The 72089-nt window shown below is 38.1% G+C and overlaps 3 protein-coding genes across 3 annotated transcripts in view; all 3 read left to right on the top strand.

The window, feature by feature from the left end:
- The window catches only part of LOC100487777 (alcohol dehydrogenase 1), a 14171-nt gene extending 5439 nt beyond the window's left edge, over positions 1 to 8732 (top strand). The window contains exons 4-9 of the mRNA XM_018090933.2: positions 1070 to 1157; positions 2532 to 2751; positions 4299 to 4559; positions 6160 to 6295; positions 7924 to 8062; positions 8523 to 8732. Coding sequence (XP_017946422.2) covers positions 1070 to 1157; positions 2532 to 2751; positions 4299 to 4559; positions 6160 to 6295; positions 7924 to 8062; positions 8523 to 8547 — 869 coding nt within the window. The 3' untranslated portion in view covers positions 8548 to 8732. The remainder of the gene's footprint in view (positions 1 to 1069; positions 1158 to 2531; positions 2752 to 4298; positions 4560 to 6159; positions 6296 to 7923; positions 8063 to 8522) is intronic.
- A 10623-nt stretch (positions 8733 to 19355) lies between these two features.
- Positions 19356 to 28848, top strand: adh1a (alcohol dehydrogenase 1A (class I), alpha polypeptide). Its single transcript, XM_002934770.5, has 9 exons — positions 19356 to 19454; positions 20761 to 20862; positions 22032 to 22173; positions 22632 to 22719; positions 23321 to 23537; positions 24065 to 24325; positions 26554 to 26689; positions 26964 to 27102; positions 28558 to 28848. Exons 1-9 carry the CDS (start codon positions 19437 to 19439, stop codon positions 28580 to 28582), a joined length of 1128 nt encoding a protein of 375 aa, XP_002934816.1. The 5' UTR covers positions 19356 to 19436; the 3' UTR covers positions 28583 to 28848.
- Positions 28849 to 33078: 4230 nt separating this feature from the next.
- Positions 33079 to 48260, top strand: LOC100488099 (NADP-dependent alcohol dehydrogenase). Its single transcript, XM_002934771.3, has 9 exons — positions 33079 to 33134; positions 33896 to 33997; positions 38791 to 38929; positions 39526 to 39613; positions 41196 to 41409; positions 41698 to 41958; positions 45203 to 45338; positions 47002 to 47140; positions 48084 to 48260. Exons 1-9 carry the CDS (start codon positions 33117 to 33119, stop codon positions 48106 to 48108), a joined length of 1122 nt encoding a protein of 373 aa, XP_002934817.2. The 5' UTR covers positions 33079 to 33116; the 3' UTR covers positions 48109 to 48260.
- The last annotated feature ends 23829 nt before the right edge of the window (positions 48261 to 72089 follow it).

Here is a 72089-nt window from a genome sequence, read left to right on the forward strand (position 1 = left end):
TGACTGGCTATGTTGAACTTGATTGACAATGGTCTTTTTTCAACCCTATGTAACTATGTAACTATATGTAACTATGTACTATACCTAAAACCAACTTTCAACCTGTTAATATTCCTCCTGTCTAATAGGCATGACAGATAGGGGCCCATTTACTTACTCACGAACGGGCTGAATGCGTCCGATTGCGTTTTTTTCGTAATGATCGGTATTTTTGCGATTTTTTCGGAAAATTATCGTGACTTTTTCGTTACCAATACGATTTTTGCGGAAAAACGCGAGTTTTTCGTAGCCATTCCGAAACTTGCGATTTTTTCGTAGCGTTAAAACTTGCGCAAAAAGTTGCGTTTTTTTCGTAGTGTTAAAACTTGCGCAAAACGTCGCGCCTTTTAAGTTTTAACGCTACGAAAAAAGCACAACTTTTCGCGCAAGTTTTAACGCTACGAAAAAATCGCAACTTTCGGAATGGCTACGAAAAACTCGCGTTTTTTCGCGCAAATCGTATTGGTAACGAAAAAGTCACGATAATTTCCGAAAAGTCGTAAAGGTGCCGAAAAAAACGCAAAAAATACGAAAAAGTCGCAAAATGTTCGTTTTCCAATCGGAATTTTTCCAATTCGGTCGGAATTCGTGTCTTAGTAAATCAGCCCCATAGTGTAGCAGTACTTGTAGTATGTAGAGAAAAGATAACAGATTGCACTGCCACAAATAAACAGTACACTGCATACCCTACACTTATATTTGATAAAGCACTTTTTTGAGATAATGCGATAAAGTGCAATGTTTTTTACTGATGTTGTAACACATAACAACCAATTGACTGGTAAAGTTATTTTAAAACAAATATCCAATTGGCTCTTACTAGACCTCGACAAACATTACTCCTTAATTTGCTTGATCTTGTTTGCTTTATGAAGCCTATAGGGGTTATTTATTGTGCAGGGCCTGCAGCCTGTAGCATTTGCTTTTATCATATGAAAATTCAGAGAGATTTTCAGACAAAAGTAGTTAGAATGCAAAGAGAGAGTTATATATTGAGCTACATATGAATATTTCTCTTTTTTTCCCTTAGGAGATCATGTCATCGCAATATGCAGTCCAATGTGCATGAAGTGTCCCAGCTGCTTGCACCCCGACAGCAACTTTTGTGTTAAAAATGAGTACGTGTGTATTTATCTCCATAATGCTCCAATAATCTTTACTCACAATTTGGCAATTAAATGACAACTCACAATTTTAACTCTTGTGGATACATACATCAGGCAGAAACCTATCAAAGTTATCTTAAAGTGGCCATTTACTGCTGCAAGTTAAGAATTTAATCTACAATTTTGTATGCAATTTGCCTTGTTTTTTACTCACAATATAGTTTTATTCCCACAACTCCAGTGTCATTGCAATGAAATAAACACTATTGTGGCGACATATTTTTCTGAGGGGGATTGACTCTTTTCCAGGACCAGGCATTTTATTTCATTATTTTATTATGTCTGTACATGATTTCTAAGGGTCAAGTCTGTGGTTCCTATTAATGCAGCCTGCAGTGGAAACCCTTGAGCAACAAGATGGCGGTAGCTTTCATAGATAAAATGTTCATTGCTTAAAAATACTTTGGCATTGAAAAAATGTCTCTTGGAATAAGTCAAGGATATTTAAATAATAAATTACTTGAAAAGGAATGTGTATGGACCTACCGCCTGGGATCAAAAGCATGTGAAGGCTTAAATAAGGGATTAGCTTTCACCACTTCCATACATAAATAGAGAATTAAATATTTAATCTGTTATAAATGCTAATTCACACGGTTTCACATCACAAGGTTGCTACTCACTTTGTTGAGCACAATATTTATACATGTTTTTGTTGCGATGAGCTTTAAAATACAAGTTTGATCATGTTAAAGTATTTACATTTGATAATTTAATAGGACATTCAGTTGTAATAAAAGAACAACACGGGGTAATGTGGAATTTATATTTATTTTTGTTCTACATAATTAATAACATACATTAACCTTGTTACCTTATATATTCTTATTTTTAATTTAATTTTTCATTAATTGTTTAATTTCTTTATTATTATTTTTTTCTTAAGTCCAAGCCCAAGATATAAGAACAAAAGTATGACTATGAAGGATTTTATTAATCAAGAAAATCAGAAAGTTAAAAAGAAAAAACAAAATATAACATGAAAGACAAAAAAGGTTCAAATAATGAATGCGTCAGAGTGTAACAACAGTGTCCATTTTTGTGCAACTGTGGATGTGGTCATAAATGAGCAGAGATGATAGGGATTAGAGAGGGACAAAGATTAGGTTCATTAAAATGGTATGTTTTTAATACAATGGAAATAGTTCATCAATAAGACGGGGATTTATTTTTACAACATTGTATAATTCTGTCATAGTTAATTTAATGCACTGAAATCAAATAACATCTCAAATAAGAAGTATACCTATTTGTTCCTGACTATACTTATTTACTGTAAACTGAGTTCTAACCTCTAATCACTGTGTTTCTGTGTTTCTTGATCAGTGTTGGCAAGCATGTTGGACTGATGCTGGACAAAACCAGCAGATTCTCCATCAAGGGCAAGCTAATTCACAACTTTATGTCCACAAGCACATTCTGCGAATACACCGTTGTGGATGAATTTGCTTGTGTCAAGATTGACCCCAAGGCTCCCTTGCATGAAGTGTGTCTGATTGGCTGTGGGTTTTCCACTGGTTATGGATCAGTACTCAACACAGCTAAAGTAAGCAAGGACATTCATTTCTGACAGTTTAGAAAGAAGAGGATACTGATATCACATAGTTACATAGTTAATATGGGATAAAAAAGAGAATAGCCCATCAAGTTAAACTGCTCTAAATGATCTCCTGTGCATAAAGAAACATATTATATATATATATATATATATATATATATATATATATATATATATATATATATATATAGAAACAAAAAGGAGCACACCCTTCAAGCAAAAGCAAATGCCCTCGGTGCTGGTCAAACAATTCAATAGACAGACAGAGTACCGCACACATAGGGACTTTGTGAAAAAACAAAAAAGGTTTATTGAAAAAAATCCGACGTTTCGAGCACCAAACTGTGCTCTTCCTCAGGTTTGTCCCTGAGGAAGAGCACAGTTTGGTGCTCGAAACGTCGGATTTTTTTCAATAAACCTTTTTTGTTTTTTCCCCAAAGTCCCTATGTGTGCGGTACTCTGTCTGTCTATATATATATATATATATATATATATATATATATATATATATATATATATATATAGATATATACAGACTTCAGATACATCATATGTATATATATAAAACTAGCTGTAGACCATGAGTTAACTGTAGCCTTGGATATTATGCTCTTAATAATTAGTAATTATCACTCGAAAGGGTTTCCAAAACCTTGCTGCCTTCATGTAGGGAACCATATTTTCTGCCTAAAATGAAAGTTTTGTTTATCAACCTCATTTTTCCTTTTTATGTGACAATTGATCCCCCTATGTCTACCTATAATGCCCCCTTATGTAGTTGTAAAGAGTAATTGTGTCCCCTCACAAACCCCCTTTCTCCAAAGAAAACCGCCCCAACCTTGACAGTAAGTTCTCATAATTTAATTCTTCCTTTCTGGGTCATTAAAGAGGACCTGTCACCCAGAAATTATTTCTTAAGGTGACAGTTCCCCCTTTTGACCTGAGCCAAAACTGTACTGTGCTCAAGGTGAGGCATTCCTAAGGATTTATAAAGGGACAATTGTGCTAGTTTAGACAAAGCATCAGTTACTTTTTACTTTTGCAAAGAACCTAGTGGAAAAAACTTGGTAGTAGTAATATCAATAATCATATTACAGGCCCAAATGGATGGATATTTTAGGAGGAGCCATACACATCCCTTCTACTGTTTCATTGTTCCAGGCCGCAGCTCTTTTTCACGTATTAATTTGCCAATGCACCATAGACTGGTAGACTGGCAGATCAGATTTTTTTAAACATGTCTGATTCATGAACCGACTGATATGCGTAGTAAATGGATATCTTTTTAGATTGGCAGGCTGCTATACTCATACTGAAAATCATACAGAACAAATGAAATGGCATGTATATGGTCAACTTTAGGATGATGCATTGTAGAATGTCCAAGTGATGATGCTCAATTAGCTTAACTGAAACTCACCAAAAGCCTTCAACTGGAATATGTAATTACAATCATACTGTATTAGTTTCCTGTATATCATTTGTTGAGAAAAATGTATTGATAATTTTATCCTTATGTTTTAATGTTATACCAGGTACAGCCAGGTAGCACATGTGCAGTGTTTGGTTTGGGTGGAATAGGAATGTCTGTTGTTATGGGCTGCAAAGTTGCTGGAGCATGCCGAATCATTGGAGTAGACATCAACAAAGGAAAATTTGAAATTGCAAAGAAGTTGGGATGCACTGAGTGCCTGGACCCAAACGATTATGATAAACCCATCCATGAGGTTATTGCAAATATGACTGATGGGGGAGTTGATTATTCATTTGAATGCGTTGGAAATGTTGATTTGATGGTAAGTAATATATTATCTGTGCTATATTAAGTTGAGCTTTATATAGACAATGGTATTGTAACACAATTTTTCTTCATTTTTTAATTTTGTGTTTTTTAAAAGATTCCACTTTCTGTTCTGGAGCTTTTCAGTTTGAAATTGCTATCACTAATTACCTAAATACTAAGGCAATAGGATTCTCCACTAAGAATTAGCCCCATAAGAGAATCAGTCATCTGATGTCTTATATCTTATTTACTGAGATACCATGCACTTTTTGCTCGCCAATATTATGCTATAATCAAAATTGCAGTTAGATGTTTAGTCCATAAAAATTGCCTAATGCCTTCTGGCATATAATTGCCTTGCATCTGTAATTAAGCTTGGGGTGCTACTTTGGAGAGGTTGGGGAACCACAAAAGCCAGTTGTCAGAAAGGTATTTGCCCATTTAACCATTTAAGTTCAGGTCTTAGGGAACAATTGCTCCACAGAAGAGAACAATTATTATTTTATACGTCTATGGAAATCACATATTATACATTCACCCATTATACCACTATATTATATTATAGTGGTTTAAATATATACATCTTTATCTTTCCCAGCGAACAATTTCCCAAACCACAGGCACAGATTATGATAAGGTTTCATCAGAAGCTAGTTAACCACTTAGTTTTATTTTATGGATAAAACTGGAGCAAACCAGGGTGGGGAAAACAACCCTACTCACATGATGACCTGGTCAAAATCAAACAAGGGAAAGTTGTGCTCACCAATAAATTTTAAACCATAACGCATTGGTGCAATGAGGCTGTGACCACAAAATTCATATAAACAGCAACAAGAAATCATCTGCACTCACCCATTTTCAGTATATATAGGACATTAAGACATTATGGGCATTATGTTACCAAGAAATGCCTTCCCCTTTAAGCAAAACAGGGATATTCCAATATACTCCAAGATGGCTGAGTTTTACCAGCAACTTAATTGTTTTCAGGGTTAAACCTCCCAAATGGGTTGCCCTACTATTCGCTCCACTAGGATCACCTGACTAGTTGGAATGGGTGGGAGTTACAACATGGAACTGGCCACAGAATGTCTTAATGTCCTATATGTTGCTGGTTAAAATCAACCCCATAACACCACAGAACACCTCAGTGTTAGAAAATATATTTGCCTTGAGTTAAAATTTTGCGTTTTCTCCCCATATACCTAAAATGAATTTAAATTTATCACTGTATAGAAGTTATGTCTAGTGATGAGTGATGTCTAGTGATGAGAGAAATTTTTCAGCAGGCATGCATTTGCAGCGAATTTGCATGTTTTGCAGATTATTTCATGAAAAATTGTCATGCACGTCAAAAAATGAAAACATTTTCAGACATTTTTTGGCAAAACGAAACAGGACAGATTGCCCATGGCTAGTTATGTCTTTTATTACTTTGTTGCAGATATAAAGATTTACACCTGCAGAAAGTACAAGGCACACACTGTAATATGTAACACTGCATCTGATCAGCATTGTAAATTGATTGTCAGCTATTAATGAACACAACCTTCTCTGTAATGATAAACTATTGATAAAATTGAATAAAAATGAAATTTATTTTCCCTTAGGCATGTGTTATTCAATCCTGTCATTATTCATACGGTTGTGCAACCATTATTGGTGTCCCGCCATCAACAGCGCGACTTTGCCTTGATCTGATATGGTTACTCACTGGGCGCACATTGAAAGGAGCTTTCCTTGGAGGTACAGTATGCTACAAAATAACTACACAAAAATGAAACATCAAAAGCTAGTGTAATGTATAATTAGCATTATTATTATTATACCAAAATATATGCAATGTATTACAATACAGCAAAATGTAAAGGAAGAGTTTATTGGTGGCAGTAGGTTGCTTTTTAAGCAAATTTGCGTTCACCAATATGGGTAGGAGTTTTCGTATTACTTCCATTTGCTGCTAAGTTCAAGGGGCCAATATTAAAACATGGAGGTTTTCCTGAAGGCTAGCACTGCCTGTTCCTTTACCCTGCTGTATTTACACATGCTGTAACTAAAAGCCCACTACCCAGGTGCCAATAGACAGTATAGCTGGAAGAGCTAAAATTTATAGCAGCGTAATTAGGCTAGTTAAGATGGTTAAGCTGGCCATATACGGCAGAATTAAAGAAGAAGGAAAGGCTAATAAAGAGTTAATCTCAAGCTGCAGGCATACCTTCATTTGTCTCAATAGTGCCCTTAAGTCTCCCCATATTTCTCCCATTCAGAAAATCTGAAGCTAAACAGTTAGAAAAAACGCTGAGCTGGGTAGAGAAGATTCCCATAATGCCTCGCTCCTGCCCAGACTTGGCGACTTGGGACTGTAGGCAGCGCATGCGCACCACCCCTAGCGTCCGGTTGCCATGGGGTGTATGCAGCCAAGTGTATGCATGCGTGTATGCAGCCAAGTGTATGCATGCGTGTATGCAGCGGCACAGAAGAAGAACAGACAGCTGGCAAGCAGGTGCTGGTGGGGGGAGAGGCAAGGTGAGGAGAGGCAGGGGGGGAGAGGCAATCGGCGAGGGGGGTGCTGACAAAACGAAGCGAGCGGGTGGTGTGTGGCAGCCGGGAAGCAGGTGCTGGTGGGGGGAGAGGCAAAGGGGGAGCGGACCGGAGAGAGCTATCGGACTGGGGGGGGGGGGGGTAAGGGTGCTGACAAAAGAAGCGAGCAGGTGCTATTGGGGGGAGAGGCAAGGAGGGAGTGGAGCGGAGAGAGAGATCGAGTGGAGGGGGGGGGAGCTGACAAAATGGCGGCGCCGTTCACTGAAACAAGTATGTAGAATGTAGCAGGTGTATCTCTGTAAATCTTTCATTAGGCAAGCTAGAAATATAGCGTTTTTACACAGCAATAGTAGTACTATTTAATAGTGTGCTTCATAGATTTTGACTTTCCTTCTCCTTTAAGCTGGCAATTAGGCCTTTTCAGACCATGTTGGTAGCTTATTTGCTCATGTATGGGCTGTCCCCAACTGCCTCACTGATAAATATTCAGCCAAAAATTGTCCAGATATCTTTCAGGCAGGTTTGAAAATCCTGCTGGACAGGAACTTTATCAGCACGTTAATGTGGCCCTCTCCCAGATTCCTGCATATGCAGCCATTATGATCACCCCAACTGAGCCTAGAACGTAGGTGGCCAAATCAAGTAAAGATATGCGATGTGTATTCCTGATTTAGTGCTACCCTTGGCAAATGACATCTGCTGAGTCACACATAAAAACTTGGAAAGTTATCAATGTAGTGCATTATATATATAATAGTAATCTAGATGGTGATTTTTATTAAAAACTGAGGAGTACGCATACATATGTATTTTTTTTTTTGTCTGTTATTTAGACTACAAAGCGAAGGAGGCTTTCCCTGGCTTAGTAAAAGATGCCATGAATAAAAAATTTGACATTGGAGCATTGGTGACGCATAGGGTGAAGTTTGATAAAATTATGGATGGCTTTGAACTCATGCGCCATGGAAAATGGTGAGCTCTTGGTGTAGTAAAAGAAACAATACACTTCTTAATCCTTTTCAATTAATCTGATTACTGGGGAGAGTGTTTATGTTCCCATCCTGCACAATGTCAATATGGAGGTGGGTACAAAAGAGCAGTAATGGAGTTAATATTAATGGCCTTAAGAACTACCAGTGGTGAGTAATAGAATCTCTATACCTCTAGGCTGGGTAACACTTTGGGCCATATTTATCAAATGAGCAGATTATTCAACAAAATTCACCAGAAAAGCCCACCACAGCCCTTTGGAGTTCTCTCCCTGTTTGATAAATGTCCCCCTTTGTTTGGCTTTATAGGCCATGGTTAATCCTGAGAAAGATCATGTTTAGTGCCCCAGTTTACCAATCCTGGCCTTCATTCAAAAATCAAATTTATAGTCCAATAACTGTGAGCACAGGTGCAAGTCTTCTCAGATTTTTTTGTTTTACAGTGTGCGTGCAGTCCTGGATATGTGAAGCAGAAATCGAAAGCTTGGAATGAACACAATCATATGTTGTCTCCTCAACAAAATGCTTGTAGATAGAAGTGCATAGTAGAATCAAGCAAGAAAACAGTCTGTTGCTTACTGATGTTCTAATTTTGCTTACTGAAATTTTAAAGCAAAAAAAAATATTCAATAAATTTTACAGGTTGATTTATAAAAAAATGTCAAGTGTTTTTGTCTGTTTTATTTTACTACTAAACTATGCTGCATAATAGAGAAATTGTGAACCATTGTACATGAATGAAAATAAAAAGCTGTGCATGTTGGTCAGACATACAATGGGTCAGATGTAAATGCAGCCAGATGGATCAAACTCTGGAACAGTTTTGGAGCAGAACAGTGCAGTTTTAGCAGCATGAAAAAACAGTTGCATTAAAATTTGAATCAAAGATAAAATTTTGTCATATTTCATGATAATTGGTTTATTGTAATTGTCACACAAAACCAGGGTCAGACTGGGGTGTCTAGCACCCACAGGGACTGCAACTTCAAGGGCCCTTCTTGCAAACTCAAAGGCCCTCCTTCCCCTGTCCTCCCAACCACCACCCCCTGTCCACTCACAGCATGCCTTCATTCCCTTTTCCTTTACTTTGGGGCTGTGATCAGGGGAGAGGGGAGCGGGCCTGGGTCGAAATGTGAAAGATAACACATAACTGATTTACTTTATTATTATTATTATTATGGAAATCAACCATGAGGCTGATGGGTCAACATGTCACTCCATTACAAGAGGACATCATCATGACACCTATTTTCCTTGAAGTAAATTCGATCAGGGGCTGTACTGCAGTGAACTGTGTTAGTTTGGGAACCTTGTGATGTATGTACTGTATATATGTAGGTATATTTTTGTTTATATAGCACTAGCCGTGTACCAGGGATGATTTGTGTAAATGTGGCTCCATGTTCTTTGTTCCTGCAAGTGAAGTTGAAAGCACTGAAAACTGTATTTCTGGCAATATACAATTAACAGCAGTGTGTCCCTAGGTGTGGCAACCTTCGAATCACTATAACACTAATTATTTAATCAGAAAAGAAAGCTTTATTTGATCAAGTACAGACTACAAAAGCATTCGGCAGCCCACAGAGCTCTCTCCCCGGCTGACCATTACATTATTTTTTTTTAATGCAGAGTAAACATCATTATCATACCCTTATCGTCCTTAACATCTCATTGGCTATAAATCATTTGGTCATTATGAATTGTTGATGACTTGATCAAAATCTTATTAAATCACATAAAAATATGAATGTCATCATCATTAGTCTCTAGATCAACTTTCATTGTGGGGTCTCAATGTTTTTCCACCATTCTCTTTTTGCCATATGTTCTCACATCTCACATTTGTTTCCTAAAGTCTTTATTTCATTTACATTTTCAGAAAGTTTTATTTTTCAAAGGCAGGGGCACCATGGTCAAATGTTTTCCCAGAGCAAAGCATTACCTAAGGCTGGCCCTACTGTTAATCAGTAACGTTAATATTTGTATGGAAAGGACTTTAGCCCACACATTAATATCACTCTGCTTATCTGTATTGTGTATGTGGGTTCCTATCTCAATGTCCCAAGAATCAATATGTAACAAGCTCTATAATGTAGTACTATGTATATTGTGAACGTTATTTTGGTATTGTGTATTTTATGAGCTGTAGGTCAATATACCTGGTCTTTTCAATAGTTGGTTTATGTTAGTAGCACTTTAGCTCCATTAGGCTAATGTCCTCTAATGTTTCATTTACAAAAGCCCTATATTCCATAGGTAGGTAGCAGTGCCTGGCCAGTCGGCTTGGCATGCCACCCCACCCCCCGCGTCTGTGCACATACAGGTGCATGCCCAGGGGGGCAGGGTTGCAGGGGCCGCTGGAGGTTTCAAGTTTTATTGTCATATACAAATAACAATGAAGCATCATTACTGTAATGAAATTAATTTGTCCTGTGTTCCTCCCAACTTTACATAGACAAAAAAAAAAAATACAAATATTAAATATAATAAAAGTGTGCAATAAAGGTACAAGTATTTATAATAAAAAAAAATGCAATGAAATATTTGAAATTGTGCAGTGAGGATTTAAAGTGGCTTTGCTTAAAGTGACACTGTGAAGAGTCCAGTAGTTATGGGGAGTGTGTGTTGGTTTGGGTAGAATGTCAGCAGTTCAGAAGCCTGATGGCTTGTGGGTAGAAACTGTCTCTGTATCTGTTGGTGCAGAACTAGATGGTGGGTGATTCAGTGGGGGGAAAGGGCCCGGAACTAGGGGTAGGTGAAAGAATAGGCCCCTGGGGTCTCCCCACCATTCTGCCCTAGACAGGAGTCTCTTCTGCCTACCCCTATTTCTGTCCCTGGCAGATAGTAAGGACAGGGCTTCTTGGCACCATTCAACTGCTGGGGACATCCAAGTAAGTGGGTGGGTAGGGAGCAGAAGCATGCCTCCCCTAGCCTTTCCTGAATGAATATTGCTTTGCCTAATGCCAGGGAAATCTAGAAGCAAGAAGTAAGTCCTTATGATCATGGTGTGACAAGTGTGAAAAGCAATGTGGCGTGCTTGCACCTGTTTTTTTCTGCACTTTGCATCCTGGCTCACAATGTAAATGTAAAAAAATGTAAATGGCCCCTATGGCATATCCTCCACCATCCCATGTGTTTATACTGACAGAAACGGAATCCATATGTTATTGCAATAACAGGGCAAATCTCAGACAAAATAAATATATACTTGACTGTTTTCTGGCTAAAATCCACGTCAGTATACTTTTTTTGTATTTGTGCAAAATGCATTAGAAGTTTTTTCTCAAATTTTGTTCTCATGCCAAATCTGAAAAAGGAAAGGCAGAGGTTTACACATCAGGTAAGCTGCTTAGAATACTAGGTTGAGTTAAAGTGGACCTGTCACCCAGACATAAAAAGCTGTATAATAAAGGTCCTTTTCAAATTAAACATGAAACCCAAACTCATTTTATTAACACATCCAAACCCCTTATAAAAGCATTTAAAAATCCCAGCTGTCAATCATATATTGCCTGACCCGCTTCTATACCTTAGGCATAGAGGCGGGGCAGACAGTTACATTTACTTTGAATTCAGAACTTCTTAGATGTTGCTGCACTCCTTACATTCCCCCTCCCTCCTCACCATCTAATTTTGTAACCAGTGCATAGGCCTGAGCATCAGGTCCCCCATACTGGCACAGAAACAAGATTTTGGCAAGATACAAAGCTTGCCTTAATAAAAGTGTCCACAAAAATGGCGACTGTCTTTTGCTGCAATTTTGAATTCCAAGGCTAAAGAAAATAAGATTAAAATAATTTTTATAGTGTATGTGAAGTTTATTTTACTTAACAAACACAATAAAAAACAACTTGGAATTATTTCTTAGGCTACCGGGTCCAGTTTTAAGTGGGGTCCAATTCCATTCATGGATTCGCAGCGAATTTCCACATTTCGCCATTGGCGAATTGTTTCGCAAAACCTCTGCGAAAATTTTTGCCGTTTCGCAAATTTTCTTGCCGTTTCGCTCATCACTACTGGTGAATAAAAGTCAATGGGGCTCATTTACCAATGCATCGCAGCGCTATAATAGTCGCAGAGGCAAAACTTTTGCCCTGCGCATAAGCATATTTAACAGTATTGCGCAAACACGGTCGCTTAAAGTTGACGCAAACTGCTGCGCCATACAAACATGCACATATGATGTCGCAAAACTGCACATATGATGACGCAAAACTTGTCATAAATTGTGTGCATAGATGGCACAAGCTAATGCTCTAATAAGTCCGTACCAACTACATGCTTCCTAACTTAACAATCTGTCAGTTGGTGTTTAAATGGAAAAAAGATATGTAAGACTCCATCACATTAACAAGGGAAACTGCCTTTATAGATAAGAACAAAGTTAAAAAAAAGGGTAAATGTTATTAAAACATTGTAAACAAATTAACAATTAAATTTTTCTAATAATGCTAATCAACATATCATAAATTAACATTAACATGGTTTTATTAATGACATACCTAAATTAGTTTATTGTAGCGCAAATCTGCGAATATACTAGCGCAAATGTTGAAGAACGCGCAGTCAGAACTACGCCACAAATGAACAGGCGTAAAGATTTCAATGCAGCCGTGCCTGCGCAAATCTACCCCATATATGCGCAAATAGCACATATATAGGCGCAAAGGGGGCACTATCGCAAATATTGGGCACTGAAAACACGCCCCTAGCCACACCCCCAAAAAACATGTAGTTGTTTGCGACATTATTGCCCAGTATTTGCGACATGCGCATAAAAAGAACTGGCGGAAAAATAAATGAACCAACGCAATGTAACGCATATGCAATTGCGTGTGCCCACAAAATGGCGCATGATCATAATTGCGTCGGTATGTGTGCTGCGATGCATTGATAAATGAGCCCCAATGTGCATACTCTGCTCCGCCATGTTGATATCTGCTCTGTGTATCTAAACAAAGGCTCACATCATGCCTGTTAGTGCAGAGACATGGCAAGCAGAGGGGATCACACTGATTATTAAATTAAAATTGAATTTAAGCTTCTGATTTTGTACTGCACTGCTGTTCTGGTTTTGACCTGGCCTGCCTGACTCTGTAAACTGCCTTAGTCCTCATTTTATATCTGGTTCCTTTGCTTGCTCAGAACATTTGCCCTGGTCCTCCGAGTAACAGAGGGCTTCGCCCAAAGCCAAAGGTGGCTGCTATAGGCAGAAATGTGAGCTCTGACAGGGACCTTGGCAATTGTTCTGAGTTTTTGCATACTTATCATGACAAGTGCTCTACTGGGTAAACTCATGTTACCCCTCCCCACCCTTCTAAAGTATCAGAATGAATGTCAAAATATGGCTTTAAGACAACAGCATGAGGGTCATATATTTCAGCCAGAGTTTTAAACAGCAGCTGTTTGTATAACATCAATAATTTCTGGTTATGCCAACACAATATAAGTAAGTAAAATAGTTAAAGCTGCTCAGAGTAAAAATTCCTCAAAAGGTCAAAATGTGAAGTAAGCAAGTTAGCTCTTTCTTCCGAACAGATTTCTGCAGGTTCGAACTGGGCCGCTGGGAACCCAGTGGGACCTGGCTGCCCAGACCCGATGCCTGTTGCCTCTCCCTCAGCAGCCGGTGTCCTTCCCTGATGTGTTTTACTTATGCGGGGGGTTAGGGGGAGCGACGGGGAATGGAGCATGGCGGGGGCACCTTGGGGGCTGCAGGCCTCTGGGGTGGCATCCCCGGTGGGCCCTGTAACCCCAGTCTGACCCTGGATTTCTGTAAATGTCAGTTTATAAGTCTAAAACTTGTCATGGCACCAAAGGACCAATCTGCCAGCCAGGTAATCGCCCACACATGCTCCCTATCAGAATAGTGATATAGTAAATCAAACACTGAAGAATTGTTGGGTGCACAAAGGCTACTCCTTTCTAAAGTACAACAGTAAACCTCACCACACAATATCACACCAAGGAGGCAAGAAGGGCTAAAATTCAGTGTGAAAAAACTCTGGAAGCTCAGCTGACCAAAAAATCCCCCATCCACACCAACACAACAGACCAGTTATTTCAGGGACAGACTGGTGCTGCCATGTTCACTCTAGTCAAATGACTATTTACTTTTCACCCTAAAATCTCTGTTCAATACTGCAATGTGATTCACTTGCAATCCTGCTTTATTTGACCATAGTTCTGCTATTTTTATGCATACATGTTTCACTATTGTCATAAACAGTTATAATAATAAAGTTAGAATGTTCATACAGTGTCAGTACCTGGTTAATTATCCTATAATTTTAAATATTATTTACTATTATTAAATAGCAAATAAATAAAACCATCTAAATTGATTTTTGGAGCATACTGAATTCTAAAATATGCATACTCCTGATAGTGAACAGTTTGAAGGGAATTTAGCACTGTATTTGTCTTAAGATCTTTATTATTCACACCTTTACAGAATTGAATTCATGTTAGATCTTCATCTTGGTATTATTATTGTTGCTTAAAGGGCATGAAAAGGCAAAGTCACTTGGGGGTGCCAAATGTTAGGCACCCCCAAGTGACTTTAATCACCTACCTTGTACCCCGGGCTGGTGCTGTTCTCTCCCAACAGGGGCACCAGCCCGGGGTACAAGGCAGCGCTTCCTCCTTCCTGTATCGCCACGCGCATGCGCAGTAGAGTGAAAAGTGGAACTTTAACAGAGAAGTTGGCTTTTCACTCTACTGCGCATGCGCCTGACAGTTGCAGCTTAACGCAGCAGGAAGGAGGAAGCGCATCGCCCCAGGTGCCACGGCTGGTGCTGTTCTCTCCTAACAGGGGCACCAGCCCGGGGTACAAGGTAAGCGATTAAAGTCACTTGGGGTGCTTAACATTTTGGTTAGCCTTTCCTTCTCCTTTAAAAACAAGCAATGCAATGGAAATAAACTAAATAAAAATATTAATCAATACCATTGTCTTGAATATCTTAATGTAGATTCTGATCAATGTTAAATCAAAGTCTACAGGTTAGCAAAAGTAATTCTTATCTACTAACTCTTGATAGTATTTGAGTATTTGAGTGCAAATATTAAATACAATGTTGTTTAGCATCTGTATAAATGACTCCTGAATAGTATCTTCTCATTGTATTGGTATGGGGCAGATTTGTTACATTTTAAACTGGGAAATCTTGATGGAAAGTGTTTTAAATAGTTTATACATTCATAAGATTTTCATGGCTCTATACATAAGAATCTCTAAACATAATATAATACAGTTGTAGATTTGCTCCTTGTAAAGGAATCAAGTATATCTAATCAACATATGCCATTTACCGGTTTCCTACTTGAAAGCGAGCATCTGATTATTTATGTGCAATCTGCAGTCAATGGAGAAATTCATTGAGCATGTTTGTGATTATACAAAAAGGCTGATGAAATCAGAGAAATACATACTAGTGTTAAATGCTTCTGGCATTGTGTTACAGCTCTGTATTCTGTTTAATGTTGGCTTAATGGAATCAGAAAAATACTGATTGATAGTTTGCTGCGGTAATAGACCTTTGCATCTAGTTAATTATTATTACTAGTCTTTGTAACTGGACACTACCTTAAAACATCTCTATGTATATATAGTGTGTCCAACAACAATCTGAATACAAAGGCAGAAAACGGTGGGGTGGATTTAATTATCCGACACTCATTTCTGTTGAAAGCAGTGGTTCCTAAACTGTGGGGCTGGTTCCCCTAGGGGAGCTCACAGCAATGACTGGAAAGCCCCTCCTGAAGATGATTTAGGGTACAGGAAGATTACCTTTTTGCTTTTGAGACATTAATAAGGGTGAGATTATGGTTGAACACTTATTTTCTGCCATAGATATTCTTCGCACTGTGGTTAAAACAGGCAAATGTTGCATATATATACTAGCTGGTTATAAAGCAAGGGACCACTGGTTTAAAGGAAAATAGAACTTTAATCACATGATTACTAACTTATAATACCATTTAATTTGTTATACTAATTTTAAATTGTTACATTATATTCAGTCACATTTGAGCTTCGTAGTTTTTATATTTACAAAGTTTATAAACTCAATGCGTCTGATTTATGTTGCCTGAGGTAAGCCTCCCTATCTGTTTCACTTTCGTTATTAAATCAGTCACTCAGGAGGCAATAGGAGTGTAATTAATAATAATGAGCCATCCACCTAAAGGGTAGTTCATGTTGCTTTGTATGTGGGACAGTGGCATTGATTATGAGTATATAAAATCTCTGCTACAAAGCAAGATAGGGCTTCTGTTACCTGACAATAGAAATATTCATATAAGTACCAAGCACTTGTTCCATGCACTGTTGGTGCTAAACTGTTTTGCATTATATTCAACATTGTTTTCTGGGTACAAGGAAATAGTTTCTATTCTGATGACTGTATCCCTTTAAATAGTAACGTATAAGGCAGTGTTCCCCAACCAGTGGATTGTGAGCAACATGTTACTCCCCAACCCCTTGGATGTTGCTCCCAGTGGCCTCAAACAGGTGCTTATTTTTGAATTTCTGGATAGGAGGCAAGTTTTGGTTGCATAAAAAACAAGTATAATGCCAAACAAAGCTTCTGTAGGCTGCCAGCCCACCTAGGGGCTAGTAAGTAGACACTTTTTCCATTTAACTGTGGCTCATGGGTATGAAAGGTTGGGGATCCCTGGTATAAGGTCTGACTGCACAATACATTCTTTTACAGTATACATGCACTTTAAATATAGCTGCTATTTGTGCATAGAAAAAGTGAATGTTCATATAAAGACATATAAAGAATGGATATTCAAAAGCCTTGATAGTATACTATATACAGTATATATATATATATATATATATATATATATATATGTGTGTGTGTGTAGCTAACCTACCTTTTATGTTCCTGTGTTTTTAATTAATAAAATAATTGATTTTCTACAGGGAGGTCTATTCATCCTAAACTGATCCTGCTGCCTTCTTTTGAACTTGAATGGGAAATGCCTAGTAATTACCGTACTGGAGCTTTTCTAACCATCTACAGGTTGAAAAGAATGGCTGTCTTACATTCTAAACAGAGTCGGTTTTGGTTTCTGGCAGATAAACTGCCCCATGTGCCATAAGCCTAGCTCTGCCACCCTCTATCCTACTATGAGTCAAATTCAACTATATGAGAAAAAATTATTTTATGGTTTATCACATGAACATTTATGGGCGAGATTTAATTTGAGGAGAAAAAAAATGTTTCTTTGAATTCAGTTAAATCTAGAGCAACTTAACTTGCTGAGTAATCATTGAAGATGTTTCACTACTCATTCAAGGAGCTTCTTCAGTTCCACTGGTATGGGAAGCTGCTCGGATGAGTAGTGAAACATCTTCAATGATTACTTAGCAAGTCCAGTTATACAGTAAAAAAATAAATCTATGCTTAAGTGCTTTGCCATGTTTCACTTTGCTAAAAAAAAATTCACAAATCTGAAGCAAAATGTGCAAATTTGGTGAAATTTCACCCAGTTTAATAGTTCTATTAATTTGTCTAGTATAATTTAACCCTTTAATAGCCAGTAGGGTAGATTCTACTTCACTGCCAAAATTGTAGCTGAATTAATAAAAAAAAATGTATTGCTAGGCAGCATGTGGCAGCTAAGGAGACCACAGACTGGCAGTGGATTCAAAGATTGTATCAAAATAACAATATTAGCAAGACTTTCAGGTGTCATCTTGTATTATACACAATATCATTAATTATAGTTTGTAGCAGTACAAACACAGCACATGCCAGACCTACAGATGAGGATTTAATACATTGTTTTAAAAACAAAGATTTGCCAAGACATGAGCTTTCAGAAACATGCTTTGTGGGAAACGAATTAAAGCATAAAAGTGAGTTGGGTGGAGATACATAATGGAGGCATGCATTAATTAGATGTCTGTTACCTGAAGCTTTTTTGACATGTGGTATATGTAGAGTCATTTATTGGCTGCACTATACTATACCCTACTATGAGCTCTCTTGTCTAGAACTAGTTGCCTTGTATTTACTGCTCCTCCTGGCTGAGCCACAGGAAGCTATGCAGGATGCTGCCTAAAATTCCTGTTAGTGACAATTTTATCTCTCCTTCTATTTATCTCCTTCAGACAATTTGGGTCCTGCTGCATACAGTTCCCCAATTAAAGGGCTATTTTAGGGCTCTTCAGCATAGGTTGTTTCTTTTATATGTTAACAAATGCTGGCTGAGCACATAAAAACTCATATACTACATTTATATACATTTTTAAAACAAACTATGCATAAAAAGCTTACCTGTGTAAGAACCCTAGGAGCTAAACTACATGGGAGAGTTTGCAGAATGGCAGTGGATTGACATTGCATCGCAATTTGGATGTATTTGCAAGGGTTAAAAATATAATCGAACTAATAGAAGAATCTAATATGTAAACTACATGGAAGCTTTGCCAGCCAACACCAATACGCCTGTTGGAAGGGAACGCTGCATGTTGTGTCTGCATCTGACAACAAAAGCTGATGGTGTTGGAAAGATTTTTTTTTTTATTGAAATACATTGACTGTCAAATATAGATGCAGGAACAAAACATGCAATACAGACTTTGGCTGTGGGGATCAGATTTTGTAGGATCCTACAAAATCTTGTGCTGTTGCATGATGGCAGTTGCACTCTCTGCACTAGCAATAAGGCCCTCCCTCAACCCACATTGAATCTATGAATGGAGGGCACTGGGGACAGCATCAAAAAGGCCACTGCAGGGCAGCCAGGTAATTAGAATTGCTCCTGCCTATGAATTTTCTCTCCTGTAAAAAGTGCCATTTAAGGCCCAGTTTCACTGCCCATGTCTGCCCACAAACTCATGTCATACTCCTTAACCATCTGGAGCGAGATAAGGTGCTTGTGGACAACCTGCAGTCAAATTATGTCTGCTTACGTGAAATAACATTCAATCATTCTAAACAAGATAAATAAATAAAATAAATTCTAAATAATAAATGAAAAAAAATTGTAAAGTTATTTATATTAATTCCACCTTCAGCATTTACACTGACCATTCCAGTTAATAACAGTTGACTGGCGGAAAGAGTCAAACATGCTGATAGCACTATTACACAGCATTTTTTCTCTGTTAGCTCACACCTAATATTTCGCAGCCCTGTTTTTAACCCTTCACCCAGAAATAGGTAGAATGCCACAATGGAATGCACTGCACTCTTTACAGGCATGTGGAGTTAAAGACTGAATATGAATTGAGCCAATCATATGCCTATATACTGCTTACAGGGAGTGGTCCCAGCTCCTATATAGCACTCTCTGTTTAGTCACTGAAAAGAGCAGAAAGACTTGCTGAAGCAGCCGGAGACATGGACACAACAGGAAAAGTATTTGCTCTTTCACTAATACTGATAGAAATTGTGATTATGATGCACATTTGATTCCTAGGGGAACTACAAGCATGAACATTCTGAGTTACCCATTCCAGAATATTGCACAAAGTTGTAATTTTTTAATTCTTTTCTTCTTGACAGGTAAAATGTATTTTGCTAAGTATCTTTGTATTTAAGCAGGATGGTGTTGCTGGAATTGTGATACAAACACACACAGTTTTCTGAAAGGAATTAAAAAATCTGAGTTATGGCAGTTACAGTGCAAAATCCCTTTGTGTTGTTAAATGTTGTATACAAAATAGATTTCAATTCAATACATGTAACATTTATTTACAGTTATTAGTCATTCTGAATAAAACTGAATATTTTAACCCAAAAAACAAACAGCAGCACTGAGTTATTATGAAACTACAACTCCCAGAATGCATCCACCTGCAATAAGCTGTAGTGGCAAACAAGTGCAGAATACTTGTTTTATCTTTAAGTATGTGTTATGGCCTACTTATCTGTCACATTTGCTCCAGTTGTGCTTGGCTAGCACTATATAGTCAGTTGTCTGTTTCCATAAGTAACAACAAACTATCAGTGCTTTACTATTGTACAAAAAAAATTGCGTTTGTGACAGATTTAATTAAACATTAGGAGGTAATGTTGCTTTTTGATCTAGAATTAAACAAAACTGAAACAACCTGGCAACTAGTAGTTCTTCCCCTTTTACATAGCACTGGTCTATAATATGCCATGTAGTTTTAGTTTCCAGTGCTCAACCAAGATATATTATTCAATTAGAGAGAGTCCGAAAAAGGGCAACTAAACTGGTTAAGGGGATTGTAAGGTCTCAATTATGAAAGGTTGGACAGGTTGGGGTTGTTCATACTGGAAAAATAAGAGATATAACCCCCACATTTTCATAAATCATAAAATACACATTAGTAGGCACAGCTGACACAAGGGCATCCATTCAAATTTAAAGGTGCTTTTATCATCATATCTGAAAAATGTGAGAACTGTAAACTTGTAAAATTCTCACTGATGTGGTTGTATTGGCAGATCCAGGAAGGGATTGATTGGCTTTTTAGCAAGTGAGAAAATATCAAGTTAGTTAAGTTAGCTTTTAAGTTGGTCCATAAACTGGTACAGTTGCCATCTTGGGGTCAGGGAGATTTGTTTACCCCCTCTGAGGCAGGCTAATTTTTTACCCTAAATGTTATGCCTTGAATACAAAAGTGCTTATTTTTCTTTAATGACATACAACAATATGTTGTTTAACCTTATCTAACACAAGTTATTTTTGTTTTAGGTGATCAAATGTAAGGCGGCTATAGCATGGGGACTACACAAACCACTCACGATTGAGGAAATTGAAGTTGCACCCCCAAAAGCTCATGAAGTCAGAATAAAGGTACAGTTATTCAAACTGAAATGTAACTTAAAGTTGCAAAGTTAAATCTGAATAAAGAACAGTACAGTGTACAGGCCGTACAGTTCTATCTGGCAGCCTAGTTATATACGGGGGTCTAGATGTGACTGTTATTGTACAGTTTGATTAATTGGCTTCTCATCCACCCTGAAGAACCAAGAAAGTTGGAAAATAAAAGAAGTACCCTGTATGTACTGTATATAGCCTGCCTAAGCTTAAGTAATACGTGAAAGCACATTTTGTCAGGTGCAACCACAGGTGAGTGGCTGGCAGGTAGGAGCCTATGTGCTGATAACCCAGAACTCCCTTAAAAGGCCTGACAGCCAAGTTAGAAGAACAAAGGAGTTTTAATGAATATAAACAGAATGGAAATAAAAATAAAGTACAAGCCTGTGATAAATACAGAGTCCGGTAACAGGTGAATCCAAAGGCAGGCAGGGGTCAGTCCAGGCAGTGTTCTAGCAAGTCCATTAATCAGGCAATGGTCGATTCAGACAGAGTTCTAGCAAGATCCGTAGTCAGGCAAGGGTCAGTCCAGGCAGAGTTCAAGCAATCCAGAAAGTCAGGCAGAAGTCAATATCGCAAAATCAAACAGGAACAAGGCAGGGAACACAGGAATCAGGAATCGGAGGTGGCAAGACCAGGCTCAGCGGGAACGATGATCAAGCAACTGGGTGTTGCCCGAAGAGGGTTTATATAGGTGGGTAATTAGAAAAGCAGCCACACATGTGATAAACAATATATGTTGTGACATAAGCAAAACTGGTAGAAATGCATAAGGCACATAAGGGCAACTGATCCCAAGGAGCTCATGGAGCCTCCTGTGGCTCACTAAGAAAGTGCACTTGCAGTCCAGCACCAAGTCCAGGGTTCGAATCCCTATAGTTCCTGACACATTTGTTCTTTTCCTCCAACAGTTGGTATAGTTTATTTGCAGTGTTTGCCCTCTTTAACTACAATTTAATGTTGTTTGTAATAGCTTGTTATTTAATGAAGAAGTTGTTGTATGAATATGCGTTAACATAATAATTAACATAGAATTATTACAATAAGCCACTAGACTACTTAGCACAGTTTGTTCAATGACCACCCATATCTTTATTAGCTTTTTATTAACTAAATCTGCTTTCTTATTTTACTGTGCATTGTAGATTTTGGCATCTGGTATCTGTGGCTCAGACCTCAGTGTACTGAAAGATAAACTTAGTGGTGTTAAATTTCCAACTATTTTGGGCCATGAAGCCATTGGCATTGTTGAAAGTATCGGTAAGGATGTAACTGTCGTTAAACCAGGTGAGTATTGTATATGAGTATCACTTTTTTAAGGAAACAGTGAGGGGTCCTAATGTCCATTTTTCCTATGTAGTTGTTTTCTTTTATGTGCTATGGCCTTCCCTTAAAAGTCAAAAGTGCTGTTCTGCAACAATTATTCTTCCAGCCACTCACACAAAATAATTCAACTGATAATAAGATCAGTTGTATTACTTATTATTTGGAAGTAGATCTCTGTATTTTCTAGGGAGGCTGTATTGTCATTTATAAACAATGGGCAAATTTGTACCTGAGCTGTAACCCATGGGAAACAATCATATACTGTATTTGATTTTAATGTTCAAAAAGCCAGGCTCTAATTGGTAGCTTATAGGTTACTGGCCAGGTGCAAATTTGCCGAGGGTTTATAAATGAACCATGTAAAATTTTCAACAAACTTCATATAAGCACATTTCATATTTTTAACTTGCTTCCTTTAGGTGACAAAGCAATCCCATTGTTTGTACCTCAGTGTGGACAATGCAGAGCTTGCAAGACTCCAAACTGTAATGTGTGTGAAAAAAATGAGTAAGTTCTACTTTTGTAAAGTGTGTTAGTTAAGATCAGAGTTGGTGAGGTTGAACAAGCAGTTGATAAGCCAGCCATGACTGTAAGATGAAGGGCTGCTAAGTCTCAAACATAAAATAAATATATTTATATTTGTGTGCCTGGCCTGTCATACAAAGAAGTTCCAGGATAGCAGTCTTTATGTTAATGGTAAATTAACCATTCATTGGGCACACCACATTATCTGTAAGGGTTTGGTCATGGTCACCTTAGCCAATCAGGTTACTGTAGCAGGGGTCTAGAAATTGCTTACTGCCCTTCATATGCTCAGGTATTAGGGCTCTGTTGGAAAGAAAGCCTTGTTTTTTTTAGGTTGGTCATAAAAGTGCCATGCAGCAGTCGCAAGAAGAGTCATACATTTTGAATTGACTCCTTTGACTAGAATGAATTTGTACATGGCATCTAGGGACACATAATCTTTGTGCTCAAAATAGCCATTTTGTTAGGTTAATGAATTCCCTATTATAAGCCATAGCCATACTTTTTCTTATACATTTAATTCTGTAGACAAAAACAACAAACAATCAAAGCATAATTTGTATTGATGTTTTTTCTCTACCAGCTTTACTACCAAAAAAGGGCTGATGCAAGACAATACCAGCAGATTTACATGCAAAGGCGAACAAGTCTATCATTTTATGAGCACAAGTACTTTCACAGAATACACTGTTGTGCCTGACATATGTGTTGCCAAAGTGGACCCTGCTGCTCCTGTTGAAGGCTGCCTTATTGGCTGTGGATTTGCTACTGGATATGGTGCAGCAGTGAACACCGCTAAGGTAACTAGAGACATACTATATGATTTTATGCTAATATACAGTAGCTTAATATTGCAATTATTGATCATGTTTAGATCATGCTGAAACATATTCAAGACTATGAATGAAGCCGGAAGTGTCCAGAATTACTATCTGGGCCTGCCCAAGATAACCCACTTGAAATTTTCCACGAACACACATTGTTTTTGTGATAATGATTCACTTCTTATATGGAGTTGTATCTGTTACATGGCTGGCATATGATACTGGATGGAAATGTAAAACTAAAACAGAGAGGATCCCCTAAATACCTATCCTGTTGAAAAACATGTCAACAGGATTGCCCTTGCTCATTTTCAGTAGATGAAATGTTCAGATCCTATATTAAAGGGTAATTGTTAGTGATGAGCGAATCTGCCCCATTTCGCTGAAAATTTAGCAAATCTTTTTGAGGAATAATTTCACACATCACTATTAATTGTAGTCTAAATAGCACTTATGGATCCTTATTTGCTAGCCTGCATTTTTTAAATTTGTATTTCTTGCAGGTTACTCCAGGATCTACATGTGCTGTGTTCGGTTTAGGAGGTGTGGGGTTTTCAGCTTTGATTGGCTGCAAAATCGCTGGTGCAGGTCGGATTATTGGAGTTGGCTCACATAAGGATAAATTCCCAAAAGCCATAGAGTTGGGAGCCACCGAATGCTTGAGCCCAAAGGATTATGACAAACCAATTCAAGAGGTCATTAGAGACATGACTAATGGCGGAGTGGATTTTGCCTTTGAATGCACTGGGTATATTGAAACAATGGTAAGGATTTTTGTTTTGCAGATGTTAATACTAATATTAAAAAACTAGTCTCCCATACAATACGTATACAGTGGCTGTACAATAAATATTGTTACTGTTCATTAGTTACCCAGAAATAAGACATTTTACCTGCAGTAGGTAGTACACACTGGGATGGCGCAGTATTGGGCTTATTGTTTATATGTCAGAGAACTTCACTGCAGCTTTGACTTTTTACATCAATTACTACATTCCAGCCCCTCCCCATTGTACTTAACTTCCACTATTTCTCGTTGCTTCCCTGAAGAGGTGAGTAGAAAGATCAGAGAAAGAGATTAATACTTCCAGTGCTGTTATGTTTTAGAGATGAAACAGTTATCTATAATGTGATGTACAGGGAGGCTTAAAAATATGAAAAATGTGAAAAAAGAAACCAAACGAGGCAAAATCACATTCTACCAATCATTTTTTAATGAATCTGCTAAATCTAGCATAAGTCTCAAAAACTCGTATTAAAAAATAATGTGATTTTGCTAATACAGCTCCCCCTGACTTCTACTTAAATTTTCCTGCTTTAAGAGGGCAATTATATATATTCATATTCAAGTTTTATTGAGTTTAAATTTCAAACTTTTGAGTTCAAGAAACAAAATTTAAATCCACTATTTTTGCTGCATAAAGTAGCAAAAACTTAAATTCAATGTCATAATATGTCTTTAAAGATACAGTATAATCATTGCACTAACAGAATAAGAAGGAAGCTCCACCCAAACACAAGCATGTTTATTATAGCTACAGACAAAGGGGAATGGGGATAAAGAAGAAGGGGAACTTTAAGTTCAGTCCTGGAATAAAAGTGCTGAATAAGATCCTATGTAGGGCCATATTAATAAAAAGGTACAAAAGGAACATCCATCCAGGGCCATCCAGGACAGGGGGCCAACAAGCAGACTTTTTATCTTGTATAACTTTTGAGAGAAGCATATGACAGAGATGGCAGGCATCTCATTTAATCAACTGACAGGATGGTTATTTTAATTTCTTACGGCACCCCCATTTTGTCATTTATCTGCTCCTGGGTGTGTGGGAATCATGTCTACTTCAGTAAATATAAAAATGTATAGGTTACATGCTTGAGTTTTTTCCATCACACTTTTCTTGGGGCAGTTAAGGGGTGATTTATCAATGTTTGAGTTTGATTTATTTTCACGATTTGAGTTTTTTAGCGTTAAAACAAAATTCAAATTATGGTTCAAAAAACTCATAAGTCTGATATTTATTATGGGGAAAAAAAATCCAAAAACTTGAATGTAAAACTCTGGCATCTAAAAGCTTGTGAGTTTCTATAGACGTCAATGGAAGTTGTCCTAGGCAAAGTCAAGCCATATATTTAATTCGAGATTTTTGAGTTTTGGAAGTTTTGGAAGTTTCTAAACTCACAAATTAGAAGTTTTTTTTTTATTCAAACATGTTTTCCATATTAATTAATAAGCAAGCATTCAAATTTTGTATTCAAATTAGAAAATTCCCGTACACGATAATTGATTAATAAGTCCACTAGTGTTCTGCCCAGAAAAATATTTTGCCTGGTGAATAAAATTGGGGTTGGTAAAAATCAATATTTGCCTCCTGCAATAGTTTTGTACAAAAGCTTAAAGCTCATGGGTAACATTTGTGGTGAGCTTGAAACAAAACTGAATAAGATGGTGCCTTTTTTATGCAATCAAGTTTTTTGTTTTGTTCCACCTATGGAAGCGTCAGTATCAGTTCAATTCTAGTACCAATATTTTAGTGCAGTCAGCATGCTACAAATCATTTAAACTGATTTCCATGGATTTACATATACTTTGGCATAGTAACCCTGCAATAATGAAAATGTTTTTCAGGACCCAAAAAGATAATACAGGGCTGTCCAAGATTTTTCATGCCATGTGCAGTTTATTCACTTTTTCATGTTTGGGGCTGAATTAATATAAAATGTCATACAGAGATATATGCTCCATATGCATACATTTCTCCTATTCACAAAGCTATACAGTTTAATAGCAGACAGTTCTGGTTTATAAGGAGATCAGGCATATATTGGCATGGCTTGGGTAAAGTATGGATGTATGGATTAGAAATCTCTCTAACTTTTATTTTAGGAATGTTGCAGGTATGCATATGGGTATAAACTAAATCTAAATGTGTACAACCATAACAGTGATATTATCTATGATTTATTATTTATTCTTTTTGTATTTATTTAGAAAACTGCCTTTGACTCAACTTATTTAGGCAATGGGGTCACCGTGGTGCTTGGAGTAGCAGGTCCAGATGATAGACTTTCTTTTCATCCTGGTGAACTTTTGTTTGGACGTACCATGAAAGGATCAGCATTTGGAGGTACTGAACAAAAAAACAAACAAACAAATGTGCTGCTGTACTAAGTAACATTCCACATAAACTGGCAGTTTTCATAAAATGCATTCTTAAAACAGAAATGTATAGTATTTATTTTACTCCTTCTACATACATATCATTGTGATTCCAAACTAGACCTTGGGACAAAATATAAAAAATGAGGTGTATGTAGGAAAGGACACATATTTTTTATACAATATATTGTATTAGCAGTCATGAGAAACCCTGACAAATGTTCTGTTAATTATATGCATAGGTTTTAAAAGCAGGGATGAAGTACCAATGCTGGTTTCTGATTATATGGAAAAGAAATTTAACCTTGATTTCATGGTGAGCGAAAGAATACCATTGGAAAAAATTAATGAAGCATTTGAATTGATGCAAAGTGGCAAAGGGTATGTATTGTCAAATTAGCAAAATAGAGTACTATCAGTGTTGCCTATGGAAATGTTTATATATATATTACACAAGAGTAAATACTGTAAATTATATCCTTAGAAAAAATGCTCAGTGATGTCATTGATTACAATATATATATATATAAGTGCTTAATGATGGAATTTGTTAGGACTCACTAAAGCATGTGTATAATAATAAATAATGTACCACCTATTGTAAAAGTTGTATTTTTTTATGGTCATGGAACTCCTTGCTGACTTATAATATCTTTATATTTTATCAACAGGGGTGGTACATTATTCACTATATACTGCTATTAGTACAGTTCGCAGTCATCAGTTATAAACTACATTTAGCAAAATTCACGTTTGTGTAGCTTTTTCTACCATGACTAAACTCACTAATTCAAAAAAGCACAACTGTTTCCTTCTTTTATGAAATACTGCAACAGAAAAAAAGTGAACATTGAAATGCGTAAAAAAAAAAAAAAACAAACACCTCAAATCATAAATTTACAGCACTAAAATAGCACAAATAGCCCCGCAAAAAAAACATAAAATATTTTGAATTAAAATTACTGCAAAAAAAAATTGCTTAGGACAGCTCCCATAGGCTCCCACATGACCGTGAAAGCTTTTACATGGCGCATTTCTCCATTCTTATTTTTGGTGGTTTTGATGCATAGTAAATGGTGAAAATTCACATTTTTTTTAAAGAAAAAAAAATGCAAATTGCAGAAAAAAATATTACAACCTTTGATAAATCTGCCCTGTGATATAACCTGTCACGTCTCACTGAAACCCATGTATTTCTGGTATTACAAGCATTACCTTGACATTCATGCCAAAAGTGACACAATTAAACATAAAAATAACCTCTGTGCATTCTGTCAGTTAGTATTCTGGAGCAAGCTACTTTACGTGTGTTTGTTTGTAGTCATGCTGGAATTCTGGGAATAAAAACTACAATATGGGAAAGAAATCATATTTCATGCACACTTTGCAACTTGCCCCAGATTAATGCCCTGCTTGGTTTTTATATCAGCTCTTATGTGACAAAAGAAGTGAGGCCTCAGTCATTAGTTAAGAAAGGTTGAAGACATTTTGTTGATGAGTTAGGAACTGACAAGTGACTTTACATATGCACGGATTTGCGTCATGTTAGCAAATTTTCCATTTTGGTCAAGCAAGTTGTCCATGATCAAACAGTCTAGACAGGCATAGACTTAAATTTCAGTTACATTCAAAGATTTTAGAGCACAAAATTTTTTAAAAATCTGTTGAGATCCCGTCAATGTATCCAACTATTAACAAGACCCAGTCAGAAGATAGCATTTCCTTCCATATCAGAAGCTTTATGCAACAGCCAGGTTTGTGGGGGGGTTTTTTGGCCGGTTGTATCCATTGTTACCATGACATCACATGATATTCTGTCTTTCTTTCTTTTTTCAGAGTGCGGAACATTATTATTTTCTAATGCATTTCTCATGTGAAGTCCACTACATTGCTGCATCCTGACATCCTGATATGTATTATTGTTTCAATGCTACTAATTAAAAAAGTATGGTGATGATAGATAATATAATGATGCAATGCAACATCAACAACAACAATCTTAACATGATGGGGAAAAGAAATTAAAAGAAAGCATTTGAATTGGCTGATAATTGATTTTGCTTATATGAAGAAATGTCTATGTATTTTATATTATGTTATCTTAGAATAAAAAAATCTTTACTACCACATAGAGTCTGAAGTTTACAATAATATCTTTAAACATATTCATTTTGTGTCTGCTTATGTCACATAAAAGGATTTTGTTTTTAGAGCATTTTGGGGGAGATATTTTATAGATAGGCTGGATAGGATAGCTCCATAGTAATAATGATAGTCACAATAAAAGAAGGGAATCCTAAAATATATTTATCTATGTGCTCCCATAATGACATGGTTCCAATTTATGCAAGACTTACAAACAGGTGCAGAAATTGCACCCATTTTTGTGCATCACTGAGTTTTTTTTGTCTTCATTTTTACAATTTCATAAAATAAAACAGTGCAGCTAGTCCCACCTCGCAGTTAAGCTTTAGTTGGTTGTGCACTGTGATATTCTGAGAGAGTTGGTACTTATATATGTTTATTAATATATTCTTTTTTAATTTATTTGATTTTCATCCATTTAAACCACTTTAGGTAGGATCAACCAGGTGTTTTATTTTCTGAAAATATAGCTGCAAAACAAATTGGGGACATTTACTAAGGGGCCTAAAAAATCATATTTTTTTTCAAAGTTTTCTTACCTTGCGTATTTTCGCAGATTTTATCGTTATTTTGCGCAACTTTTTTCGTACTGTGCATCAAAAATTAAGCGTCAAAATCATACTGTCGCAACGAGTATGAAAGTTTCGGATTCATTCAAGCTTCGCTATCGTGACTTTCCTTTGGCCAGGTTGGAGCTGCAGAATTTTGTGGCTTTCGGATGGCCGATACTATATAATCGTGACTAAAATGATTTTTTCGTAAGCATTTTCGTGATATTTGTGATCATCAGAAATTATCCCATTCCCATTTCGGGCACATTTACTAAGCCACGAACGGGCCGAATGCGTCCGATTGCGTTTTAACGCGCAAGTTTTAACGCAACGAAAAAATCGGCAGATTTTGCACAACTTTCGGAATGGCTACGAAAAACTTGTGTTTTTTCGCGCAAATCGTATTGGTAACGAAAAAGTCATAAAGACGCCAAAGAAATCGCAAAAAATACGAAAAGAGGGGTGCCTCTCACCCCTCTACAGGATACCTGAAACAGGGCTACCCAGCTCACACAGCTCTTCATCATGGGGAAGGGAAACAGGATGATCTTCCCTGGGTAAAGCAAACATGTCACCCATTGATAAACCAGGGCAGACTTAATTATAGCAGCTCACACAAGGGATGCACAGATGACCTAACGTATGTGTCTTTTCAGTTAAACATAAATAAAACAAGCACTTCTATGAAGATTCACTCACACCCTCACTTCATTCACAGTGTTCCTCTCACAAAGCCTCCAGTATCCGTGTCCTGTGGAAAGGCAGAATGTTGTGATTGTTTGGGGCCTCCTTTCCTTATCCAATACTTGTGTGTACAAGCTTCTCCAGCATGCCTCAGTACAGCACATAAGTTCCCTACTAACCTACACCTGAATGCTTAGTCCCTAACAAGAAACAATCACCTGGGGTATTAACCCCAATCATTCCTCATGGGTTGAAGACTGCCCTTGCTACCCTAACAGCTACCTGACTACCCCTAAGCTGGCCCTGGCACACTGTGCTCCTATTTACCCTGATCTTAAGGAACAGTAACACCAAAAAATTAGAGTGTTTTAAAGTAATTGAAATATAACGTGCTGTTGCCATGCAATGGTAAAACTTGTGTGTTTTCTTCAGGAACACTACTATAGTTTATATATAATAAGCTGCTGTGTAGCCATGGGGGCAGCCATTCAAGCTGGAAAAAAGGAGAAGAGGCACAGGTTACATAGCAGATAACAGATAACACACCATTGTATTCTACAGGGTTTATCTGTTAGCTGCTATATAACCTGTGCCTTTTCTTCTTTTGAATGGCTGCCCCCATGGCTACACAGCAGGGTTTATATAAACTCTAGTAATGTTTCTGAAGCAAACACACAATTTTTACCAGTGCAGGGCAGCAGTACATTATAGTTTAATTTCTTTAAAATATATACATTTTTTGGTGTTGCTGTTCCTTTAGCTAAGTGCAGTCCTCCTTCTGAGCTCCACTCGGTCTCCTCTGCTTGTCTTGCCATCAGATCTTCATAGTCTAAAGAGGAAATCCCAAGCTCAGACACTTAGGGGCTGATTTACTAACCCACGAATCCGACCCGAATTGGAAAAGTTCCGACTTGAAAACGAACATTTTGCGACTTTTTCGTATGTTTTGCGATTTTTTCGGATTCTGTACGAATTTTTCGTTACCAATACGATTTTTGCGTAAAAACGCGAGTTTTTCGTATCCATTACGAAAGTTGCGTAAAAAGTTGCGCATTTTGCGTAGCGTTAAAACTTACGCGAAAAGTTGCGCATTTTTCGTAGCGTTAAAACTTAACGCTACGAAAAATGCGCAACTTTTCGCGTAAGTTTTAACGCTACGCAAAATGCGCAACTTTTTACGCAACTTTCGTAATGGATAGGAAAACTCGCGTTTTTACGCAAAAATCGTATTGGATCCGAAAAATTCGTAAAGAATCCGAAAAAATCGCAAAACATACGAAAAAATCGCAAAGTACCGATCATTACGAAAAAAACGCAATCGGACTCCATTCGACCCGTTCGTGGGTAAGTAAATCAGCCCCTTAGTTATATAAGTTCCTGTAGGGTGACACCATACAGGCCAACCTTAAGGGTACACCTACATCTGATGCCCTCAAAACATTGTGGTTGTGTGACTTAATAAACACACGGGACTTGTTCCCCACTTGCATCACTTTGTGTGCTGTACCTACTCCTTTCGTCTTTGCTAGGGGAGTGCCGTCTCCCCAAGGTCTGTGCACCAGGTGGGATCGCTACAAAAGAGGTGCGGGTGTGCTTGTGTACATTTTCTTGCTGTATCTAAGCACTGGACAAATATTTACATCAAAATAGACTATATTTTTTCTCCTACCAACTTTGCCAGGCACCGTTGGTGGATACCAACACTTTCAAGGTCTATTGCCAAAGCACTCCAGGGCCTGCCCTGCTCAATTTAACCCTCTTCTGGGAACTCGTTGGGTAGCTATTCCCACTCATTCCTAGATAAGGCTTGTAACTGCCCATACCCACTGTCATAATTTAACTTACACAACTACAGCACAATTTAACACAACTGCCCTATGCTGGCTAAACATCAGACTTCACACAGGTGCTGGGTGTAAATTTTTCCTCACAAAAGGCTCTCCAGTAGATCTCTTCTCATGGTGCACACCAGGTGTCCTGCACTATGTTCTTTTATATACCTCTTAGCTCCACCCTAGTAGAACTCTCGTTTTTTTCCCTTATTCACGGTCTCCCGCTAGTGTCCAAACATTATACTTATAAGTAACACATCTAGCCTAAAAAAGGAATAAAAAGCAGTGGTGGGCCCCCCAGCAAAAAAATCTTCAGGACATCACACACCCTGAGGCCAAACCCCCTTCTGCCCACAAATGAGTGTGTAAGCGGAGGATTTAAAATTTATAAAGGCCAGGGTAGGGTACTACCATAGACCACCTGTGGTCAGTGCCACTATGTCCCCCAGGACCCCCCCAGAATAGCAGGATCTGCTCTATGGTAGTAGCTTAAAAGAGCAAACTTTTTTGTTGTCAGGGTCAGTGACCCCTATTTGCAAGCTGGAAAGAGGCAAATAATTCAAAAACTATTTTAAAAATATGAACACAAAATGAAGACCAATTGAAAAGTGGCTAAGAATAAGACATTTTATAGCATACTAAAAGTTAACCTAAAGGTAAACAACCCCTTTACCTGCAACAGATATGACAAAGGCTGTAACAGAAAGTTAGTGCTGGAAACCAGAACCAGTTATGGCTGCATGCAAGGAAGCAGAGCAGTAGCTGCAGCAAAGTAGCAGAGATGAGACTGGAAGAACTTAGGTCAAATAACAAAGTACAATCATTCTAAACAACAACAAAAAAATTTGGTAAGTTTCTTTCGATTGTTATACCTAAAACGTACATTTTTAAGGATACTTGTGTAATGGAGTCGAAGAAAGAGTCAAACTTCCTGATTCCGTTTATCAGTCCACACCTAATGTTAGACAAACACTTTTCTTTAACCCAGTCACTCAAAAAATAGATGCACCAAGATAATAATTCTGTTTGCTTAAGAAGGCAGTCAGAGTTAAAAACTTTTTGGATACAAATCAAACCAATCGTATGCCTGAATACTGCTCAAAAGGCGTAGTCCCAGTTCATAAAAAGCACTCTTCATTCAGGCTTGTCACTGAAAGGAATACTTGCTGAAGACACCACAGACATGGATACTGCAGGACAAGTACTTACACCTTTACTAACTTCTCAGACACTAATAGAAAAGGCAGTACTGTAATGTTCTTTCATATTAAATACTCGTGTCAATAGGATGTTATTACTACATGTACTGTGTGTGCCGAACTTAATACTGCAAGCAAAACAAACTGAATAAATGCTTTCAGCATATTCTATGTTGCTTATTTTCATGATGCTTTTATGATAAAAATTGAATCCATTTTTATGGTGCAAATTGAATCTATTTTGTTCTATAATAAGTTTATTTTGCTAGTTGTTCCTGCTTGTTGCTGTATCTTCAGCTAAATGGTGTTGCTGGAATAATAATGCACACACAGCATGTGTGAACGGTCTAAAGATATAAATATGGCATTTTTAACATATAATCTGCCTGATTTTTTAGTTGTTGAATGTGATATTTTTAAAAACAGATTCAGTTCAGTACATTTAGGAGATATACTTGGAGATATGTGTTATGGCTTACCTATATGCCCAGGTCTGCATGGTTAGCATTATACTGTAACAGGCAGGCATACACTCCATTGTAACTTCCTATTAATAACACCAAGCTAACAGTGCATTATGTATTGTACAAAGAAATGCAGTTTATGACAGATTTGTTCAAACATGGGTGAAAAATTGCACTTTTTAAATATGGTTAAATCAAAATACAAGTTGAAACAATGCACTGAATACCAAAGTGTTTTTCTTTAATGATGTACAGCAGTGATTTTTAACCTAATCTGACACAAGCAATTTATGTTTAAGGTGATCAAATGTAAGGCGGCTATTGCATGGGGAGATCACAAACCACTTACAATTGAGGAAATTGAAGTCGCTCCCCCAAAAGCTAATGAAGTCAGAATTAAGGTACTGTGATTTTTACTTAAAATATTTTTTATTGCAAAGCCAATGAAAAGCACTTGCATGACTTGGGTGGCTTCAGTTACCAAACCCCTTCCCATAACCCCCCTAAGCCCAATTACACTGGTACAAAGTTGACTTGGGTGCAAAAACTACAACTGCAACAAACAAAACAAAAACAAAAATACCTACTGAAATAAACCAGTATCTCTGCAATATTGGTTAGCAGCTGAATGCTGCACATAGTAAAACAACTCAATATAGGTTACTGGCTAAACTCCATGTGAGATTTTGTAGGATGGTGTTGGATGTAGTTGTATGGATCAATAATGGGACTGATAGAAAAATCTGATGTGAAAACTACACAACAGACCTGTTGAAAGGGAACACTGCGATAAAATGACTATTTTTTCTCATTGAAATACATTAACAGTTGGATGAAGGTGCAGGGACAAAACACACCATCCGACTTTATCTGATCCAACTTTACACTGCATCTGTGGGAATCGCATTTTGTATGATAGTTCAAAATCTTGTTGCATGATGAGTTTAGCCCTAACACACATCCTTAAAACACCATGTGCAAAGACCCAGCCCCCCAACTGCTGCAACAAAGCTCCTTATTAAACCCTTCCCCCTACCCCACCACAAAAGGGAGGGATAGAAGCAAGCTGCTTGCTCCTTGCTGTACAGGTAGGACTACCTCTGACCCCCAGGACCCTTTTTAATTAAAGGCTCCTATATCACTCCCTTTTGGAACTACAGCCCTGAAACTACAACTCCCATAATGCTCCAACCCTACATATTGGGTTCTATTTGTCACTCCATTATGGCCCCAGATTCTCCACCTGCTTTCCTAGGCTTACTTCTTTGGGGTCCCTGTATTGTAATGATTGTAAAGCTGTGCAGTTCCATCAGGCCACCCAGGCAATTATCTACAGAATTTTACACCAGATTAAATTCAGTGAGCAATTCCTAATTCAATTCCAGATTTTCATCTATAACTCAATACATTTTTCCTGTTTTAAACCAAGAGAAGTTTTTCAAACCATACTATATCTTGCCTTTAGTAGAACTGCTTAGCTATGGTAAGGAACATGGTAGCTTAATCAAATTAAGACAGCAATATACATCAGTGCCTTATGTAAACAAAATGAATAGGGCTTGTTTTATAATATATTCTACTAGTTTTACACTATGAAGCACTAAATGATCACTGTTTAAATTTAACCATTACCATAGGCGGATTTTCAATAAGGCTAGGGGACGCTAAGCCTCCCCAAACCTGCTTGGCACCTTAAAAAAACTAAAAAAAAAAAACCTCCCTCCGTTTCTGCACTGTCCTGCAACTCTTCTGTTCCTGCAAGCTCCGGTTCTGCTGTGCCCGACTGGATCTTTCTTCTGGTGGATTGTGTGATTCTCCAATCAGAGCACAGCTTTCTTGACAGACAGTAAAATTGACCAATCAAAGCACAGATGCACACAGGGATCGGGAGATTTTGCAAACTGAAGGCAGTGCAGAAATGAAGACTGAAAAGAAGAATCTGCAGCTGTAACTTTACCTGAGAACCAACTCTCAACTTTTGCTGCAGATTTCATCCCACTCCCACAGGTACTATACGCAGGTACTATACACAGGTACTATACAGTTCTAAAGGCTGAATCACTAGTTGAAATTAAATTGTTTTTTTGCCTGACCTGACATTTATAAAATCCCTATCCCCTACCCTGACAGATGGAACTCTTTCCCCCGAAAAAGCTCATTGTGCTTTTATATATTTGTTGTTTTTTGCTCTATTTTGTTTTTTACTTTTGTCATTGTTCATTTCTAGTTAGTTACAGTGGGGCCAATGTTGTATATTGGTGCCAGTGTTATAGTGCCAGGGCCTCAATATCTGCCATCTGTACCCACTGCTTCTCATGGCATGTAATGTGCTGGTTTTGTAAATACAGACTGCGTCTCACTGTATATAATGTGCCTGGGATGTCAGTACCCACTGCCTCTCTCTCTATAAAACTTAAACACATCTAAAGGGGAGGTTCACTTTTAAGTTAACTTTTAGTATGTTATAGAATGGCCTATTCCTAGCAAATTTGCAATTGGTCTTCCTAATTAATTTTTTTATAGTTCGTGAATAATTTGACTTTCTCTTCTGCCTCTTTCCAGCTTTCAAATCGGGGTCACTGACCCTGGCAGCCAAAAAGTATTGCTCCGCGAGGCTACAATTTCATTATTATTGTAATTTTCTATTACTTATTTTTCCATGCAGGCCCCTTAACTATTCATATTCCCATCTCTTGTTTAAACCACAACCTGGTTGCTAGGATAAATAAGACCCTAGCAACCAGATAGCTGCTGAAATACCAAATGGAAAGCTGCTGGACAAAAAGCTAAATAACTGAAAAATTATTAAAAAGAAAAAAGAGAACCAACTGCAAAAAATATCAATGTCTACCTTATATTAAAAGGGAATTTAAAGGTGACCTACCCCTTTAAGCAAACTGATCCCAAACACAAATGGATGGAGAACCCCTCACAGAAGTGCATGTATGGATACTTTTACATCCTAAGCATTTTAGGGTAATAAAGCCCCCCTACCCGAGCTTTTGCACAGTATCCCTGGGAGTCAGTGGGAATGGCAAGAGGTAGTTGGGAGTTTCATTTTTTACACCAGCAGCGAATCCACTAAGTCTCACATTAGCTTTAGATCAGTCTCTGTATGGCCCAACTTTAGCCTCCCCAAACAAAAAAGTCACTCTCCGCCTATGACCATTACTACCCTCTTCTGCCCCCTAAATAAGAAAAAATAGTTTGAAAGCAGATAATGAGCTCTGCATAAATGAGCCCCTTTTCTCTCTCGGTTTCTACTTGTATGTTAAGCATGCATATTAGGAGGAATTAAAAGCTGGTGTAACTATGGCTGTGATACATGACAGTATACACCCTAAAATGTGTGTGATTAAATGCCTATGATTAAGTGCGGGTACGCACGAAACGCGTCAGGTGTTCTGGGTTTTTAAGAATGTAAATAAAGTTTGAGTTTTATTCATTTTCTGGCTGACCGTGGTGCTTTGTGAGCCGCTTTCTTCAGAGATTTGAGTTTGCTCCCTTACACCCTAAAATGCCCTAACTAAAAATGAACTCAATAAATAGGACTTGTGTTGAAATTACATTATACCGATTGTTTAAAATAACAAAAATCCATCTTGTTCCTATTTTTCTTGCCATTATAAAGCACTAATTTAAAGGTAGGGCTATTTTCACTGAACTTAATCGCTTCTTTCCTTTATAAACAGGAAAAATTTTTCAGAGCTCCCTATAAACCATTGAATAAACAAATCCTTCCCTTCTCTAAGTTGTGGTCTTTGAGCAGCTCAGTATCAGGGGCTTCTCAATGGACTGATAATTAGCTTTACCAACTCTTTTAAAGTTTATTGGGATCAGAAAGTCACACAAAGTGCAAAAGTGAAATTGGCTTCATGTTCTAGTGCCAGAAATAACAGAACCCATAAATATTTCTTAATTAAATCAACAGGGAAAAAGTATGTTCAGCCCAAGCCCATAGAGCTCATGTTGAAAAACGCTGTATCATGTCCCTTTAAAAGCCTACTTTTTCTCCTTGGAGAGAGAGGTTTACCCCAACATAGGTGTGGTGACAAAGGCGTGGTGGCTTATAAATGTTATGATCATAGAGATCTGAGCAAAAATCAAACCAGCATGTATGGATTTGCAAAAAAAACATGGGGCCAAGAAATTGCTATTAGTGTAAGGGTTAGTACAATGAACTCCTTATTAACTATACTTTGTACAGACAGAATCATTTTCAATACCAACACCAATTATTATGTACATGATAATTAAAGAACAGTTCTAAAGCATTCTGCGCAGCTATACAAGTGATAATTGTTATACATATATATTATATAACCTCCAATATTATGGACTTTTTTACTTTAGCGTTTAATTTAACTTATACATTTAAAATATTCTTGAACCAACAAATGTATTTCTTTAGCTGTAATACTAGTGTGTAGGCACCATCTCAGTGCATTGTGCCTGAGTCTGAGCTTTAAGAAGAAGCCAGCGCTACACATTAGGGCTCTGGCACACGGGGAGATTAGTTGCCCGCGACAAATCTCCCTGTTCGCGGGCAACTAATCACCCCGTGTGCCAGAGCCCTTAGAACTGCTATCAGATAACCTATTGTTTCTCCTACTCCCATGTATCTGGAGGAGTCCCAAGCCAGACTTGGATTTCTTACTATTGAGTGCTATTCTGATATCTACTGGGAGCTGCTATCTTGCTCCCTTCCCATTGTTCTGCTGATCGGCTGCTGGGGGGGGGGGAGATATCACTCCAACTTGCAACTCAGCAGTAAAGTGGGACTGAAGTTTATCAGAGCACAGGTCACATGGCTGTAGCACCCTGGGAAATGAAGAATATGGCTAGCCCCATGTGAAATTTCAAAACTGAATATAAAAAAACTGTTTGTGTTTTTGAAAAATGGATTTCAATGCAGGATTCTGCTGGAACAGTGCTTTTAACTGATGTGTTTTGAAAAAAACATATTTTCCCATGACAGTATTCCTTTAATGCTGTTGTTTTATGGCCTCTTTTAAGTGTCCTCCTATAACAAGCTCATTCACACACAATCTGAAGTTACACTTGTACACTACAACATGCAAATTTATTGGCAAATACATCACAAATTCAACATTAAACCTTTAAGTCCAGATTGGTGACAAAAATACACCTTTATTATCTTTTTATTAACTAAACCTGCTTTCTTGTATTGTAGATTCTGGCATCTGGTATCTGTGGCACTGACACTGCTGCACTCAAAGGTAAACTTGGTACTAAATTTCCAGCTATTTTGGGTCATGAAGCCATTGGCATCGTTGAAAGCATTGGTAACTGTGTGACTACTGTTCAACCAGGTAAGTTTTGTATGAGTATTCTGAATGCCCAGGAAAAATCCCAGTGGGCCCCGGCGCAGTCCGACCCTTGCTGGCGCTCCCCCTGCCCGACTGTTCCTCCCCTGACATGTTTAAGTTATGCACTCTCGGGGAGGACGTCGGGTGGGGGCCATGCAGGGGGGTTAGGGGGGCCCCGGGGGGGGTTAGGGAATGCGGCCGGCGGGGGCACCTGCACCCCCCAGTCCAACGGATTTCCCTGTAGTTACCCAGTTTTGAACCCCCTGCTCCCAGACTCATGTCACTACATATCATTCCCCGGTTTTTACAATTTCCCCATCTGAGTAAGATATAAACATGCACAGTGAGCATTCGGTTACATCAGAAAGAGTTTTCCAATAGACCATGCCCACATTTTTAACACCATTTTATCCATGCTGCTGATCCCCTATGACAGTGCATTTGTAAGTGGAATGGCCAACCCATAACAAGACATGAACTACTATACAAGCCTTTTAGTACCTGCAACAAAATGTCACTTTTCTAGGGAGACACTGTCTTCTAATGTCTAACTAACATTATATAAAGCACCTTCCATATTTCTATCTTACTTGCTTTAGGTGACAAAGTAATCCCACTCTGTATGCCTCAATGTGGACAATGCAGAGCATGCAAGAGTCCAAATGCTAACCTGTGTGACAAAAATGAGTAAGTTCTACTTTTGATTTGGGTTTACTCCTAAAATTATCTTTAAGTGTCAGTTTAGATCCAATTAGGTAAGTTCAGATGTAGTGCAGTTCTGATAAAAAAAAAACCTATAGTCTAACAGTCTGTTATGCCTCAAATACAGCACCATACATTATTTTGTTAAAAAATGTATGCCATAAATGAATATTTAAAGCTAAGCTAAGGGGCTGATTTACTAACCCACGAATCCGACCCGAATTGGAAAAGTTCCGACTTGAAAACGAACATTTTGCGACTTTTTCGTATGTTTTGCGATTTTTTCGGCGTCTTTACGAATTTTTCGTTACCAATACGATTTTTGCGTAAAAACGCGAGTTTTTCGTAGCCTTTACGAAAGTTGCGTAAAATCTTGCGATTTTTCCGTAGCGTTAAAACTTACGCGAAAAGTTGCGCCTTTTTCGTAGCGTTAAAACTTAAAAGGTGCAAAGTTTCGCGTAAGTTTTAACGCTACGAAAAATGCGCAACTTTTCGCGTAAGTTTTAACGCTACGAAAAATGCGCAACTTTTTACGCAACTTTCGTAATGGATACGAAAAACTCGCGTTTTTACGCAAAAATCGTATTGGTAACGAAAAATTCGTAAAGAATCCGAAAAAATCGCAAAACATACGAAAAAATCGCAAAATACCGATCATTACGAAAAAAACGCAATCGGACTCATTTCGACCCGTTCGTGGGTAAGTAAATCAGCCCCTTAGTGTTACAAATAGTTACAAATCTGGTTATACTGTATATTCAGAAAATGCTTTTGAAAGTACTTGACAGGCAGCAACTACCACTTCCAGAAATGCAATTGCACGCTTTGCCTTGCTCAAATTAAACTAAAGTTGTCATACACATACAGATATTGCTTCCAGATACTAGGCATTCTATGATCGTCTGTTCACTTGCTGAGCAAATTTATTATCATGCCATGGATAAACTGTTTCTGCAATGAGACAATATAAAAATCTGTTGTGTCCCCTTGTGTATACATAATATCTGTATGTTAATGGCTAATCTTTCCAGATAATGGCACATATTACAACCAATCTTTTTTTTAATCGTGTATCATTAACATAAAGATTGTTTCGATATATCAAAGTATAATCGGCACATGAACAGTGAAGCAGTATATAACAATCATGGACTAACAATGTCGGACTGGCCCACCAGGATACCAGGAAAACTCCCGGTGGGCCCAGGTGTAAGTGGGCCCTCCTGCTCCTGACCATTTGGCCTGTTTCATGGTTATTCCCAATTTGTGAATGGGAAGAAAGAGGAAAAATAGATGGAAGAATAGACGCTAGAATGTAAATAAAAGAGACTAGCAGAATAAAGAGATTGGGTGAGGAAAGGAGGAAAAATAGTTAAGAATACCGACCTAGGGTCAAAGGTTTTCTGGTGGGCCCCTGGGTTCCCAGTCTGACACTGTGGACTAATAGTTTCTGTGCAAAAATTATGTAGGAATTCCCTAATGTAAATCATGTTTTTTGGTGTTGCACTAAATTCTGAAAAAAAAGAAAGCATAATTCTAACATGTATCAATGTTATTTCTTTACCAGCTTTACTAACAACACAGGGCTGATGCAAGACAATACCAGCAGATTTACATGCAAAGGCAAACAAGTCTATCATTTTGTGGGCACAAGTACTTTCACAGAATACACTGTTGTTTCTGAAATAAGTGTTGCCAAAGTGGACCCTGCTGCTCCTCTTGAGGTCTGCATTGTTGGCTGTGGCTTTGCTACTGGATATGGTGCAGCAGTGAATTCTAAGGTAAACGGGCTATAGCATTTCTGATATTATGCCTGGGGTAGCAATTTTTGATCATGTTTGGATCTACAATGATGCTGAGAAATTAAAAGCTGTGAGAAATAATTACAAATGAGAGGAGCATTTTTAAATTCCTTGGAATGGAAGAAGACGATTTAAGGCTATGAATAAATCCACTGTCCGTTACAGAGTATGTGGATGTGCCTAGGTATACTCTATGGGCTTGTAGTCTGGATATTAATTATGGATTCTTAATTCCCTATAATGTATTTTTAAATATTTATTTTCCAGATTCCTCCAGGATCTACATGTGCTGTGTTTGGTTTAGGAGGTGTGGGGTTTTCAGCTTTGATTGGCTGCAAAATCTCTGGTGCAGGTCGGATTATTGGAGTTGGCTCACATAAGGATAAATTCCCAAAAGCCATAGAGTTGGGAGCCACCGAGTGCATAAGCCCAAAGGATAATGACAAACCAGTAGAAGAGGTCATTAGAGACATGACTAATGGCGGAGTGGATTTTGCCTTTGAATGTAGTGGAAATATTGAAACAATGGTAAGGTTTTTCTTTCAAATAATACTTATGTAAAAATTAAATTTGGTATGGGATCCATTATACATACACCCCTTATCATGACAGCTCCGAATTATGGAAGAGCCATCTCCCACAGACTCCAAATAATTAAACATTTTTTTAAAAAAAAGATTTCCTTTTCTCTGTGTTAACAAAACAATACATTGTACTTAATGTGAACTAAGATATAATTTAATTCTTATTAAAGGCAAAACAATCCTGTTGGGTTTAATTTAATGTTTAATTGATTTTTCAGTAGACTTAAGGCAGGGAGATCCAAATTCTGGAAGTACCCATAATGCAGAAATAGAACAGGTCCCCAGCATTTTGCATAACAGGTCCCATACCTGTACTATTCATGGCTGTATTTTTGCAGCTCTGTATGTAATGTTGCTTACCAATTCTGTAAGCACATGAAAATTTAGTAGCAGTTTAAAACATGCAAGATAGTGTGGGGTGCACCTTTTTCCATGACATATTAAACGGGTTGTTCACCGTTGAGTTAACTTTTAGTATGTTTTAGAGCGTAATATTCTGAGATGATTTGTAGTTTTTTAGTTATTTCATTTTCAGTTCAGGAGCTTTCCAGTTTGGAGTTTCAGCAGCTATTTGGTTGCTGGGGTCCAAGTTACCTTAGCAACCAGGGAGAGGTTTGGATGAGAGACTGGTATATGAGTAGGAGAGGGACTGAACAAAAAAGAAAGTTACAAAAACTAACAATAACAACAAAACTGTAGCCTCACAGAGCAATAGTTTTGTTGCTGCTGGGGTCAGTGACCCCCATTTAAAAACTGCAAAGCATTTGAAAAATGATTAAAAAACTATAACAAATAAATATTGAAGACCAATTGAAAAGTTGATTAGAATTGGTCATTTAACATACTAAAAGTTAACTTAAAGGTGAACCACCCATTTAATGGCATAAATAAACTGTTCAGTAGAATAAATCAAAACATAAAAAAAATAGGTACACAACCTGAAATGCTAAAATGTCTGATGTCATATCCAACAGTATAAATATACAGTGGCTTGCAAAAGTATTCGGCCCCCTTGAACTTTTCCACATTTTGTCACATTACAGCCACAAACATGAATCAATTTTATTGGAATTCCACGTGAAAGGCCAAAACAAAGTGGTGTACACGTGAGAAGTGGAACGAAAATCATACATGATTCCAAACATTTTTTACAAATAAATAACTGCAAAGTGGGGTGTGCGTAATTATTCAGCCCCCTGAGTCAATACTTTGTAGAACCACCTTTTGCTGCAATTACAGCTGCCAGTCTTTTAGGGTATGTCTCTACCAGCTTTGCACATCTAGAGACTGAAATCCTTGCCCATTCTTCTTTGCAAAACAGCTCCAGCTCAGTCAGATTAGATGGACAGCGTTTGTGAACAGCAGTTTTCAGATCTTGCCACAGATTCTCCATTGGATTTAGGTCTGGACTGTGACTGGGCCATTCTAACACATGGATATGTTTTGTTTTAAACCATTCCATTGTTGCCCTGGCTTTATGTTTAGGGTCGTTGTCCTGCTGGAAGGTGAACCTCCGCCCCAGTCTCAAGTCTTTTGCAGACTCCAAGAGGTTTTCTTCCAAGATTTCCCTGTATTTGGCTCCATCCATCTTCCCATCAACTCTGACCAGCTTCCCTGTCCCTGCTGAAGAGAAGCACCCCCAGAGCATGATGCTGCCACCACCATATGTGACAGTGGGGATGGTGTGTTCAGAGTGATGTGCAGTGTTAGTTTTCCGCCACACATAGCGTTTTGCATTTTGGCCAAAAAGTTCCATTTTGGTCTCATCTGACCAGAGCACCTTCTTCAACATGTTTGCTGTGTCCCCCACATGGCTTGTGGCAAACTGCAAACGGGACTTCTTATGGTTTTCTGTTAACAATGGCTTTCTTCTTGCCACTCTTCCATAAAGGCCAACTTTGTGCAGTGCACAACTAATAGTTGTCCTATGGACAGATTCCCCCACCTGAGCTGTAGATCTCTGCAGCTCGTCCAGAGTCACCATGGGCCTCTTGGCTGCATTTCTGATCAGCGCTCTCCATGTTTGGCCTGTGAGTTTAGGTGGACGGCCTTGTCTTGGTAGGTTTACAGTTGTGCCATACTCCTTCCATTTCTGAATGATCGGTGGAACAGTGCTCTGTGGGATGTTCAAGGCTTTGGAAATCTTTTTGTAGCCTAAGCCTGCTTTAAATTTCTCAATAACTTTATCCCTGACCTGTCTGGTGTGTTCTTTGGACTTCATGGTGTTGTTGCTCCCAATATTCTCTTAGACAACCTCTGAGGCCGTCACAGAGCAGCTGTATTTGTACTGACATTAGATTACACACAGGTGCACTCTATTTAGTCATTAGCACTCATCAGGCAATGTCTATGGGCAACTGACTGCACTCAGACCAAAGGGGGCAGCCCCGGTGGTCCCTACATCCCCCAGTCTGATCCTGAGAAAAACACTGCTTTTAAATACATAATCTGCCACAAAAGCAAATTTGCTTTTTTGCAAATATAAAGCATATTATGGAATTGTTTGAAAATACCCCTTGACAGAGGTAGTAGGAAGCTTCACCCAAACACAAGCATGGTTATTATAGCTACAGGCATAGGGGAAAGGGGATGGAGAGGAACAGTTCAGTTTTGGAATGGCAGGTACAGTCCATGTACCACCGGCATAAAAGAGAAGCAAAAGATTTCAAGCTGGCAAAGAAACCAATGTTGATTTTAAAGGTTAAAATGGTAATAGTAAGGCTGCGGCATCCCCTTAATCACTTTCCTTCCTTCTCCTCCTTTAACTCACTTGGCCCCCTCCCTTTGGAATTGACTTTGGTACTTGGATAACTCTCAATTCAGGTTACCAAACACACCCTCCAGTCTAGCAGCATGCTGGTCTGCTCGAGTCGTGCACTCTGCTGGAGAAACTTTTTTTTTCCTGATGTGTCAGAGAAAAAAATGTCGCCAGTTCAAAGCTGCTATTTGTCTTGTGAAAATGTGATGGTGCTGGCCAATAGAGGGAATATATGCAATACAAATGTGTGGGAAACAATACAAGTGTAGGAAATCAGGTATGTGGATGGTTTAGACATGAATGGGCATGGCTAGGGCAAGATGTGGCTTAGTTAGATTGTGAATGTTGGCAGGTATGCATACTGAAGTAAACTAATCAAAACATGCACACCCACAGCAATATCATATATTTTTTTATATTCTTTATTTAGAAAACTGCATTTGAATCGACTTACATAGGTAGTGGTGTCACTGTGTTGCTGGGAGTCGCAGGTCCGAATGATAAACTTTGTTTTCATCCTGGTGAAGTCATGATGGGACGAACCATAAAAGGATTACCATATGGAGGTAGAGAACTATGAAAAACAAATGTGCTGTTGTACAAATCAAAAATAGTTTGTTTTTTTAGATTAATTTTTAATAGTGTTCATTTGACTCAAACCTGTGCAATAACAAAGCAGAATATCGGACAAGAACTTTCAGGAATAAGCAAGCTTTCTTTTCTTCCTCAAGTCTTTATAGCAATGCTGAGACTTCTTTTCTTTCCCTAAAAATTGTCCCTTTTCACCAGATACAGGGAACGATACAGGAATGATTTGCTGAAACCTGTCCCTAGAAAGTGATGGTCCATATTTAAAGTGGCAGAATAAGGACTTGGTATTGACAGAAATGTTATTCTGCATGAACAATGGCACCCCGAAACCTGTTTTTTGTAGTGGCTTTATGTCTTCAAAAATGGGTATTGGCCTTGTAGAGCTTTCTCCTTTAAAAGCTACAGCAGCAGTGGATTAATGTTTGAGACCAATGATTTGGTCTTGCCAAGAAATCCAACCATGGAGGGAGGTGCCAGCCTATAAAAAATATAACCAGAGATTACGGTTAATAATTAGGACCACCAAGAGGGTATATTGCCCCTGTAAGCATAGTATAGTTGGTTCTTGTATTGAAAATCTGTTGTGCCTATAGCTTTCATTAAAGCACAACTGTATGGCTGGAGGTCTTCTTTGCCGAGCCGTAAATCACTCTGGTGACAACATTTTCTGAAGCACCTTGTGAATGATTGCCTATGCAGTTATTTAAAGGAACAGTAACACCAAAAAATTTATATATTTCAAAGAAATTAAACTATAATGTACTGCTGCCCTGCACTGGTAAAAGTTTTGTGTTTGCTTCAGAAACATTACTAGAGTTTATATAAAACCTGTTGTGTAGCCATGGGGGCAGCCATTCTAAAGAAGAAAAGGCACAGGTTATATAGCAGCTAACAGATAAACCCTGTAGAATACAATGGTGTCTTATCTGCTATCTGCTGTGTAACCTGTGCCTTTTCTCCTTTTTTCCAGCTTGAATTGCTGCCCCCATGGCTACACAGCAGCTTATTTATATAAACTATAGTAGTGTTCCTGAAGCAAACACCCCAGTTTTACCAGTGCAGGGCAACAGTGCATTATATTTTAATTACTTTAAAACACTTTCATTTTTTGGTGTTACTGTTCCTTTAAACAGTATTATAATTGTGTGTGTTTCTGGACATGCCTTCTGTATAGAATAATAAACTGTGCCCATCAATTATATTACTAAACACAAATCCATAGAAATTTTTTAGCCACAGATTAGAATGAGTAGAACCCACAAACCCATAGTAAAATAAAGATAGCACTATCGCAAATGTCTGTGCACAAATATAGTTCACTTTCATCTTATCATGTCAAAGCCCGCTGACGTAGCAATATCTATTTATTAAAAATTATATATTTAAGTAAATTAAACATTGAGAAATTGAAGGGTTTTTTTTGTATACAAATTTGCTTGAATACTTAAGTAAAAACTACTTGGTAATCCATTACTATAAGATGTATACAAAAATCTGGATTCTTGGGCAGTTCAAGGTGTGCAGGCATATGAGGAACAAGGTGCTTGTAGGAAGCAACACTAATGTATATATATTTACTGTATATTGTATTTAGCCTTGATTAAAAAAACTGACAAATGTTGTAAATTTTATACATAGGATTTAAGGGCAGGGATGATATACCAAAGCTCATTGGTGATTATATGGCAAACAAATTTAACCTTAATTTCATGGTGAGCGAAAGAATGCCATTGGAAAAAATCAATGAAGCATTTGAATTGATGGCAAGTGGGAAAGGGTATGTATTGTCTTACAGTTTATCAAAATACAAAAAGTACCATCATTCTTTCCTTTTTGAAAAACTTTGTCTTGTAAAACAAACAAAATATATATATTCCTTTTATTATGTACTTTTAATACACAATTGCCGAAAACACAGAATCATGGAACTTACCATACAGTTTTACTGTGTACTTTGTTGGTTGTTTCCCCTGAACCATTGTATAGAAACCTGCCTTGCTTTTCTGAAAATCTCCTTATTGAGTAAAGAATGTTCTGAGAGTTCTGTGATTTTGTGTTCTACCTCATGTGAGCTCCTTTGTGAGTAAAGTACTATACTTCTTCTAATGAAATTATACACCATCTGGCTTTAAAGATTAACATTGCATAACTGTTCTGTGTTTGGAGTTAAATAAACAACTTCATGTTTAAGGAACAATGATACCAAATTGTCTATGTTCTTCCTGAGAAGTATAGTTTACATATAACACCCTACGACAGGGGTCCCCAGCCTTTCTTAATCATGAGCCACAGTCAAATGTAAGACTTTGAGAGCAACATGAGCATCATAAACATTTATTGAGGTGCCAAATAAGAGCTAAGATTGGCTATTAGGTAGCCTCTATGGGCACAGCTTACAGGAGGCTTTATTTGGTAGTAAATCTTGCCTCCAAGTCAGGAATTCAAAAATATCTACCTGGTTTGGGGGCACTGAGAGCAACATCCAAGGGGTTGGGGAGGAACATGTTGCTCAAGAGCCACTGGTTGGGGATCACTGGCCTACCATGTAATACTGAGTGTTTCTAAGAGGCATATTATTTGTTATAATTTCAAAACACACATTTTGTAGCACACATTTTAGAACATTATGCAGCTGCCATGTTCCTTTGCCATGTTTTTAGATGTATCTGTTATTATGATGATTTTCTTTACATGATATTCTGGTTTTCTCGTTTTTTCAGACTGCGGAACCTTATCATTTTCTAATGCCATTTCCATTTTTCGTGTGAAGACCACTACGGTGTTGCAGCATGACATCCCATTGATTATAATTTTTTCAATACTACAAACAGATAATACAATGACTAAATGGAATAATGAGTTTATACTGCCAATAAAAGAAAATGTACTAAATATAATGGGGAAAAGGATGTAATGGATAGTCCATACTTTCCCTTAGTGGGGTTAAAAATGTTTAATTTTGCTTATGAGAAGGCACTTATGAAGATATATTATACATTGTTACCTTTCCATTTGGTAGAAAGAATAATTGCATATTAGTGATAGTCATAATAATGGAGCAAGGGAATACTTTACACCTGCCATTGACCAGGCACTTTTTTATGCTTAAAACTTTACATACGATTGGATTTTGTATGAGAGTTTATTTTGCCCCTCCCACATGCTGCCAGATAAATGTGGCTCCAATTTATGCAAAACAGGTGCAAAAACTGCCCCGTGTATGCACATCGCAAATACAACTGAACATAAAGTAAGAGTGCAGCTAGTCCACCTTGAAATGTAAGTTTTAGTTGGCTTTGCACTGTGATATTCTGAGATAGTATTCATTAAAATATTTTTGTTAATTGAAAGATCATTCAGATCAGAATATATTAAGTCCAGTCTGCCATATAAACCACTGCCTTGGTGCTAGGGTAAATAGCAACCAGATTACAGTTTTAATGCCATAAGAAGAAGGCTGAACAATAAAATAGGGCCGTTACAGGTATGGGATCCTTTATCCACAACCCCATTATCAAGAAAGTTATGAATTACAGAATCCAATCTCTCATAAACTTTAGTTTAAGCAAATAATTCTCATTTTGGGACCGGTTATCCAGAATGCTCGGGACCTGGGGCTGGATAAGGGGCTTTCCGTAATTTGGATCTCCTACCTTAAGGGGCTGATTTACTAAGACACGATTTCGAATCCGAATTGGAAAAATTCCGATTGGAAACGAACATTTTGTGACTTTTTCGTATTTTTGCGATTTTTTCGGCGTTTTTACGATTTTTGCGTAAAAACTCGAGTTTTTCGGCGTCTTTACGATTTTTGCGTAAAAACGCGAGTTTTTCGGCGCCTTTACGAAAGTTGCGCAAAGTCGCGACTTTTTCGTAGCGTTAACACTTGCGCGCAAAGTCGCGCCTTTTTCGTAGCGTTAAAACTTAAAAGGCGCAACGTTTTGCGCAAGTTTTAACGCTACGAAAAAATCGCGACTTTGCGCAACTTTCGTAATGGCTACGAAAAACTCCGCAAAAATCGTAAAGACGCCGAAAAAATCGCAAAATTACCGATTATTACGAAAAAAAACGCAATCGGACGCATTCGGCCCGTTCGTGGGTTAGTAAATGTGCCCCTTAGTCTAATTAAAAAAATATTTAAACAGTAATTAAACCCAATAGGATTGTTTTGCCTCCAATAAGGATTAATTATATCTTAGTTGGGATCAAGTACAAGGTACTGTTTTATTATTACAGAAAGACTCCAAGACTCCAAGCATTTTGGATAATAGATCCTACAACTGTACTTAGTCCTTTTTCACAAATAACATGTTTTTTTCCCATAAAGTTATTGTGATATAAAGAGTTTATTAATGTCCTTAAGCAACCAAACATTTCTGACTACTACAAACTGCTCAGTCATGCTATTTGTTTACAGTCCATTGTAATGTGCTGCTTTGTACTGGAATCTGCCAATTGATCATGTGAAATCTGTCAGCAACTCTCAGCATCACTGTTTTGGTGGCATCACAAATACAAAATTATTGCATTAAAAAATAAAAAAAAAGATTTAATAAACACCCACTTCCGTTTAGTGGACTTCTACGTCACGCAAATAAAGCAATTCCCTTTAAACAGTTAAAAAACTACAAATAATAAAGAAAATGAAAGACATCGGTAATTTCCCACCTCACTAGAGCCAGAGACCTTGTCTCCTCCATGTACCAAATGATTCCCTGCCCTTTTTTTGTGTTTTCTTCAAATGGATTGCTTCCCATTAAAAAGAACTTATTTAGTATGGTGTAGACAGCAAGACAATTTGTAATCTTATTTGCATCTATATTTTTTACTAAATTTTTGTTCTAGAGCTCTTAAGCATGGAAATAAACATTGGGAATAGTACTATTTCTACCAAAGTGCAGGTATAAAACCACAATGGAAGGTATATTGGAGTGTGCCTAAAAATAATAATAATAAATAACAATTCAATAGTCCATAAAATATATGTAATGGTGCCCAACTGAAGTAGATTATGATATGTCAACCTAGAGATTTATACCATAAAATAAAAATATTTTATTTTATGTACAAAAATTCAACTTATTCAGAAAGCCTCATGTCTCTCAAACGTGCCAAATGAAAGAAATGCATTTTCACATCTGATGCTCTGAATGCTGCAATAGAAGCTCCTAGTATGTGTATTATGTGCCATTAGACCCCCTAACAGTATGGAAACCCTAGAAAACCATATATTTTCTCAAAATACACATTCCAACAAAACCAACATGGGTAAACACATCTTTCTACTGCAAACTACCCAACTACATAGCTATGCTAAACATAATGTTTTACCCAAAGTACATGCTTTTCTGGAGACAAAAGTGCACCAAAATAACATCCAGTTGTGTGTCAATAAGAAATATATGGCATCAAGTAGGAAATCTTTTAATGGACGCTCATAATTACTATATCGTTTAAGATGAAATGCAATTGCTTTAATGCCCAAATGTATACAAGAATAAAGAGCACAAACATCTACAGTAGCCAATTTATAAGTAGAATGCCATTCCATAGTACTCATAAATTTTGAAATTTGTCCAATATCCTTAATGTAACTAGCTAGATGGAAAACTAAGGGGCTGATTTACTTACCCACGAACGGGTCGAAATGAGTCCGATTGCGTTTTTTTCGTAATGATCGGTATTTTGCGACTTTTTCGTATGTTTTGCGATTTTTTCGGATTCTTTACGAATTTTTCGTTACCAATACGATTTTTGCGTAAAAACGCGAGTTTTTCGTAGCCATTACGAAAGTTGCGTAAAATCTGGCGATTTTTCGTAGCGTTAAAACTTGCGCAAAAAGTTGCGCTTTTTTCGTAGCGTTAATACTTACGCGAAACTTTGCACCTTTTAAGTTTTAACGCTACGAAAAATGCGCAACTTTTCGCGTAAGTTTTAACGCTACGAAAAAAGCGCAACTTTTTACGCAACTTTCGTAATGGATACGAAAAACTCGCGTTTTTACGCAAAAATCGTATTGGTAATGAAAAATTCGTAAAGAATCCGAAAAAATCGCAAAACATACGAAAAAGTCGCAAAATGTTCGTTTTCAAGTCGGAACTTTTCCAATTCGGGTCAGATTCGTGGGTTAGTAAATCAGCCCCTAAAGGTTGGAGATAAAAATCGATTAGGTCAGAAAGGGGTTCGCCAAGGTAACCAATACCTGCAACTAACGGTCTACCCAAAGGAGATCTCTCCAATTTATGTACCTTAGGTAAATGATGAAAAATGGCTATTGTAACTAAACCACCTTTATCAGCAGACCTAATAATAATAGAATCACAAGTTAACGGCATATCTTCTAGGCTGCTCGCCCACTCTCTACTATATTATGCACGGAAATGCATTGTACTCCGGTGGATGGGGCTGAAACCCCCCAAAATAACACAGTGGACTAAGTTAGTTAATGGTGTCTTCCCCTCTGTCAAACTAACATACCTCACTAGAGGATGCCCAGCAAAATTTGACAAAGTATGGCAACCATGGTTGGAGATTGAAGGAGACCTTCTGCCCAAGATAGGCAATACTTGTGAACCACCGCACTACATGGTTTATTTTATATGCTTTGACTAGCCATTATTTCAGCAATGCAATCATACAGATTACACCAGAAACATAGTTTAACAATAAACTTGTTACAGAACAAAAGAGATTTAATTTGCATTATTTAAGTACCATAATAGTCAGTTACACGTATCTGTATGTCTGAGATACATAAAGTAACTAAGCCTATTGATACAGAGCTTATTATCTCTATTAAACCTAACCTTTCTTACAATAATATTTTTTTGCTTTATATAGTAGAAACTTGCTCCTCTATCAAAAGAAACACAGGATTTCTTGTCTCCTTTTATGGGAACATGCTTTTTCGGTATCAGACTTCCTGTTTTAGAAAAATCCTTCATTCCCCGGGCCAGAGTCTTTGCAGTTCTCTCCTCTTTCCCTTCTCCTGCTCCTTCTCCCTTCATTTAGGAATGTGTGATCTGAGCTACCAACGACTACACTGCAAGCAGGAAGCTAAGAAGACCAAGCTAAAAAGGCAGCTGCTATCTTAAACTGAGGGAGCGTCTAGGGCTGTTTACTCAGGTATAGTAAAGCTTTCTGCTAAATAAGTATAGTGTTCTAGGTGGCACCTATTGGCAAATCTATTGGCAGTAAAATGTCAATATGACTTTCCTTCTCCTTTAAGTGGCCTTTTAACCTATTGTTCGTTTTGCTGCTCTCTTGCTTGGAACTTAAATTGTTATGGTCAGCACACAAGGGCTGATAGAAAGTGCATAGTTGGCCACTCCAGACCAAGTCAAAAGTTTTTTTACTATGTATGGGGCATCCAGGTGCCTTCTCAACAAGTATGTGAATGAAATAACTGAAAAACTACAACAAGAAAATAATCAAGACCAATTGCAAAGTTGCTAAGAGTATGTCAATCCATAACAAAACTGTACTAAAAATTAATGTAAAATAAACTCTTTCATGGAGGCATTTAACATGTTTTGACCTAAATAGAACAGTATACACCCCTGCAATGTTTCATCACATTGAAGTTATTATTTCAACTTGCGTGCAGTTACATGCAGTTCATTAGAGTAGGCTGAACTGCTTCAATGACACTTGCCGCAAGGTGTTAAGGAGAGAGTAAAGCACAATTTATTAATCTTGGTGTGTCAGCTCTATATAAAAGATAATAAGATAGTAACATAGTAAGTTAGGTTGAAAAAAGACACACGTCCATCAAGTTCAACTTTAATGTCTATATATAACCTAACTGCTAGTTGATCCAGAGGAAGGCAAAAAAACCCATCTAAAGCCTCTCTAATTTGCCTCAGAAGGGGAAAATTCCTTCCTGACTCCAAGATGGCAATAGGACATTTACAATATGTTGAATGTAAACAGATACTTTAAAGAGGTTGTTCACCTTAAGTTAACTTTTATTATATTATAGAATGTCCTTTTCTTAGCAACTTTTCAGTTGGTCTTCATTATATATTTTTTTTAGTTTTTTAATTATTTTTCTTCTTCTTCTTCCTCTGTCAGCTGTCACATGGGGCTCATTGACCAAGCCAAAAACTATTGTTCTGTTGGGCTACAATTTTGTTGTTACAGTGGCTTGCAAAAGTATTTGGCCCCCTTGAACTTTTCCACATTTTGTCACATTACAGCCACAAACATGAATCAATACAAAGTGGTGTACACGTGAGAAGTGGAACAAAAATCATACATGATTCCAAACATTTTTTACAAATAAATAACTGCAAAGTGGGGTGTGCGTAATTATTCAGCCCCCTGAGTCAATACTTTGTAGAACCCCCTTTTGCTGCAATTCCAGCTGCCAGTCTTTTAGGGTATGTCTCTACCAGCTTTGCACATCTACAGACTGAAATCCTTGCCCATTCTTCTTTGCACAACAGCTCCAGCTCAATCAGATTAGATGAACAGTGTTTGTGAACAGCAGTTTTCAGATCTTGCCACAGATTCTCGATTGGATTTAGATCTGGACTGTGACTGGGCCATACTAACACATGGATATGTTTTGTTTTAAACCATTCCATTGTTGCCCTGGCTTTATGTTTAGGGTCGTTGTCCTGCTGGAAGGTGAACCTCCGCCCCAGTCTCAAGTCTTTTGCAGACTCCAAGAGGTTTTCTTCCAAGATTGCCCTGTATTTGGCTCCATCCATCTTCCCATCAACTCTGACCAGCTTCCCTGTCCCTGCTGAAGAGAAGCACCCCCAGAGCATGATGCTGCCACCACCATATTTGAGAGTGGGGATGGTGTGTTCAGAGTGATGTGCAGTCTTAGTTTTCCGCCACACATAGCGTTTTGCATTTTGGCCAAAAAGTTCCATTTTGGTCTCATCTGACCAGAGCACCTTCTTCCACATGTTTGCTGTGTCCCCCACATGGCTTGTGGCAAACTGCAAACGGGACTTCTTATGGTTTTCTGTTAACAATGGCTTTCTTCTTGCCACTCTTCCATAAAGGCCAACTTTGTGCAGTGCACGACTAATAGTTGTCCTATGGACAGATTCCCCCACCTGAGCTGTAGATCTCTGCAGCTCGTCCAGAGTCACCATGGGCCTCTTGGCTGCATTTCTGATCAGCGCTCTCCTTGTTCGGCCTGTGAGTTTAGGTGGACGGCCTTGTCTTGTCTTGGTAGGTTTACAGTTGTGCCATACTCCTTCCATTTCTGAATGATCGCTTGAACAGTGCTCCATGGGATGTTCAAGGCTTTGGAAATCTATTTGTAGCCTAAGCCTGCTTTAAATTTCTCAATAACTTTATCCCTGACCTGTCTGGTGTGTTCTTTGGACTTCATGGTGTTGTTGCTCCCAATATTCTCTTAGACAACCTCTGAGGCCGTCACAGAGCAGCTGTATTTGTACTGACATTAGATTACACACAGGTGCACTCTATTTAGTCATTAGCACTCATCAGGCAATGTCTATGGGCAACTGACTGCACTCAGACCAAAGGGGGCTGAATAATTACGCACATCCCACTTTGCAGTTATTTATTTGTAAAAAATGTTTGGAATCATGTATGATTTTCGTTCCACTTCTCACGTGTACACCACTTTGTATTGGTCTTTCACGTGGAATTCCAATAAAATTGATTCATGTTTGTGGCTGTAATGTGACAAAATGTGGAAAAGTTCAAGGGGGCCGAATACTTTTGCAAGCCACTGTATTGTCACTTTTTATTATTTATTGTTTTATTCAGACCTTCTTCTATTCACCCTCTAAAAGTAAAAGGTGAACCACCTCTTAAACCGCTTATACCCCATAGAATGTAGACAGGCAAAATTATAGATTCTTGTTTCAGCAGTCTACGCTTTGGGGAAACCAGTTTGCATAGTAATCCGAGGTGCCAGCCACGGGCAGCAATGATAGGGTTAAACTAAAGATGCACCGAATCGACTATTTTCAGATTCAGGCGAACCCTGAATCCTTTGTGAAAGATTCAGCCGAATACCAAATCCTAATTTGCATATGCAAGTTGGGATAAAGAAAAGGCCAAAGTAAAAAAAATTTCAACTTCTGTGTTTATGTGACAAAAAGTCACATGATTTTAAAGGACAATGAAAGGTTAATATAAATTAAAAGTAAGTCTAAAGGCATTCTTTTTAAGTACTTACTGCATATCTAAATTCCCAGATCCCTGCTTGCTTCTCTGAGATATGGTGCTGGCAGCCTACAGCAGTGTGAAGACTACAGTGACAGCGGCAGCCTTCCTATTCTCTGAGCATGTGTGTAACTTGATCCTGTCTCCTGTTCTGAGCTACACATGCCCACCAGCCAATCAGAAGCGGATCTGGCAGAGGGGAGGAGGGGAGGGAATGAAACACATGTGCAGTATGAAGCAAGGAGGGAAAGGAAGGGAGAATACCTTTTTAGAGATGGCTGCCTGTTCTAGAAAATGTGAAGTAAGTGTGACTGAGTAAATATTTGATTAGGTGAGCCAAAAGTGTGGGGGTTTTACTAAACAATAGTAGGACTATTGGGCAGTATGCTTTTTACATTTTGACTTGCATTCTCCTTTAAGGATTCTGATTTGGTTCGGCCAGTTGCGTGGATTCGGCCAAATCTGAATCCTGAAAACTCATGCTACATTTATGCATATGATACGGGCTTGCCCAGTAATTCTCAAATACTATGAAGAAGTTGTGCGCTACCTGGTAGAAGGCATAGTTCCAATGGTTAAAAGCCAATTTCTAATAAAACTGTTCTTTTCTATGGCAAAAAGTTCATTGCAATAAAATGGCTGGGCACCCAACAACCAACAGTTTCTCAATGGATCATATTAGTAAATGGGGCATTTCCTAAAATAAAGCTGACCTATAAAGCAAAAAGCACCCCAGCCAAGTCTACTGAATCTGGCTCCCCTGTTTAGAAATATACCCAAGTGCAGACAATGGGATTATGTGTGGAACTAGGTGTCCCTGTACAGGGAAATGTGTAAATGTATAGGGCTCATTTACTAAGCACACCCACAGTTGCAATCATACAAAGCTTGCTGCAAATTGTTGCTATTCATTTAAGGTACTTGCTCCAAGTGCAACTTCCCCTGGAGAACACTTTATGGGGAAAATACTGTACTGAAGCCAAACTGCACTTTGCACTTAAGTAAATGAGTCTTTTATGTTACTCTATATAGACCATTACTCTATAAAAGTAATTTGGTAACTCTATATCAGAGTACGGTTTTTTCAGACAATATTACATTGTGATAACTATTATTGAATGCTTGTGGATCACAAAGTAATCTTATATTTTTTATGTTTAATTTGCAATAAAAAGAAACCTTAAAAAATTAAAAAAAAACCTTTAGAATTTGCAAATTTTATTCTTAATCACATTGCTATTTCCCCTGTGAGATTCCCTGTTTACTGAATCATAACAATGTAAACTGCATTCACTGATTCAATTGTGTGATCTTTAAAATATTATCATAAACACATGTACAGGATCCTTTTAGGTGTTATAGTTTCTAGTTGAACATTGCCATCTGGTGGCTGAAAGACAACACAGCATAAGAAGCCATTTTCAACATTGTTCCATATTAGTACTGGTATGGGATCCGTTATCCAAAAACCTGTTATTTAGACAGCTCCAAAATACAGGAAGGCCATCTCCCATTCCTTTTTCTCTATAATAATAAAACAGTTGATCCCAACTAACATATAGTTAATCCTTACTGAAGGCAAAACAATCCTATTGGGTTTGTTTGTTTGATGTTTAAATTATTTTTCTAGTGGATTTAAGATTATGGAAAGATTCCCTATCCAGAAAACCCCAGGTCCTGAGTTTTCTGGATACACTCCTATACCTATATTAACAAACTTATAAAGTGTCAATGTATTCCACAGCGCTGTACAATAGAAGGGTGTATATATCAAACATACAATTTACATACACACACCAGGTTAGAGTTTATAATCAGAAATACAAATTCCACTGAAGTGTTTTGCAACATGCAGCACAGATAGTTATATACAGTTATAAGTGCCCCAGTGGAATGATTTTGTAGGCCAAATATAATGACAGGTTATAGGGGTAGTTCATCTTTACCTTATTATATAAAATCCAATTTCTACTAACTTTGCAAATGGCTTTCATTATTTATTCTTTATAGTTTTTGAGTTATTTGCCTTCTTCTTCTATCTCTGCTCCTGCTTTCAAATGGAGGTCATGTACTCAAGCAGCCAAAAAACTATTGGCCTGTGAGCTTACAATTTTATTTTTATAGTTCATTTTTATAACTTATATTTCTATTCAGTGCCCCTCCTATACTTATACCAGTCCCTCAATTAAACCTCTGCCTGGTTGCTAGGCAATATAAGACCTTAACAACCAGATAGCTGCTGAAATATACTGAAAATTTGCTAAACAAATTGATAATCTACTAAAAGAAAGTATAAACATTTCAAAAATAAGTTCAGTTGTGCATTTTCTCAGAATATTGCTGTCTGCATCACACTAGAAGTTAATCTAAATGTAAACAACACCTTTAAGATGATTTTCTGTAATTTCTGCTGTGTCTGCTTTCTGCTATGCAAGCCTTCTTCCCAGGGATGACAACTTTTTCTTTTTTTAAAACATTCTGTTGGAGCTGGCTTATGAAAGAAAGTCTATCCCATGCGAATATCAATAATAAACTGCAATTGACTTCAGGGTACACAGTAGCCAATACACTATCTCTACTGTAAGTTGCTAATGAAAGACACTATTCTTTAGAATTTTTTGTTTATTTCTGTTATTAAGTTATGAATTTTCTTTAGAGCAGCATAATAAAACACAAGTAAAACACATGTTCCTCTGGAATATTGGAGCCTATCCTCTGGCAGTATCTATCATGGATAGTAACAACTATGTTGCAGCTAATTTGTCACGGAGACCCAACAAAGCAGTCATCTGTTTATTCTCAGCTCTCAAATTCCAGAAAGGAATGCAGGATAGCTATGGGTCATCCATGGTTCACATATTTAGATTTCTTTATTATTTCATTTCAGAACAAACAAGATATTTGGATTAGCTGTGTTAACAAGAAGCATTTATCTTTATAGTTTGAAGGAGAATCAATGCTCAACAAAGAATTGTATTAGATATGTTACGCTTTTTATTTTGGCCTTCTGTACCAGCCCAAGGCTTCCAGTCTAATATTCTGATGTTCTGCTAATTCACAGCAGATTCTCTGGGCTGTTAAAGGGCTGAGGAACATATTGGCTGGTACAGGTATATACACAACGTATAACCTGGGGACCCCTGAATAATACGGTTTTATCATTATTATATATTATTACATGTATTTATAGTGCCAACATATTCTGCTACTCTGTACAGAAATAGCCGTTATTTCATTCTCAGATCACTTGTAAATGTTGCGGTGGGAAGTTCAGCAACTACAAAGCTGACCCTTTCATTTAAAGATAACATATTTAAAAGCATTTGAGTACCTTTTATTTATGTATGCCTTTGTTTTAGATGTTGCATACTGTGGAAGAGTTAACTGTTTAAAAATGTTGAATAACAGACCATAAAAAGTGCTTTGTATCCATGCATCATATATACGTCAACAGTGAACTTTCAAACTTTAATATTAACTCTCCACAAATGTTACACATATTTTAACTCAGCCAATAATTTTACTGTGGCTCCATGCCACAGAGATAATTCCAAACAAGTTAAGGCAAACCCTTTAAATCAAAGTTAGGGCTTTGACAGCTCAGCAGCAGAAAAAACTTTGTTGATGAACTAGTTATGAGTATTGAGTAATGAAGTGGTGTGGATGGGATTTTGGATTGTATAGAGCTGGTTACTCTATGGGTTTTTGGATAAGCAGCTACAATATTGTATAAGGAAAAACAATAACCCATATTGTAAAAAATAAGGATATAGGAAGTCACTAAGGAGCATCATGACCATATAAAACCAAAACGGGAATTTAAACAGTAAACCCTGTATGTAATGCACTAAGTTTGCCCAGGAGCAGTAACTCATAGCAACCAATCAGCAGGTAGCATTTATTGATCACCTGTTTAAAAAGAAACATCTAATTGTAGGTTACTGCTCCTGGGCACACTTAGCGCCTTTTATTACATAACTCAAATATGCCTTGAGTGGCATTGCATTTATCCTGCTTCTTCTAATGAATTGTGTGCAAGTGTACCTTGTAGTTCTACGGTTTACACAGTGGGCTCTATAAATAGGCACACCAGAATTGTGCCAAAAGAATCACATGGTAAGGTCACTTTAACCGTGTGCCAAAAAATGACATATTGCTTTGCAATCCATAAATGTTAGCAACAACTTGCACCCAGTTTGCAAAAAACGCAAATCAGGGTGCTGTTGCTAGAACACTGCAATTCTGTGAAAAAACCCTGTGTTTTGGGAAAGACATGGCTATTTGCATTCATAAATGTGAAACTTATTTAAAATGTGGGATGTTTAAAATAACAGCAGATTTATCTTTGGTTTATATGGTGGCAGCCATGGAAGGTAATGGGAATAAAGCCATCTAAGTATGGTAAACTTAACTGAAACAAACTTAGGAAGTAAATCTGTTTACAAAATGTGCATAGAACTCTCTCCCCTCTCATCCAAGATAGTACATCATGGCTTTCCATACAACAAAGAATAAATTCTAAACCTCATATAATCTCATAACCTTCAGAGTCTTCATTTCTCTGCACTTCACTATATTTCTTCTCTTGTGTCTCTAAATATTCCTTGCAGCCTCCTCCATCTTCTCAACTGCTTGGTCACACCACCCACTGCCACCGCTGTTTCCCACTCTCTCTTGCTGCATCTTACATTTGGAATGCCAACCCTGTACACCTTCAGAATGAATCCTCCCTCAGTCTCTTCAGAAATAAACTCAAAGACTACCTGTTGCAGCACTCACATAGCACCTGAACTGGGAACTAGCACTTATATTGCAGTGTCACCCACTGTAACCTACAGCACTTCTTAATATGCTCCTATTTGTGTCTCCCTCCCACTTAGATTGTAAGCTCTACAGGGCAGGGAATTCCTTCCTCTTGTCTCTTTAAGATTTAGTATATTGTATCTTTAATTTATCTGTACAGGTATGGGACCTGTTATCCAGAATGCTCTGGACCTGAGGTTTTCCGAATAAGGGATCTTTCCATAATTTGGATCTCCATAACTTGTTTGTTAAAAATCATTTAAATATTAAATAAACCAAATAAGATTGTTTTGCCTCCAATAAGAATTTAATACATCTTAGTTAGGATCAAGTACAAGGTACTGTTTTATAATTACAGAGAAAAAATTGTAATTATTTGCTTTTAATGGAGTCTATGGGAGATGGCCTTTCCGTAATTCTGAACTTTCTGGATAATGGGTTTCTGGATTAGGGATCCCATACCTGTACTTTGTATGTATTTGTATTTATTCTTATTGTATTGACCACTTTTTTTGTTCTAATAATTTATTGTTCTGCTGTACAGTGCTGTGCACATATGCAGCACGATTTAAATTAAAATATACATTGTGGAGATTAAGCTGGTAGCAGATGGGAATCTGGGCTTCACAGATGAGACAGGCCACTCTGGTTTGCAACAAAAATGATTAAGTTCCTGCCTGTGCTTTATTTTCCATAGTGTAGGGACGCTAGGATTTGTGTCCCTTTGCCTGGGTTCCCCTTTAGACAGGCATACCAGTGGGTGGCCTGTGTTGGGATATGGACACCTACGGGTGGTCCTAATAGTGTGTGTATTATAACTATTCTTTCCAGGTTAAAAGAGCGTTTCCCCGGCAGTTCAGTAGTGACCACTAGGTGGAGGTGCTCTACTAAATAAAAGGGGATGACTCACAAACCATGAGGTGTTCTTCCTGGGACTTCACCTCACTAAGAGGTAGCTACAGGAGCCAGTTTAGTTAACTCAGCTTGGTGGTTTATAGTCACTCTAGGAGTGAAAGGGTAGATAGTGGTATTTAGTTGGGCAGCTTGAAGCCCTTCCAGGGAGATCAGTAAGGTTATCACTTTCCAGCATTACTGGCCGTGGTCCACGGAAATTCAGTTTCTAGCTCAGGTCATAGCATATTCCCAAAGAGGGGAGATTATCTGGAGAAAGAGAAGCTCCTGGTTTGGATAATAGGGAGAAATAGGGAAATAGGGAATTAGGGAGTCTTCATATAATACAACAGAATGCTGTTTGAAATAAATAAAGAAGTTTGTTTGGTTGAGCAAATCTCAAGTCTTCTGGTCATTCCTCCCCAGGCAGATCACCAGCAACTGGGTAAGCACTCACCCAAGGGACAGCAAGGTCATGGGAGTTGCAGGGTGTTTGCCAAGTTGAGGCCTACACAAATCAACACAGCTCAAATTGCACACACGCTCAAGGATACTTATAGCCAACACTCACGGGTGTGCTACAATTGCAAAATAACATATCACAGCTTTGTGTTTGAAAGTAAAAAGTTCAACAAAACAAAGTCTCACCAGAGTGTAGTTTCGACGAATGGTATAACAAAAGTCCACAGTGCCAATGCCAGGCAGTCTTTCTCTGGAGTCCCAGAATCAGGGGACTTTCAGCTCAGTCTCCCCCTCACAGTCTCTCTAAGTTACTGAACTCCTGCTGCACACCCAGGCTCCCTTAAGTGCTTCATGTTTTGCCTAATTGGCTTCAGTGTTCTCTAGCCATGTTCCAGGGCACTAACCTATCTTGTCCTGGAGATTTAAAGGAGCAAGTACCTCAGCCTGGGTGCTATATATCTGCAATTAAACAGACAATTCCCACTGAGACAACCGTTTTTGTCACAATATACATACATATCTTGACATTTTTAACTGTGGTAGCCAGTAGAGGCACCAATTCAAACAAATATATGTATTATAATATGCACAGCACCACAATAATAGAACAACTTTTGTATCTGCTCATACTTCCCATTCTGTTGGTCTGTGTCCTCCAGGGCCAGAACTTGAGGGAGGGCAACAAAGACATAGTAACATAGTAACATAGTAAGTTGGGTTGAAAAAAGACATACGTCCATCTAGTTCAACCATAATGCCTATATATAACCTGCCTAACTACAAGTTGATCCAGAGGAAGGCAAAAAACCCCATCTGAAGCCTCTCTAATTTGCCGCAGAGGGGAAAAAAATCCTTCCTGACTCCAAGATGGCAATCAGACCAGTCCCTGGATCAACTTGTACTAAGAGCTATCTCCCATACCCCTGTATTCCCTCACTTGTACTAAGAGCTATCTCCCATAACCCTGTATTCCCTCACTTGCTAAGAATCCATCCAGCCCCTTCTTAAAGCTATATAATGTATCAGCCAGCACGACGATTCGGGGAGGGAATTCCAGAACTTCACAGCTCTCACAGTAAAATATCCTTTCCGAATATTTAAACGGAACCTCCCTTCTTCTAAATGGAGTGGGTGCCCTCGTGTCCGTTGGAAGGACCTACTGGTAAATAAAACATTAGAAAGGTTATTATATGATCCGTTTATATATTTATACATAGTTATTATGTCACCTCTTAAGCGCCTCTTCTCCAGTGTAAACAGACCCAACTTGGCCAGTCTTTCTTCATAACTGAGACTTTCCATACCCTTTACCAGCTTAGTTGCCCTTCTCTGGACCCTCTCTAACTCAATAATGTCCCGTTTGAGCACTGGAGACCAAAACTGAACAGCATATTCTAGATGGGGCCTTACCAGCGCTCTCTGTAAAGGGGAAGAATAACCCCCTCCTCCCGTGAATCTATACCCCTTTTAATACAGCTCAAAACCTTGTTTGGCTTGTTTGCCCTTGCAGCTGCTGCCTGGCATTGCTTGCTACAGCCAAGTTTATTATCTACAAGGACTCCAAGGTCCTTCTCCATTATGGATTTGCCTAGTGCAGTCCCATTAAGGGTATACGGGGCTTGCATATTTTTACATCCCAGGTGCATGACCTTACATTTATCCACATTAAATCTCATCTGCCACTTAGCTGCCCAGATTGCCAGTTGGTCAAGATCCTGCTGCAAGGATGTCACATCCTGGATAGAATTGACTGGTCTGCAGAGTTTTGTGTCATCTGCAAACACTGATAAATTCCTCATAATACCCTCCCCTAAGTCATTTATGAACAAATTAAACAAAAGTGGACCCAGTACAGAACACTGAGGGACCCCACTGAGAACCTTATTCCAAGTAGAGAATGTGCCATTAACAACCACCCTCTGTACCCGATCCTGTAGCCAGTTTTCTATCCATGTGCAAACGACTTCACTAAGACCAATAGACCTTAGTTTAGAAAGCAGTCGTTTGTGGGGAACGGTATCAAATGCTTTGGCAAAATCCAAATAGATTATATCTACTGCATCCCCACTGTCCAGCTTCTTACTTACCTCATCATAAAAAGCAATTAAATTGGTCTGACATGACCTGTCCTTCATAAAGCCATGCTGATTACTGCTCATAATGCCATTCTCCACTACATAATTTTGAATGTGATCCCTTATCAAGCCTTCAAATAACTTGCCCACCACGGATGTCAAACTTACAGGCCTATAATTGCCAGGCTGAGATCTTACTCCCTTTTTAAATATGGGAATGACATTCGCCTTCTTCCAATCCCTAGGTACCATACCTGATGAAAGAGAGTCTGAGAATATCAGAAACAAGGGCCACTGCAATTCTGCCCCTAGCTCTCTCAGTACCCGAGGGTGTATTCCATCTGGCCCAGGTGCCTAGGGTGCAACAGGATTGGGCTAAAATGTGTCAGGGCAATGAGCAAGCACCAAGCTGGGAAGGAGTGCCTACAACCGGCAGAGGAGGAGGTAAGTGAATGTTTGGCAATGTTATTGGCAGTGGGAAGGTGGATGGATGGTGGGAGTGAATGGCAGAGACGGCAATGGAAGTAGTAGTAGGATATCCTAGTGGCATGTCTTTAGTGCCGATACAACATAACCTAGCCCTGGGGACTCCACAAATTTTTCCTGACAGTGAATATAGTTAATAGTATGGCCTTTGGTGTCAAATTCCCTTGGCCCCAGTTCTGCATAATGTACACAGTTTTTACTTTAACTGTGCAGGTTTCTACCTGTTCATTTGCACAGTATACTCTGCGGTATAAAAAGAAGCATAAACTAAATACATTCTAAATTTTAGCATTGATTCTAATGTGAAAATTCTTTTGAATTATAAGTGCCACACAGTTGGCAGTTACCATGTTTGGCTGCTTTATATTAAGTGCCTTCCTGATCAGCTCATTAATGGTTTAATGAATGAGCATATACTGTGCATGTTCTGACAACGGACTATCTTCCATCCAATAATATTTCGCACATAGTGTCCTCCCTTGCACTTAGTTGAATGCTTTACAAAAACTGAAATCCAGCAGCAAGCCAAACTATTTTTTACAATACAAATTAAGCAAGAACCCAAAGCTTCCAAGAATCATTTGAGTAAGGCCATTGTTACTATAGTGATCAGTATTTAAACAGATGTTAAGCAAATTTCTTATTCTCTTGGGCTGGATCCTGGCACTGCTTGCCACAATATTGTATCCTATAATGCTAGCTACCAAACATTCACAAATAACTACAATATTGTCTCTTAGAACACAACAGAACTGGTACCTGGTACCTTGCCTTTATATAATTAAGTCCCAAACCGACATATCTGATGAACACATGACCAAAATAAATAGTTACAGTGGTCGGCAGACATATAAAAATAAATCTAAATAACACACTAATATACAGTAACTAAAGCACACATCATTGCTATAATGCAGTAGTTTATGTGAGAAGGGAAAAAAAAGGTTTTAAAGGTTGTTTATGAAACTGATACAGAGAAAAGTAGTATAGGTTTTGCAATGGAGGATGTAACAGCTGGCAAATGTCTCTTTACAAGGAGTCTGATTGGAGGAAATATTATTGCTTATGTGCCAATAAAGCTACATGTCATATATCCAATTCTAATTAAAGAAAAGCAAACAATTTTGCAATGATTTTACCAGTCTAGCTTACATTTTAATTTCTTGCTACAGCCAGTTTTATCTGGCCTGTCCTTAGTTTAGTGAAAACATCTGTAATAGGGAATAGAATTAGGGATTTTTATAGGAAGCCAAAAAAGCTGCTTTCCTAAAAGTAATTAAATAATAAAGCAGTACAAAGTCTACTTTTCATATTTAACATACTGTTGAATTTGCAATAACAAATGCAGTCCATGTACAGTTTATTTACTTTCAATGATGTCATGGGGCAGATTTATTGCTACAGATAAGGCACTGTGTCCCAAATATATTATCTTGGCAACTTATTAGTAAATGCAAATTAAAAAAAAAAACAAAAGCAATGATACAACTCTAGGCCCCCACCAGAGACCTCCCTCCTGAACCTTATCATTGTGAACCCCAATTACCTCCCCTACACACAATAAAATAGAACAGAGTGCTAATGTGAGAAAAAAACAGCACCGGCCTAGGGTACCTGTGAGTGAGTGTCTCCTCTTCCTTCTTCTGTATTTGCACGCTTGTGCATGGGCAGTAGAGTGAAAAGCCAAATCAAAAAAGCCAGCTTCTTCACTCTACTGCGCATTGCGTGGGCCCCAGGATTCAGAAGACAGAAGATAGAGGAAACACTTGCTGCAGCTACCCCGGGCTGGTGCAGTTTTCCCTAACAGGAGCACCAACCCGGGGTAAAAGGTAAGTGATTAAAGTCCCTGGGGGGTGCCTAACATTTGGCACCCCCAGCAATTTTTACCTTTCCTTCTCCTTTAAGCTCAAATGCCAAAAATGATGCACATTATCCTGCACTTATCAGCTACCAAACCCAGTATCTACAGATGGAGAAATGCCATTTGTTACTCCAATGGACCTCTACACATCTCAAACTGACGTTTGGCATTGCACATGATAGTGTTAGGTGTGCTTGCCTCAAGGCCTGGATTTATGAAGCAAGCGCCCCTAAGCCAAACAACCCTGTAACACCACTCCCCAGTCATGTACAGGCGTGTGCAGGTTTCTCTGGAGTAATTGGGATTTGGCACACAGTAGATTTAAAAGTCTGTCAGATCTCCTGCACATCCTCAGTGCTTCTGAAAGTGCCATGCCACCCCTAAAATCTTGCTAATAGTGTTGGACTGGGGTGTGTGGGGCCCACTGGAGCTGCCATCTCAGGGGACCTTCATTCCTATTATTTATTAATATTTATTTATACAAGAGCTATTTGCAAAATAATTTCCTGTTTTTTATAAAATTCTGTGTATGTTAGAAAATATTTAAAATGTTCTTGCACTTCAGCTCAGCTAATAAAAATAAACAGCTGTAACAGTTTGTTGTATTGTAGATTAACTGCTATCAGTCACGCACAGGGTCAGATTGAGGGGTGCAGAGCCCACTGGGGCTCCCGCCCCAGGGGCCCTGTAGGTGCCCCGCCAGCCGCGTCCCCTAACCGCCCCATGCAGGGGCCCCCTAACTCCTCTCAGGGTCCCCCACCCATCATCCTCCCCTGAGCTTGTGTAAATTTAATGCGTCAGGGGAGGAACGGTCGGGCAGGGGGAGCGCCGGTCGGTTCTGGGCCGGGGCCACCGGGATTTGGTCACGCACCAGGATGTCAGACCCACGGAAACATTTGCAAGTTTCCTGCAGCAGGCCTTATATTAAGTTGTTGAAGGGGTAGATCTAGCTTGAAATGTCAAAAACAAATGCAATGCATTATAAAAAGATTTTAAAAAACATATCATTGAGTATCAAACAAAAAAGCAGGCCCACTAATAACCCTAAGAAATGCATGGAATCTTTTCATTTTTCACCAGTTTTGTACTTGGGCATCCATTAGGTAAAAACTAAAATGTTATTATAATGTTTTGGTAGTTTGTACTCAGATGCAGCCAGCTCCTCTATACAAATACATAATTAAAACTTTGTAATATTTGAAACAGGAAAGTAAGGAAAGTAATACAAGAGTACTCATAAATAGAGTTATGGAATCTGTTATCTGGAAACCTAATATCCAGAAAGCTCCTAATTACATGAAAGCCATCTCCCACAGACTCCAATTTAAGCAAATAATTCCAATTTTTAAAAATGATTTCCTCTTTTCTTCGTAATAATAAAACAGCAGTTTGTACTTGATGGTAACTAAGCTGCATAAATCCATACAGATGGGAAACACCTATTTGGTGGAAATACAGAAAGATCCTATATCTGGAAAACCCCAGGTTCCAAGCATCTTGGATAACAGATCCTATAATACCTGTATTGGATGACAAGGATGAAAAGAAAAAAATGTTTATAAACTCTTGCAAAAGTGAGGCCTGTTTGCCTTGGTCATACTTTGGTCATGTCTACTCCATGGGTCATTCCCGCTCCAGTTGGTCCTGCTTCTCCCCCTGCTCTGCTTATCGCCCCAGATGAAGGACCTTAGCCTTTCCCTGCACCTCCAGAAGAGGAGCCTCAGTCCTGTCCAACTTCTACGGTTTTGACAGCCAGAATTTTTCTGGTCTATGTGGTGGAGGGCTGATAATGGAAGAGAGTTTTGACCACACCATACCCACATTAATGGTGGTAGCACAGCTATAATAGTTAGTGCTTACTGCAGTGATATCACCCATCACTCATATGTGAAAAAAAGTTTATTATGTCATATTAAGCCACACTGTTTAATCCACATGCCTCCTCCTCCCCTGTACAGTAGATAGCACAACTTAGCACATAATAATTACACATTTTAGGCCCCCTTAATAACTATTTCCAAATGCTAACAAACCTCCCACAGTTAGCACAGGGCAGGCAGAGTATGGCACACACAAGGAGCATAGGGCTGACAGAGTATGGCACACAGGCAGGGTAGGGCAGGCAGAGTATGGCACACACAGGCAGCGTAGGGCAGTAAGACTATGGAACACACAGGCAGTGTAGCAGAGGCAGAGAATGGCACACACAGGCAGGGTAGGGCAATAAGAGTGTGGCACATACAGGCAGTGTAGGGCAGGCAGAGTATGGCACACACAGGCAGTGTAACACAGGTAAAACAATGTGAGAGCCTACAGTCTGAGGACTTACAGGTCTGAACAATAGAGGGCCTTAATGGTGTGAACAATACAGGGGATTACATACCTCTGAGGTATGAACAATGCAGGGGCCAGAATTGTATAATCAGCCTAGTAGTAACAGCTCCCTTATGGCAAATCTTATTTTTTGCTTGATAATTTCCTATGACCCCCTAAGCTGAGCTTCTCAACTTGTGTCCTGAGCACACTCAGCATGTATGCAGAGCTCTCAACTTATTGCTTGTTGTCATAGGGGGAGATTCCTGCGCTAGGTGGAAGTGATATCACATACGTGCCGCCCCAAAGCCAAAAATTTCTACCCCATTTATTTGTTTTCTTTCTGTATTGCAATTATTATTGATCTGTGTTAGTGTTGTCCCCCTGTTTGCAGAATATATTCATAATTTCATACATACATACATAATTTGAAAAAATGAACAATGTATCTACTTGTTAGTCTAATATGACATTAAAATATTTTATATTACAAATATACAGAAATCTAAGGCAATCATGAGTTAATAATGTATTAACAATGAAAATGGGTCTATGCCAGTTCTGGGTGTATTGAACATATTGTTACACAGAGAGAGAGAAATTTCCACCAACTGTATCAGTCAGTTTCTTCCATGGAGACATCCCAAGCTACCTCCAGTTAGGTTTCTGAGGGATTTGCAAAGCTAAAATGTCTATCCCTACTTTAAAATATCAAGAAAAAGAACTAAAATGAAGAATATAATAGCATGGGGGTGGTAGATCTCATTCTTGAAGTAGTAATACAGCTATATTTTAATGTTTTTGTGGGTATGGCCTCCAAGGGAACCTCTTTCAAAGCCATATTTCAGATTTTAATAATTCAGTGTCAGACCTTAAGTAACTAAGCTTGCAAAAATGGAATTGGTTTGATATGATTATGTTGTTTAACTAAATACCATTTGTATAAAATTAAAGATTGACGTATTTGCAGCAATAAGAATGGATTAAACGGCATATAATTTCCGGAATTTGAATGATGTGATACGACACTGATGCATACAAAATAAAATCAGTCCAGCTCTCATCTCCTTGGTTTTTATGGCTTTTCACTGCCTTATCACTTGTTGATAACATATAAGAATAGAAACTAATTCTGCAATAATATCATAATTACTGTACATTCATGTTCTATGTAGCAGAAAGAGGATTTGATGATAGCAAAAAGGATGTATAAACAAAGATGTATCGGTAATGAGATGGATATGTACTGAAACTGTAAAGATAACATTTAGAAGCAATATTCTTTATTATATTACAGATGCACCACTGCTGTGTTCTCTTAGTCTAAGCTGATATGAAATAGAGAAGAGCTGTCTAATTATTAATATTGCATCTTGCAATGAATGGATTGTTAACAAAGTCCAGTACTATAATATAATTAAATCTGAAAATAAATAAGATCAAGCCATTTAATAAAATTCTGTGGCCTTAAGAATTAAATAACAAAATGGTACTTGCTACGTAAAAAATATAGAAACTAATTTTGAATTATAAGTAAAGTAAACAAGTCCTGCATATTTTGTTTTCATATTTTGCAGAGATTTATCTGCAAAAAGTTGGCTTTATACAGTGCCAGCAATGCAATATAAAGCATGAGTATACACTTATTTCACTAAGCTAGTTCATAGGTACAAGGGCTTAGTATTCTGTTCACATAGTCAGTGTGATGAGCTGTGGCCCCCCAACACATATTTGCCAGTCTATGATACCTCCCTTACATCCAATGGAGATGTTTGGCCCTTAAAGGAAAACTATACCAGAATGAATACTTAACCAACAGATTATATCACATTACTATTATCTGGATTTAGTGCAAAACACAGGGAGCGTAAATCTAATGCAGATTTAATCGTCAATGGAGTTCATAAACAAGGCCAACAATATTTAAAGGGGTAGTTTAGCTTTAAGAATTCTTATTCTTAGCTAATTTATAATTTTTTATATTTTTTTAATTATATAGGGGCCCATTGGGTTAATGGCCTCTATGGGTTTAAATCCCCTACATTTCTATTTCCTTAGTTACTAGGCAGTGTCTAGTTTCTCTGATTTACATATCTGTAGTATTGGCCCATAGGTTTGTGACCACTTTCTATCACTCTTTAGTGCTTGTAAAGGGATGGCACTTACTCTTTAGCCTTCATCTGCTGACCCAGGTGGATGTCTGGGATCAGCAAGGTGCAGTAAAGAGTTCTGCACTTGAGGGACAACCCTTGCAGTGAAAGTCAAAACAGAGACCACGTAAATGAGGTATAGTCAGTTACAGGATAGCTACTGTAATAGAATGTTCTAAAAACGTGAGACAGGAAAAGCTAGAAAGAGCATCCTGTACTCCAACAAGTATTGATAGCAGTAGGTAATTCTCCCCTAGGCTCTGTTAGTGAATGGATGACAGTACTGAAGAGGGATTCAGGTTATGTGCTTCTCCCTGATCCATACCTGCTATAGGGGATCTGGACCACTATCGCTAGAAACCCTAAAGTTAACCATTAAATTAGCACATCGTCTCCACAGGGTGTCACATTGCTGTCTCTACCTATGACTGTGACTGACCATTTTTATTTCAATACTACCTCAGTTGGATTTGTGAGTATAAGCAAAAGGTGCTTTGGCAATAGAGCCTGTTGTAATTTTTGTTGCAAGAACCTCTGGCGTCCTTTACTTTTATTTACCACTACAGCAAGAGAGGTGTAATTCCATAACACCCCAACCTTCCTTTTCCTCTTCCATCTGGGGGAGAGAGTCCAGTGTGAGCCATGTTCTACAGTTCATTAGCCTGGGATGGCCTATTTGAGCAAAGATAGGGTTACAATTATTTACCTTCCTACCTGCCTCTATCCAGCTTCAAATATGGGTCACTGACCCCCAGCAGTTAAAATACTATTGTTCTGAAGGGGTACAGATTTATTGCTATTGTTAAATGTAGTTACTTCTATTTCTATTCAGGCCCTCTCCTATTCATCCTCTATTCTCTTATTCAAACCACTTACTAGGTATTAAAGCGGACCTGTCACCTTAAGAAATAATTCCAGATTGTTTTCTATTGTGTTTGGCAAGCAAAATAAAATTTAACTTACACTATATAAATTATTTTAATCTTATTTTCTTCAGCCTTGGAATTCACAATTGCAGCAAGCAGGCAGGGGCCATTTTGTGGACACTGTTATCAATGCAGGCATTGCATCCTACCAAAATCTTGTTTCTCTGCCAGTATGGGGGACCTGATACCCATATCCATGCACTGGTTAAACAATTACATGGTGAGGAGTGAGGGGGAATGTGAGGAGTGCAGCAACATCTAAGAAGTTCTGAATTAAAAGTGAAAGTAACTGTCTGCCCCACCCCTATGCCTAAGGCATAGAGGCGGGGCAGGCATTATATGATTGACAGCTGGGATTTTAAAATGCTTTTATAATGGGTATGGATGTGGTAATAAAAAAATTATTTTGGGTTTCATGTTTAATGTGAAAAGTGCTTTTATTATACAGCTCTTTATGTCTAGGTGACAGGTCCACTTTAAGGTAAATTGGGTCATAGCTGCTGAACTTCCAAAATAGAGAGCTGCTGAACAAAAAGCTAAATAATTCAGAATATCACTGTCTAAGCCATACTAATAGTAAATTGAAAGGTGATGTACCCTC

This window comes from Xenopus tropicalis, chromosome 1 (assembly GCF_000004195.4).
Source record: "Xenopus tropicalis strain Nigerian chromosome 1, UCB_Xtro_10.0, whole genome shotgun sequence".
Classification (NCBI taxonomy): Eukaryota; Metazoa; Chordata; class Amphibia; order Anura; family Pipidae; genus Xenopus; species Xenopus tropicalis.

What these genes read in the sequence shown, in the direction of transcription:
- LOC100488099 (XM_002934771.3), top strand. An exon ending in CTAATGAAGTCAGAATTAAG is followed by an intron (nt 33,998 to 38,790) that starts GTACTGTGATTT and finishes CTTGTATTGTAG; the next exon opens with ATTCTGGCATCTGGTATCTG. An exon ending in GTGGAAATATTGAAACAATG is followed by an intron (nt 41,959 to 45,202) that starts GTAAGGTTTTTC and finishes TTCTTTATTTAG; the next exon opens with AAAACTGCATTTGAATCGAC.
- adh1a (XM_002934770.5), top strand. An exon ending in CTCATGAAGTCAGAATAAAG is followed by an intron (nt 20,863 to 22,031) that starts GTACAGTTATTC and finishes TGTGCATTGTAG; the next exon opens with ATTTTGGCATCTGGTATCTG. An exon ending in CTGGGTATATTGAAACAATG is followed by an intron (nt 24,326 to 26,553) that starts GTAAGGATTTTT and finishes GTATTTATTTAG; the next exon opens with AAAACTGCCTTTGACTCAAC.